This window comes from Bubalus kerabau, chromosome 7, assembly GCF_029407905.1.
Source record: "Bubalus kerabau isolate K-KA32 ecotype Philippines breed swamp buffalo chromosome 7, PCC_UOA_SB_1v2, whole genome shotgun sequence".
NCBI lineage: Eukaryota > Metazoa > Chordata > Mammalia > Artiodactyla > Bovidae > Bubalus > Bubalus kerabau.
In genome coordinates, this window is record NC_073630.1 from 86354253 (window position 1) to 86415200 (window position 60948).

The following is a 60948-nucleotide window of genomic DNA, read 5'->3' on the forward strand; positions in this document are numbered from 1 at the left end:
CCCCTAACCCAATCCCACTGTAGCAGCCCCATTCAGTGCTGCTGTGAATACCTCAGGCCCCAGGATTCATGGGGGCTACCCCACCTGAAGCCAGCCTCAGGCCCTGTGGCAGTATCTATGAATTACACCAGCCCATTTCTCCACAGCTGGCCTTATTGCCATCTATATGTCCCCAATTAGTCCCTACAGCATGTGAGTGCGCACAAAAAGCTGAGGCTCTAACAGTTGCTTGGGCACCAAGACATGGCCTCAGCTCCTGCATTGCTTTACACAACCACAGCCACACACCTGCACTTTGCCAGTTCTGCTGTAACAAGCAACAATCACTATGTGGGAACGTGCAGCCAGTCTCTACAGCCGGATAAGTACATAATTACAGCCTGAGCCCTCATAACTGCCTTATGTACCACAACAGGCCCTGGTCCTGGCCCTTAAAACTATGTGCATACCTGTATAAAATTCATGCCACTAGCAAGGGCAAACCACTAGCTGTAGTCACCACTACCACCTGTCCTCACCACTGCAACCAGCGGCACTGCTGAGGATTCCAATAACCCTGGCAGCCATGATGGACACTACTTGGCTCTCACCATCAAGAATCGCAATGTTGTCAATGTGATGGAGCCAGCTGTCTGAGCTAAGGCACCATGCTCCAACAAATCGGGAGCCATCAGACAATCCCTGCAACTAGTGTTCTACACCACTAGACCCAAGGCCACAGAAGCTCCAGTGTATTCCACCACAAGTGAATGTCTCTACTGAAGCTGTTCCATAAATCTGGAAGAGGCAACTACTTTCTCAAATGTGTAAATACTCACAGAAGGTTACAGGGATCACAAGAACACAGGAAACATGACACCACTAAAGGAGTATAATAAGCTTCTAGCAGCTGACTCCAAAGAAATGAAGATTCACAAATTTCCTGACAAAAACCTAAAATAATTGTTCTAAGTTAGATCAGAGAGCTATAAGGGAGCACAGATAAACAGTTTGACAGAATCAGGAAAATCATTCAATCTTTCTCACCTTTCCAAAAACTTGAATAAGATGGAATGGTTGCAAGGTCCATATTACCCTGATACCAAAGGCAGATAAGAGCACTGCAAGAAAATTATAGACCACTCCCTGTGGATATTGATGCTAAACTCCTCAACAGAATATTAGCAAATTGAATCTAACAACACATTACAATGATTATACACCATGATCAATTGAGATTTATGTCTGGAATGCAAAGATGATTCAACATGTAAAAATCAATCAATATGGTCTACTACAATAACAGAATAAAAAACAAAACCCACAAGATTATTTGATTCAGAAAGTGCTTTGACAAAATTCAATATACTTTCATGATAAAAAAAGACACTACAAACTAGAGTAAAAGGAAATTTCTCAACATAGTCAAAACATATATGAAAACTCCACAGCTTTTCATGTATGTCCACATGACATTCATCATTGAGAAGCTTTCTTTCTTAAGATTAGGAAAAAGGGAAGACTGACCTCTCTCACATTTCTATTCAACATAGTAGTGAAAGTTCTACCCAGAGAAATTGGGCAAGAAAAAAGATACAAAGACATGGCTTGGAAGGGAAGAAGTAAAATTTTCTCTGCTCACAGTTGATATAATCTAACGTAGAAAACTCTAAATATTCCACACACAAAAAAAGTTAGGAGGACTAGTCCACAAAGTCAACATAGTAACAGGCTACACATATACACACAAAAGAAGTTGTAATTCTATACATTAACAATGGGCTATCTGAAAAGCAAGTTAAGACCACAATCCCATTTACAACAGCATCAAAAAAAAAAAAAAAAAAAAAAGGAAACACTTAGGGACAAACTTAATGAAGAGGCATGTTAAGAATTTAAACTATCCCATAAGAGCTTCCCTTTAGCTCAGTTGGTAAAGAATCCACCTGCAATGCAGGAGACCCCAGTTCAATTCCTGAGTGGGGAAGATATGCTGGAGAAAGGATAGGCTACCCACTCCAGTATTCTGGCCTGGAGAATTCCATGGACTGTATAGTCCATGGGGTTGCAAAGAGTCAGACAAGACTGAGCGAACTTCACTTTCACTATAATATTGTGTTCATTTTGTGAAGCTAAGTAGCCTGTAGGGGGCTTGACATGTCATTCTGCCCCTGTCAAGGACATGCCTTAGATAACATCTCACTGAGTCACAGGTAAATGTAAGTTCCTGATATGATTCCCTCAATGCCCCTTGTAATAAACAGTCTCTTCTGTCTTCCATCTCTTTCCCTTGTGTATCCCTTAAATAATAGCCCCTGGAAGCTTACCAGAACGTTTCTATTCTGTTCTGAATTGACAAATCCAAGCTTAGCCCAGGAACCACAAAGCATTCTATCTGCAAACCCTAATAAAGGAATGTTTCCCAGGTCCTGTGGCTCACTGTCTGCCTATACTTTGCCTGGACCTCCTTATAATGCCCCTCAAGGCATGCTGTATAACTTCTTCAGGACCTGTGAATATTAAACCCCTATTTCACTTTCCTTTGTGGTCTTTTTTGAACCATCACTCTCCACTCAAGATTCCAAGACTCTTTTTAACATATGCTAATTTAACCAAAAACAAACAAACAAACAAACAAACAAAAACCACAAGGCAAACGACTTGTAGGCTGAAAATTACAAAATATTGCTAACAGAAATTAAAGAAGACACCAATAAATGGAAAGACATCCAATGTTCATGGATTAGAAAAAATATTGTTAAAATATTCATACTACCCAAAGTGATCTACATATTCAAGGGAATCCCTATCAAAGTCTCAATGGAATTTCTTTTTTTTTTTTTTTTGCAGAAATAGAAATACAATTCTAAAGTTGATATAGAATCTCAAAGGATATCAAAAAAAAGAAAAAGAAAACAATCTTGAGAAAGAAAACACAGGTTCATTACACTTTCTGATTTCAAAACCTAGTACAAACCTACATTAATTTAAATATTGTGGTACTGGTATAAAAAAAAACAGATATACAGACAGATTAAAACAAACAGAAAGCACAGAAAAATGTCATCACTTTCATCACTTCATAAATGACCTTTGACAAAGTTGCCAAAATGGGCAAAGGATATTGTTTGGAACAAATGGTGTTGGGAAAACTGGATATTCACATGCAATAGAATGAAGGTGAACCCTAGGTTACATCATATATGAGAAGTTATAAATACATTAAAGACCTAAAACTAAGACTTGAAGCTAAAAGTTTCCTAGAAAAAAACATAGGGGAAAAGCTCTATGACACTGGATTTGGCGAACCTTTCTAGGATATCACAACAAAAGCACAAGCAACAAAATCAATAATACACCAGTGGGACTACATCAATCTTAAAAATTTCTGTGAAGCAAAGAAAAGAATCAACAAAGGCAATCGATGGAATGGCAGAAATTATTTGCAAACCATATATCTGATAAGAATTTAATATCCAGAATATACAAATTTCTATAACTCAAAAACAACATAAATGCATAATAAATACATAAACAACAACATAAACTTCACTGTAGAATGGCCAAAGGAGTTGAATAGACATGAAGAAAAGAATGAATATCCAAAGCACATGAAAGATCTTTAACATAACTAAGTATCTGGGGAATGCAAATTAAAACCACAATGGGGTGTCACCTCATAACCTGTTTGATGGCCACTATCACAAAAATTTCTTTTCCATGGGGATGGTCTTGATCCCTGTCTCCTGTACAATATCACAAATCTCCATCCATAGTTCATCAGGCACTCTGTCTATCAGATCTAATCCATTAAATCTATTTCTCACTTCCCCTGTATAATCATAAGGGATTTGATTTAGGTCATACATGAATGGTCTAGTGGTTTTCCCCACTTTCTTCAATTTAAGTCTGAATTTGGCAGTAAGGAGTTCATGATCTGAGTCACAGTCAGCTCCCAGTCTTGTTTTTGCTGACTGTATAGAGCTTCTCCATCTTTGGCTCCAAAGAATACAATCAATCTGATATCGGTGTTGACCATCTGGTGGTGTCCATGTGTAGAGTCTTCTCTTGTGTTGTTGGAAGAGGGGGTTTGCTATGACCAGTGTGTTCTCTAGGCAAAACTGTATTAGCCTTTGCCCTGCTTCATTCCATACTCCAAGGCCAAATTTGCCTGTTACTCCTGGTGTTTCTTGACTTCCTACTTTTGCCTTTCAGTCCCCTATAATGAAAAAGACAGAACCGTTCAACTTCAGCTTCTTCAGTGTTACTGGTTGGGGCATAGGCTTGGATTACTGTGATACTGAATGGTTTGCCTTGGAAACAGAGATCATTCTGTCGTTTTTGAGATTGCATCCAAGTACTGCATTTTGGACTCTTTTGTTGACCATGATGGCTACTCCATTTCTTCTAAAGGATTCCTGACCACGGTAGTACATATAATGGTCATCTGAGTTCAATTCACCCATTCCAGTCCATTTCAGTTAGCTGATTCCTAGAATGTCCATGTTCACTCTTGCCATCTCCCATTTGACTACTTCCAATTTGCCTTCATGGGAAATAGATGGGAAAACAGTGGAAACAGTGTCAGACTTTATTTTTTTGGTCTCCAAATCACTGCAGATGGTGACTGCAGCCATGAAATTAAAAGACACTTATTCCTTGGAAGGAAAGTTATGACCAACCTAGATAGCATATTCAAAAGCAGACACATTACTTTGCCAACAAAGGTCTGTCTAGTCAAGGCTATGGTGTTTCCAGTGGTCATGTATGGATGTCAGAGTTGAACTGTGAAGAAAGCTGAGCGCCGAAGAATTGATGCTTTTGAAGTGTGGTGTTGGAGAAGACTCTTGAGAGTCCCTTGGACTGCAAGGAGATCCAACCAGTCCATTCTGAAGGAGATCAGCCCTGGGAATTCTTTGGAAGGAATGATGCTAAAGCTGAAACTCCAGTACTTTGGCCACCTCATGCAAAGAGTTGACTCATTGGAAAAGACTCTGATTCTGGGAGGGATTGGGGGCAGGAGGAGAAGGGGACGGCAGAGGATGAGATGGCTGGATGGCATCACCAACTCGATGGACCTGAGTCTGAGTGAACTCGGGAGTTGGTGATGGACAGGGAGGCCTGCGATTCATGGGCTTGCAAAGAGTCAGACACGACTGAGCGACTGAACTGAACTGAATTTGCCTTGAGTCATGGACTTGACATTCCAGGTTCCTATGCAATATTGTTCTGTACAACATCAGACCTTGCTTCTATCACCAGTCACATCCACAACTGGGTATTGTTTTTGCTTTGGCTCCATCCCTTCATTCTTTCTGCAGTTATTTCTCCACTGATCTCCAGTAGCATATTGGGCTCCTACCAACCCGGGGAGTTCCCCTTTCAGTATCCTATCATTTTGCCTTTTCAAACTTTAATGGGGTTCTCAAGACAAGAATACTGAAGTGGTTTGCCATTCCCTTCTCCAGTGGACCACACCTCTCCACCATGACCCTTCCATCTTGGTTGGCCCCACATGGCATGGCTTAGTTTCTTGATTTAGACAAGGCTGTGGTCCATGTGATCAGATTGGCTAGTTTTCTGTGATTATGGTTTCAATGTGTCTGCCAGCTGATGCCCTCTCGCAACACCTACCATCTTACTTGGGTTTCTCTTATCTGGGATGTGGGATATCTCTTCACGGCTGCTCCAGCAAAGCACAGCCACTGCTCCTTACCTTGGACGAGGGATATCTCCTCATGGCCGCCCCTCCTGACCTTGAACGTGGAGTAGCTCCTCTTGGACCTTCTGTGCCCATGCAGCAGCTGCTCCTTGGATGTGGGGTTGCTCCTCTTGCAGGTGTGTGGTAGCTCCTCTCGGCTGCCACTACTGACCTCGGGCATGGGGTAGCTCCTCTCGGCCACTCCTGTGCTGATGCAGCCTGGCACTCTCTTGATGAAAATGAAAGAGGAGAGTGAAAAAGTTGGCTTAAAGCTCAACATTCAGAAAACGAACAAGATCATGGCATCTGGTCCCATCACTTCATGGGAAATAGATGTGGAAACAGTGGAAACGGTGTCAGACTTTATTTTTTTGGGCCCCAATATCACTGAAGATGGTGATTGCAGCCATGAAATTAAAAGACACTTACTCCTTGGAAGGAAAGTTATGACCAACCTAGATAGCATATTCAAAAGCAGAGACATTACTTTGCCAACAAAGGTCTGTCTAGTCAAGGCTATGGTGTTTCCAGTGGTCATGTATGGATGTGAGAGTTGGACTGTGAAGAAAGCTGAGCGCCGAAGAATTGATGCTTTTGAACTGTGGTGTTGGAGAAGACTCTTAAGAGTCCCTTGGACTGCAAGGAGATCCAACCAGTCCATCCTAAAGGAGATCAGCCCTGGGTGTTATTTGGAAGGAGTGATGTTGAAGCTGAAACTCCAATACTTTGGCCACCTCATGTGAAGAGTTGACTCATTGGAAAAGACCCTGATGCTGGAAGGGATTGGGGGCAGGAGGAGAAGGGGATGACAGAAGATGAGATGGCTGGATGGCATCACCAACTCGATGGACATGAGTTTGGGTGAATTCCGGGAGTTGGTGATGGACAGGGAGGCCTGGTGTGCTGTGATTCATGGGGTCATGAAGACTTGGACACTACTGAGCAACTAAACTGAACTGAATCACAAAAATAGGAAATACAAGTGTTGGCAGCAATGTGAAAAAACTGGAACCATTGGCTTCAGTTGGTGGGCATATAAGATGGTGCAGCCACCATGGAAAATGGTGTGGAAGTTTCTCAAAAAATTAAAACTACAGTGTTATCTACCAATCTCACTTCTGGTATATATTCAAAGAAACTGAATTCAGGATCTTAAAGACAAATGTGTGCTCCCACGTTTATTTCAGCATTACTCAGAATAGCCAAGATATGGAAGCAAACTAAATGTTCATTGACTGGGGAATGGATAAAGAAAATGTGGTGTTAATACATACATACAGTACAATATTATTTAGCCTTAAAAAGAAAGGAATCTTGTCATATGATACAACATGGATGAAACTGGACTATATACGGTTAAATGAAATAAGCCAATCACAAAAAGACAAATACTGGATGATTTCACATATTAGAGGTATCTATAGTTATCTATTCTTAGAAAGTAGAATTGTGGTTGCCATGGGCTGGGCAAAGGGGAGTTGCTTTTCAATGAATACAGAGTTTCTGTCTTGAAAAAAAAAATTCTAGAGATCTGTTGCATACTTAAAAATAGTTAAGATGAAAAATTTTATGTTATGTGTTTTCTACCACAGAAAAGCAAAGGGGAGAGCACTCCATGTAGCCATATGGAAAATTTTTCAACATTTATATTTTATGTAAATGTAACAAGGAATAGAACGTGTTACCATTTGAATTAAAGAGGGGAGAAAGATTATACATTTCCTTTGTATGTATATGTATTAAACAAATCTCGGTAAGGATAAAAAACAATTTCTCTAGGTATTAAACAAAATTGCTACCTATTATACTGGAGCTAAAAAATTTCAGTGATGTGAGACTATGACTCTCAAACACTGCATCTGAGCATGTACAAAGAAACAGAAGAAAAGCTTTAACTATGGTTTACATTGGGTAAAGAGAAACAAATATTTACACACAAGCTATAAAGCTATTTATGCATGAAAAATAGCATTTCTTTCTTTTCTAAAGAAATGGAGAAAAGCAAAAGCTGGATCTAGAGATCACAGATATTGAGACACTATCAATTATATGACCTAAAATAACAAAGAAGCATCAAAAACACTTGAGATGAGTTATTTTTGTCCCTTTTAAACTGAATTTTTTATCCCCTTCACCTTTTAGTCACATTTCCTGAAGCCATTGATAATGCAGTTGGCAGTCATGACATTGTGGGAAAAAAATGTGTATGAAGGGCACATCAAACATACTTGGTATTCTTTCCTATTTTACTTTTTTTTTCTTCTGTGATTGCATCCTTCAAATATTGCTTTAGATGGAGCACTGAAAGCAACACAAGAATCTAGTTCAGTTAAATATCTGCTTTTAGTTCTAGACAAAAATGGAAAGATCCGGTGGTCATAAATCTGTGAACACAATTTATTGAATACATTTTTCAAGTCATTGCGGTGAGACAGGCCAAATTGAAATGAGTCTGTGTGCATGTCTGTTTTATTCCATTTTATGTGAAAAGGGCCCACCCTGGCCTGGGTCCAAATCGACAGGAGAGTTTTAGAAGAGTGATAAATTTTAATACATGTTAGCTGATAATGATTAATGGCCATATCACAAACTCTTTAAGAAGTTGGAGATTTAAAGTGGTTCACCACTTCTAGGTAGATTTATCAGAGAGAGTTAACTGATGTTTCTACAAGGAAAATTACCTACACTAAAAGGACTCCCTGTTGGAAGTTGATTAGAAACATAACTAGTATAATAAGTATCTTTCATATTATCCAGGCTTTTTGCTTATGGAAAATGCTAGTTTACATGAAATATAATTTTATTAGTTTCACCTAATAACCAAGGTAATGGATATTAATTAAATTTGATTGGCATGATCATTAAAATTATATAATTCAGATTTCTCTTATACAGTGAGGTTATTACAAAACTATTTTCTTTTTGAAAGTCATCATGGTATTTATAAGGAAAGTTTACATTAGCTTAATCTCCAAAGCAATGGTACATTTGTAGAATAAAATCTCCAGCAGGAAATAAAGGTCTACATATTAATGTCACTTTCACAGAATAATTTAAGCCATTATGTTACATGTTATTCCTTGGTCTGTCTTGTCTTTGTACAGTCAGCACCTGCTAAGTTTTTGTTAAAATAGTCTATAAGTACACAAAAGATTCACTTGTATTCTTTGTTTTTAATTGGAGAAAAACTGCTTTACAATGTTGTATTAGCTTCTTCTGTACAACATGAATCAGCTATAAGCATACATATATCCCTTCCCTCTTAAGCCTTCCTCCCATCCCTCACCCCCATTCCATCTCTCTGTATCTTCACAGAGCACCTCGCTGAGCTTCCTGTGCTATACAGAAACTTCTCACTAGCTATTTTATACATGGTAGTGTATATATGTCAATGCTACTCTCTCAATCCACCCCCTCCTTGCCTTCTGCCACTCTGTCCACAAGTCCATTCTCTACCTCTGCCACTCTATTCCTGCAATTCATTTGTATTCTACTTCAAACAAAGCATAAAACAACTTGAAAAATGCAAGCTTACTTAACCTACACTTTTATATGTCCATAGATAATAAATGTAGGCTCACTTGAGTGTAAGAACTTTCCTACATACTAGTTATGATCTTGATCAATCAATATTTTCACCTTGCAAGATTTACTAAGTACTATACAATTCACTGATCACCATTATGTTGATTTTTTTCAATTTCAAATATAACTAGAATGATAAGATAATTATTTTTGCTGAAAATGTTCTAATAGCACAATAGTAAATAAGTCTTTGCTTGTAAAATAAAGCCTTAATTCCAATAAAATCTATTTTGGGGGCCGGTCATTGAGAAGACATGACCCATTGGTTGACCTTGAGTTGGACCCTGGCAGTTGGAGGCTTCCCACCTGTTCATCTGTTTTTGGAATATGTGCTTTGTTTGCCTTCCCAGTTCCCAGAAGTTGCTCCAAGGGTACAGCACTGAGATAGAAATGTGGTGCTGAGATCATCTGGATAGTATACATGACTGAACCCAATTATAACTCTATATAAACTTTCAAGGTTTCCAGGCAGGTGCAGAAATCTATACCTCTTGGGGTCTCTCATAAGACAGTCCTCATAGGTAAGTTCTGCTGCTTATTAAACCTGACCTCAACCAATCTGTAGGGGTTTGCCTCTTTCCCTGGCTTCTTGCTGCCCTTTGCATATGGGTGCCAGTTTTAGATAAGACCTAGAAAGTTCCTGAGGTTTGCAAATTACCATCTGTTATTCTCAACTTAATTTGATGTTATCAAATATTGCTGCAAGCCATCTAATACTAATATTTCTAGTATTGGGGGGACATATTATTTACTTTCATGTAAAACTATTAAAAGTCCTAGCAAAATCCTTATGAGTATACTCTTATCAACACAATAGATTGAAAATATTTCTCCCAGTGTCTCTTTTCTTCCTCTCTCATTTTTTCTAGTTTCCTTTTTCTTCTCTTCCTTCCCTAAGCCTTGTTGACTTATTCCTTCAAATGTCTCTCTTTCATAACTTTCATTATCTCCTCTCTCCTGATGAATTTGAAGGTAACATTCCATACCAAGATTGATAATTTTTACCAGTTCAGGCAAAATCTCAAAGGAAGTTATTTTAGAACATTAAATACAAGTAAAAGTTTAAATGGCCACCTAATATATACATGTATGTACTGGATCAAAATTTGATTTAACAACACTATGTAAATAGGTGCCAAATTGTATTAGGTCTGCCCTATAGGATTATCTATAATTATATACAATGTTGTGAAGATATCTACATTGTTATTAACATGCTCAATACAGCAATAATATTGTGAAATAATAATATTGTGAAAAAGATTTCAAGTAATTTTAGGAAACAAATGGAATTTGGTTATTATTGAAATCTTAGTATGGCTGTCTTAAGATGCAGTCCAACTCTGAGAAATGCTATTATCGTAATAATAGTTCTAACAATATAAAACTGAATTTTAAATTTTCTCTGCATGTTTGTAATTATAAGGCTCTTTTATAAGGGAACAAGAAAGAGTGAAGTAAATTGAGGTTGGAAATAATTTGAAGCAATAGTCCTCAAAGCATAGTCAAAATTTCTTACTTTTTAAAAATGTTTGCCTAGCTCTATTTGTAACTGAAAATAACATATTAGTCACAACATGAGCATGCTTAATTTACCCCATACGTAGAAAGTAAAGTCAAGTCCTTGATCATTCTTGCAGTGGGAGAATCATAAATTTAAAGCTCTTAATCTCTAAAGTAGAAATGAAGTGATTATTGCATTTATATGAAGCCTAAGGACGTGAGTTTGAGTGAACTACGGGAGTTGGTGATGGACAGGGAGGCCTGGCGTGCTGCAATTCATGGGGTCGCAAAGAGTCGGACATGACTGAGTGACTGAACTGAACTGAACTGAAGAGTGTAATATGGATTTTTATAAACTAGAACAGTGATATTAGAGGTTTTACATGCTACAGAATATTGGGTTTATAAAAATAAATATGAAGCTGGAAGTTTTTTTAAAAATTGCATGTTTGGTGTTAAAATGAAAATCTTTCACTTTATTTCATTAATAAATGCCAAAAATTAATTGTAAGAATTTAAAGAAATACATTATATTTTGATATTTAGGAGTAAAATATGACACATTACAAGTTAGCATATTGAAAGAAAAACAGTGTTTATTATTTGGTGTTTGTGGGTATATGTTTGTGAGATTGATAGATAGCCAGATAACTGATAAGTGTTAGAAAAGTCTAAGCCCAATAATTCAGTTATTCCCTATGGTTATCAGAGAAAGAAATAGAATAGAAAGTTGAGCTGCACCTATAACCCAAAAATTCAAATAAAACATTAGTTGAAAAAAGAGGTCTTAGGTTAGCAATTAGTTTTCATGTTCATTCATACTAAATCTTCTACAAACACAAAATTCATCTGTTGCATAGCACTCTAGTTCCCTTTCTACATTTTAAGTTAAAGTACTAATGAGCTGTGAACTGAATAGTTAGTACCAGAGAGAAATAAAGCTTGTGTAACACACCAAATTTGCATAATCAGTTATTAAAATCATTGAGATTTTACATAATAAAGAGTCAGGATAACTATATGATAAGAATATAAGCTTTAGGAACAATGAAAGGGGTTCAAATTTTATCTATATCAAATCATCTATTATAGACATATATAATCATCCTTTGGTAACATTTCCTTCTGCATTTCAGAGAAGGAAAATGTTAAGAAAGAAATCCTAATGTGGATTTCTTTTTAATTAAATGTAACAATCTATGCAATGTTTCTGGCATAGGTCTGGATATACTAGAAAGTATTCAAGAAATGTAGGGATTCCCTGGTGGCTCAGACAGTAAAGCATCTGCCTGCAATGTGGGAGACCCGATTTGATCCCTGGGTCTGGAAGATCCCCTGGAGAAGGAAATGGCAACCCACTCCAGTACTCTTGCCTCGAAAATTCTATGGATGGAGGAGCCTGGTGGGCTACAGTCCATGGGGTTGCAAAGAGTTGGACAGGACTGAGTGACTTCATTTTCCTTCATAAATGTAACAATCTATGCAATGTTTCTGGCATAGGACTGGATATACTAGTAAGTATTCAAGAAAAGGAAATGCTTTTAAATTAGATGTGTACATTATTGTTGCTTTCATAGTTCAAAATCACTAAACTATTTGTAATATAGTATCTTTTTACTGCTACATAAAACCTGAAAACTTATTTTGCCTTTCTAGCATTTTCCTTATCTTTTTTGTCTTTCATTGAAAGGTATCTTACTGAGGAAGAGGAATCAACAGTGAAAAGAGGATGAGTCATACTAACAAAATGATTTACTTTGCACTGGATATTTTGATCTAGTGGATATTTCAGTGTTATTTGGGGCTTCCATAGTAGCTCAGTTGGTAAAGAATCTGCCTGCAATGCAGGAGACCCAGGTTCGATGCTTGTGTTGGGAAGATCCCCTTGAGAAGGGGATAGCAACCCACTCTAGTACTCTTGCCTGGAGAATTCCATGAACAGAAGATGTGACTGGTTACAGGCCATGAGATCACAAAGAGTCAGACACGACTGTGCTACCTTTCCTTTCCTTTCATCAGTGTTGTCTATCACAAGACTTCATAATACTGGATAGACTGATAGCCTTAGCTTACATCACATAAAGTTCGTCATTAAATTTGGAAATTTGCCTTATTAAATCAGATCATTGAAGACTATCACCTCACAACAGTCTACTGTTTGAGAAAAACAATTTGAGAAGCACCAGAATATTTATTTTTAAGCTCCCAGCTTACTCATTCTTTTTCTCATCACACTCAAGTAAAAATGCTTTTGTATTTACATACCAAATGTTTTCAAATGTAAAATAAGAATAATCAGTGTAGTGAACAAAAATAATGGGAAAAAAAAGATAGGGAAAAAATAGTCTCAATATTTAGTAAAAATAACATTAAAAATTTAGTAAAATATATTTTTAAAGAAAATTTATGAAGGGCATTATTTACCATCATTATTTTAAGCATGAACATTGTATGATATTTAGTCTTCAATTGGCATCACTTATCTCAGCAGTATAACTGTGAATCACAAATAAAATCATAAAGGCAATTTGATCATAAAACAATATATAATTTCCCCAAATTTGAATAAAAACTCCTTTTTACTATGAATTTCCTAGGGAAATAAAGTCCCAAAGGACATAAAGTCTAAACAACATCATTTAAATCTTCTCCATTAAAGTTAAAAAAAAAAAATAACCTGGAATTTATCCTCCTCATATGTTACTCTGTTTGTTCAGTCTTAGTTATAGGAGTCTCTTGATGACTCTGAAATTCAGGTCTAGCCAGTAAAATAAATAAATCATTTTTAAGGCCACTCTGTGGTTTTTCAGTCCCGCTAGCTTTCCAGTTTTAGCCAAACATGTGTAAGAGAAAGCCACAACCCATTGATGAAGCATTTCTCCCACTTGATTAAAGGCCATCATGTGCTATTTGTGATACTTTTCTTTCCCTTCTAGTATACTGGAAATCTCACCTTATATTTGAAAGTAAGTGTATTTCTTTTTTTATTTTTCTGACTTGCTCTCTCTTTTTTTTTTTTTCTTTTGCTGAATTTCATAATGTGGACAGTTTACTCACTAGATTAGTTTCCTAGGGCTACCATAACGAAGTCCCACAAACTGAGTGGTTTAAAACAGAAGTTTATTGTTCCACAGTTCAAGAGGCCAGAAGTCTTGAGAGTAATGTGTTGGCAGAACTGCAGGCTCTCTGAACACTCTCGGGAATGATCAGTCCCCTGCCTCTGTCCTAGCTCTTACAGCACCAGGGGTTCTTGCCTTGCAGATGTAGCCCTCCAACCTTCCATCTTCACTTGGTATTTACCCTGGGTCTGTACTTTGCCTTTCCTATATGTGTGTCTGTCTCAGTACCCACATGTCTCCTTTTATTAATGACACCAGTCACATGGTAGTGGAGCCCACCATAATGACCACATTTTAACTTGATTTTCTCTACAAAAATCCCATTTCCAAATAATGTTACATTCTGAGGTACTGAGGTAAGGACTTTAACATATCCTTTTGAAGGGGAAGAAAATTACAGGCAAAACATTCACCAATCACAAGTGAATATTGAAATATCTCATGTAAAATTGAGCCTACCTAGAAGACAACATAAGGCACATACTTCAGGAAGTAGGTTAATTCTTAAAGTAGAAAAGAATAAGAGACTGTGATACTTTCTACCTTCACATGGAATAGTGACAATTAAGGCAAGGTGCCAAAAACATTCATGAAAATAAAACTTTTTCTGTGAAATTGAATACAATGGGGCAGAAACAGTAGCCTAATATGCTTATTATCATTTGAAATGTTATTGACTTTTTAAACCTTTCTAGACTGAGCAACTTCACTTTCACTTTTCACTTTCATGCATTGGAGAAGGAAATGGCAACCCACTCCAGTGTTCTTGCCTGGAGAATCCCAGGGATGGGGGAGCCTGGTGGGCTGCCATCTATGGGGTTGCACAGAATCAGACACGACAGAAGCAACTTAGCAGCAGCAGCAGCAACCCACAAAATAATTGCATGTTATCTGTCTTGTTTATTGCTATGCATATAACATATACTCAATAAACACTTGTTACTTGGATGAATCTCTATGCCTGGATGATGGGATATTGATTAATTTTAAAAAATATATAGATTTTACCTTTTCAATGAAGAAATAATGCACAAATTATGGATTTTTGCAGGTAGAAAAATAGTTTCAAAATATTAAGCCATTAACCCCTTCACCCAAGATATACCATTCTATATTAAATGTTTATTATTCAAATGGCAACAATACCCATTCACGTAACTGTAGCTTTCTGTCAAGTGTAATCTCATATAAGGATATCTCAGGATAATTTGTAGGTTCCCAAAGTATTGATTGGAAAAGACTCTGATGCTGGGAGGGATTGGGGGCAGGAGGAGAAGGGGACGACAGAGGATGAGATGGCTGGATGGCATCACTGACTTGATGGACATGAGTTTGAGTGAACTCCAGGAGATGGTGATGGACAGGGAGGCCTGTCGTGCTGCGATTCATGGGGTTGCAAAGAGTCGGACACAACTGAGCAACTAAACTGAACTGAACTGAAAGTATTCACAAGTATCAAATACAGGGAGAAATTTGCCTCCGCATTTTTAGGAGAATAATGTTAAAATGTGCTGATAAAAGCATCAGTTTTGAAGTTAGAAGGATTGTGTAAATTTCAAACTATTTTTATAAACTTTAATAAAGCACTTAATCTTACTAATCTTTTCCTATGCTATGGAAAAAGTGATGGCAAGAGTGATAGACAAAGCATAGGTTTCCTAAAGGATCAAACAAAATGACTTATACAAAAATATCTTATAAGCACTATACAAACAGCAGTTAATATTTCATCAGAGAGCTCTATGTGAAGATTGTTGAAGTTCATGCATTTTTTTAAAATGCAGTGTTGACAGTGGATATTCCTGTAGCTGGAAAGTGACTGTAAATGATACTTCATAAATAGAAAAATATCATCTTTCATTACAAAGAGGTAAAATAAATCTTATTTGTAAAATAAAAGTTAGACTGAAAAATCCAGTCCTCAAACAAATCATACACTTAAAACATCCCAAATATAAAAAATTGCCAAAGATTTCTCCATTATTTTGGGGAGGAGCTTAAAAGACAGAGCCAATGTCATTCACTTGAATCTATCTATGAAACAATTCACTTGAATTCTAAAACACTATATATACATTGTCAGTCAATCTTAAAGGATATCAATCTTGAATATTTATTGGAAGGACTGATGTTGAAGCTGAAGGTCTAATTCTTTGGCAACCTGATGCAAAGAGCCTACTTACAAGGAAAGACCCTGATGCTGGGAAAGATTGAAGGCAGGAAAAGAAGTGGATGACAGAAGATAAGATGGTTGGGTGGCATCACCGACTGAATGGACATGAGTTTGAGCAAGCCCTGGGAGATGGTGAAGGACAGGGAAGCCTGGTGTGCTTGCTGTCCATGGAGTCACAAAGAGTCAGACACGACTGAGTGACTGAACAACAACATACATTTTCAAATTAGAAGTTTTAGCCTTCAAATAACAAGAGTTCTATTAGAGTATTTTCAAATTATTCAGGTGTATTTGTCTCATTTAAAAAAAAAAAATGACTGAGTGTAGTATCGGTATGATGGTTCATCAGGATACCAGAGATAGCAAGGTGACTTTGAGTTAGCTGAAGAGAAAAAGTAGGCTATTGTCAAAAGACCAACCATTATTCAATTCCTGACTTTCCAATAATTTTTCAACAGCAACAAAGGAAGCCTGAGGACAGTGGGAAATATCTTCACAGTATTGAGAACAGAATAATATGTCCCATCAAGTACACATCCTGAGAAAATATTTCAAGAATAAGAGTACTATTAAAAAAAAAAAACAACTTCCAAATATACAAAGCAGTTTATAAGTAATAATAAATTGTCTGTAGGAAAATTCCTAAGATAAGTAGAAGAATAACTATCCTAGATGGAAGTTCAGTGGTGCAAGAGGAAATAACAAAACTAGTAAATATATTAAAAATTAGTTGAAGGGAAAAATGAAATAAAAGTAATATCTATTAAAAAGTAGAAAAACAAAGGGAAAAGGGTAAGATAAGCAAAACCAAAAAAGGTTTTAAAAATTAATCCAAGTATATAATGAAAGAATGTAATCCAGTCAAAGAAAATGTTACATTGAATGAAATATTAAATCCAGCTAGATATTGCTTACAAACAACTGAATTAAAATGCAAGTAAACTGAAAGAGTGAAAGAGTGGGAAAAATACCAAGCAATTATAATAGAAAGCATGCTGGAATGGTCACATTTATTTCAGACAAAATGTTATACAACATTACCAGAGATAAAGAGGGCAGTTGTCTAATGATAGTGGCTTATTTCATCAGAAGACATAATAATTTCTACAACATAATCCTCAGTAACAAATTTTCCACATACACAGGTCTCTTACAACCACAAGTATAGATAGTAAAATCCACATGATACTGAGAGATTCAAAAATAAATATTTCTTAAAATATGATGGATTAGGCCGGAAAAATTTTTATAAGCATAAATAATTCTTAAACAAGCCAATGAATAAACTTCATCTATTAGCCAAACTAGAACACCGTCCTCAGTATCAGTAAGGATTTCAGACAGGGGTACCTCAGAGATGGTTTATCTCTGCTCCAATGTGTCTGAGGCCTCACCTGAGAAATCTAAAACCTGGGTAATTAAATGATCTGGATGCTCATTGACCTATAAATCTTAAAGTTTATGTTATCAAGGAGTCTAGCTGTAGCTGTCAGAGAGAAAATACACATGTCATCTCCCTGTGGTTAGAGTTTCCTCAAAACACTGTGACTGGGTTAAAGGTGAATAAAGATCTGTATATCTATACTTATATCTTAGATGTGTGTACGTATATGCTCAGGTGCTCAGTCATGTCTGACTCTGCATGGACTCTAGCCCACCAGGTTCCTCTGCTCATGGAATCTTAGAGGCACAAATATTGGAGTGGATTGCCTTTTCCTACTCCAGGGGTTCTTCCCTACCCAGGGACTGAATCTGTATCTCTTGTGTCTCTTGCATTGGCAGGTGGATTCTTAACCACTAGTGCTACTAAGAGTTGCATAACATATAGTTATAGATGTACTATATAGGAGATATATATATATATATATATAAACATACATATATGTATATCAATGTGATTGATAGCGAGGAACAACATAAACCAAAAAGGTAGCAAAACCATGTATGCTTTGTTTGACATTTAAGTAAAATAATTCAAAATACATCTTTATGGATTTCAGAACTAATCATTTTGAATATAAGATATTTTGTAGCCTTGATTAATAAAATATTGTTATGCATGGCATAACCATTGCAGTAACTACAGGTATATCCTCCCTAGACATACCTCTTTTCATGGCACTCTGACTCAGTTTTCAATGGTTCCTATGCCTAGAAGATGTAAAAACTTTATTTTTTCCTATTTCTTATCAAAATAGGACTTCTATAATTTTGACTTAAACTGTTTTTCAATATGGTTTCTTTCCCACTCCTCCTTTTTGTATGCATTCGATTTGTATAAACTTTACAGAGATCCAAAAACACAGGTCAAAATTTGTCTTTATGTTTTTAATCACACATTTCTCTATACAGACTATTACTCTCTACCATATGTATCAACTAAGGTCTACCCATTTTGCAAACTCTATCTCAAATTCTGCCTCCTGAAAGAAATTCTCTGTGGTTCCTCCAGCCTTGGGTAAACTATTCTTCCTCTTTTACACATGAAAAATAATACATAGTTTGAAAACCTTGTTCAATAGCATATATCACTCCCTACCTTATTATTTTTGTTCATCTTTGATGTTTATGTTCCAAGATCAGAGGACATGTATAATTCAACTTATATTTACCATAATGTAAAGCACCTATTGGAAGTCCAGGTATGTAATACATAATCAACTAATATTTGCTTATTTAAATTAATCTTATATTCATATTCAATATGTACTCACAGTACTTATAAATAAGATATTCTTCACAAAGTACAATTCTAACTTCCCCAGCATTAGAATATATAAAGATTAATTTCGTTTGAAGTTTCTTTATTCTTTCCTCTCCCTTTCCCCTCCATCAAAAAAAGTTTTTGAAAAACAGCATATTCACTCTTTGTCGTTTCAAGCCATGAGATTTGATATAGAAAGCTTACAAGAGCAGTGAAACTGACAGGGGTCAAGTTTAACCAGTTTAATTTCTAACTGGCATCCAAGTGACCCACATTTTCACACCTTTCGAAATTCTTTACCTGTTGTAGCTAGATCCCTTCCTCCAACGGCATAAGAAAACACATAGAATTAGTGATAAAGATTGATAAACAATGCAAAAGTTTCAGCTATACTTGTTGAAGCTATTTTTTTTTTTTTAAGTCTTCTGTTATCCAAATTTCCTCTCTGAAGGAAAGATTTATTTAGTCCTACACAGCCATCACAATGTTTTGCTCTTTGCCCAGTATGTTCTTTCTTGACAGACAGAAAAGACTAGTAGGGGGGGTTAATTTCAGGAGTTTTCAGTAGACTTACCACAGTAACTGGAAGAAAGAAACCCTTTTGTTTCCCATAGGCATGGTCTAATCCAAGAGCTCTGTGAGGTGAAGCTTCAGAAGATGGTCTAGCAGGCTGAATGGATTTTAGCATTTCATATCTTTTCATACAAATGCAGAGGACTATTATTCCCTCAGATTATAAACTCTCTTTTTATTTTCATCTTCATTGGTTCAACATTAGTTGTGTGTATCCTGTTTCCATTATGCTATTAAAAAAATGTTTTTCTGTAGAGAGTTGCTTCTTTAAGGATATGCAAAAATGTAAAATTAATATCTCATATTGGTATTGAACCTATTAGTACAATTATATTATAAAGTATACTATAAAATATGCATTATTAATTCACAATGCAAACTAATACATTGCACAATTACCATAATTTTTTCAATATCAGTTATTAACTATTAAATGGAACATAGGGAAGAAAGTGGTGACTAGGTCTTTAACTCAGATGATAGAAATGTTCCATTATTCTTCTGACTAACATTTGATTGAAGCAACTATTAATTTATCTATAGGTATGTAAATGTAACCTGGAGAGGAAATGGCAACCCGCTCCAGTATTCTTGCCTGGAGAATCCCATGGATGGAGAAGCCTGGTGGGCCACAGTCCACGGGGTGGCAAAGAATTGGACACGACTGAGCGGCTGCACTATGTAAATGTAATGGCATTCCAGGAGCATATTGCAGCGCACAGAAACAACTCCAGTTTTCTTGCCTGGAAAATTCCATGGACAGAGGAGTCTGGCAGGCTATAGTTCATGGGCTCACAAGAGTCAGACATGACCAAGCAACTGAGCATACACATACATGTAAATTGTATGTATAAACTGAAGTGCAAAGAATAATCAAAAGCTTATTTTACCAAGTTTCCATTCTAAGTCATACTTACATATCAACTCATTAAAATAAATATTAAAGTGTAGAGACTACCCTCAAAGTCCCCATTATCACTTACAGATGAGGAAATTAAACTACAGAATTGTTAAATAATTTGCCTCAAATCATACATGTAATAAGTGGTAGAACCTGAGATGCAAATCCGGTCTGTCTCTAGAGCTTGGGATCCTGGCCATTGTGTTATACTGGATCCTTCTGTCTCTCCCTCTTATGCTGTCATGTAGCTAATAGCTAATGCCTTTCCTAGCATTCTCAGTCATGCCTCCATGTGAAAAATCATAAACTGATCAATTTCACTGACTTACAGATGGAAATTCTGTAACTCGACTGCACAGATAGAAGAATCATTAGAGCAGGAATCTGTTATATTTTAAAATGTACACATATTTAAGATTGACACTTTGTAGACTGAGATATTATAACCTTATTCAGAAAATCAAACTATGTTTTAACCACTAATAAAAATAAAAACTTTTGAGTTAGATAGAAATATGTAATTCAAACATACTTGAATCCAATTTTGGATCAATCTTTTTTCCTTCATCTAATTTGAATGAGATTTTTCTATTATTCACAATTATTCTAGTATATATTCATACACATTTGTATGCTCTCTCTCTCTCTCTCTCTCTCTCTCTATATATATATATATATATATATATATATATATATATATAAAATGAAGTTTTTATTGAAACAGATTTCCTTCCATACATTCTTAATTGATGATAGACTATCAGGAAGGGCAAAAGATAGAAATGATAAACTCAATAAATAGGGTTAATCTCCATTTATTGTTTTTGTTTTTTTTTTCATTTGTGTTAAGTAGAACTGAGGAAATTACTGTGCAGCAGGCGGCTCTTCTCCTTGTTGCTGGGAAACGTCATTTGTGATTACTTCAAGGCATTGCCACCTGGAGTAGAAAAAGCCTTTCTAAGCCAAGGTGCCAAATTCGACAGATCACATTAGTTTAAGTCCAAACATCTGCAGAGACAAAGTTGAGTATGCTGTGAAGTCCTATTGGCTGCATTTCTAAGAACATGCTTTTCAAAATTTCATGTGCCAATTAGTCCATAAAGTATTTATTGAGTCTCTGATATATTCAACACACTGCAATAGTCACCACGGGCAAACAAAAGTAGTAGATAGTTTACAATCTATTTACCTTTCTAAAGAGTTATTTATAAGCTAAGGCTCAAAATACTTTTAAGCATAAACAGATGTGACCTTATCCCTAAGGAACTTAGAATAGGCAGTTCTGAGTCAGAAGCTCAATGAAACACAGAATCAAAACCTGTCTAGTTAGATTTCACCCAATGCACTGTTCCTTCTGCAGTACATTACTATCTAAATTATGCTTCAGTGTTTCCCTGGTGGCTCAGTGGTAAAGAATCCACCTGCAAATGCAGGAGACATGGGTTCTATCACTGGCCTGGGAAGATCCCACATCCCACAACTAAGCCCATGCACCACAACTACTGAGACTGTGCTCTAGAGCCCAGGAGTTGCAACTTCTGAGCCCACAGTGGCAACTACTGAAGTCAGAACTCTCTAGAGCTTGTGCTCATCAACAAGTAAAGCCCACACACCACAACTAGAGTGGACCCTGCTCATGACAACTAGAGAAAAGCCTGCTCAGCACTGAAGACCCAGCACAGCTAAAAAAATAAAATTATTTTCAAAAATCCTGTTTAAAAAATTATGTTTGATTAATTCAAGAATATCTATATCTTCCTTAGAGCAAACCAACTCACTCTTGTGAGGAGGTCTAATTATTAATAATTTTTTACCCCCTTAATTTTATTTGTCCATCAGTAACAAAAAAAGGAGAGGGAACATCTCTTCAAATATCTGAAAACCCCACCTCTCCAAAAATATCCCCTTTATTTATTCTCTAAGCTCCATTCTCTCCTACCTTCACACAGTCTTCTGGAATGACTTTTCAGTACAGCTTTGTTTTCTTTTCATGTAACTCTCTTTTGGTCCTTAGGCTGATTAAAGCTCAACCCATCCAAAACATATCATGTTTATTTTCAAACAATTACCTCTTTGTCTTTCTAATTTTTCATGAAGCAAGATTCAAGATTCATGAGTCAACTAGGATTCACTTTGCTTTGTTTTTTTTTTTTTCCTGAGATTTATTTTCTTAATGAGGATAATTTATACAGAAAATCTAGAGACACACACAAAGATTTTGTTCAATTCTCACAAAAAAGAATGAGAACCAATAAATAATTTGAGGTCAAATAATTTGCCATGGCAACAAAACTATGGGGTGGAGTAGAGTAGGACTTGAGACAAAAATAGAATTAACAGCACATGATCAATCTCTTGATGGTTTTAGTGAATAACTGTGGCTTTCGACGATGTTTTAAAGAAGGGTCAAAGACTAGGGTGTGCTGAGAAAGATGTGGTGAAGTGGAAGTGGAAGTCACTCAGTCGTGTCTGACTCTTTGTAACCCCATGTCCATGGAATTCCCTGGCCAGAAAACTGGACTGGGTAGCCTTTCCTATCTCCAGGGATCTTCCCATCCCAGGGATCAAACCCAGGTCTCCCACATTACAGGCAGATTCTTTACCTGCTGAGCCATAAGGGAAGCTCAAAAATACTGGAGTGGGGAGCCTATCCCTTCTCAAGGGGATCTTCCTGACTCAGGAATTGAACCAGTATCTCCTGCATTGCAGGCAGATTCTTTAGCAACTGAACTATGAGGGAAGCCCGGTGAAGTCAATGAAAATAAAGTAATTCAGTTAATATCAGTTCAGTTCAGTTCAGTTCAGTCGCTCAGTCGTGTCCGACTCTTTGCGACCCCATGAATCGCAACATTCGGGCTATCTGCTACACCTTGCTTTACATATTAAACCTGAGCTCAGCAGGACTGAATGACCACCTCAAATACTGAGAAGGAATAATCTCAAAGAATTAGCCAGTTTGCCTAGAAAGGGTAGGAGGCTATTACTTTCTAAAATGCAATGAACAAGTACAAACAACTCCAGGTGCTCTGATAAGTCACTATCTTAGTGATGAATTGCTTTCTGATGCAGTTTATCACTGCCCTGTAGAGACAAGGTATGGAAAGAAAAGAAAAATGAGAACCAGATTTGTAACTTTCATTTTTTTCTGATGAAATATGTAACATCTATTAGTGTTATTTTCATAAACCTATATATAGGCTTAATATATTTTCAAGTTATTTCTGTTTTATTTAATTCTATTAGCTTCCTACCTTCACATTTAAATATCATATTTTAATTCCTAAGATTATAAAATATATTTTCTAAAAATTACTATTTCATCATCAAGTCCTAACTTCCAGTATATGTTTTCTACTTTTTGTGTGTTTACTTTTGGCAAGTCTTTTTCCCTACTTTTGAAAAAAATAAAATATTTTATCTTTATAGATAGAAATTCATTGAGTTTCTTATAGTCTCATTGTGCTTAAGAATGATAGAAAAACACTGTATGATATAGAAAATGAAGAATATAATATTTTGATTTGAATTTACATCTGAGTGTCTGATTCTCTTTTTTTTTTTATTCTCTCTGAATACCATGGTTTCTTTTCTAGAAAAGAGACTGACAAGCCTACTTAATCTTTTATATTGGCCACAGTGATAACTTCCTATTAAATATTTAATATTGTTGTACTGATAAAGAACATAAAACATTATGCAAAACTTGGCACAAACATGATTCAGGAGAGCATCTGCTGGAAAATAAAACACTTGAGAGCCTGGAACTTAGCACGTGACACTGCTCTAGAGAAGATAAGCCAGACAACTCATGGAATTCAATGACGTTACTATGGGCTTTTGTAATGATTTTCCACTCATGTTTAGAGTGAATCTCGGTGTCTCAGCTGCTGGATGAGCTTAGAGTGATGGGGCAAATCTTCCACAAATTTGTCCTAAGGACTTTGTTCCATTTGTAGCTACTTCATAAATAAATAGTTTCTCTAACTCAGTCTCAGAACATTAAAGCAAAATCAACTTCTAAATGTTTATCAAGTACTTTCACAACAGGTATGCTGCTGCTGCTGCTGCTAAGTCGCTTTGGTGGTGTCCAACTCTGTGCAACCCCATAGATGGCAACCCACCAGGCTCCTCTGTCCCTGGGATTCTCCAGGCAAGAATACTGGAGTAGGTTGCCATTTCCTTCTCCAATGTATGAAAGTGAAAAGTGAAAGTGAAGTCGCTCTGTCCTGTCAGACTCTTAGCGACCCCATGGACAGTAGCCTACCAGGCTCCTCCGTCCATGGGATTTTCTGGGCAAGAGTACTGGAGTGGGGTGCCATTGCCTTCCCCATAACAACAGGTCTAATACATCATATGTATGTTACAGTGGGCAGTACCTGATTGGGGAAAAAATAATCTTGCTGTACAAATGTGATTTTTCACCAAAATAAAAATTGCCATCTTTAAATGATTTATATATCTGTAAGAGAATCCCTACTACCTGGAGATGGAATTACTGCTTGGTAATGATTCTACATCATTTACAGATGACAAAAGTTAAACATTTAAGTCCTTGTTTTAAAAGTTTAAACATATATTGTAAATCTCCTTTAGTGTACTGTGATGACAAAAAGGAATTCTTAGAAGAGACAATTTTTACTGGTTCTCTTTTCTGGGGAAATCATTCACTATAATTAAGGCAAAATGAGATCACTATTTTGGTACAGCATCCTCCTATCTGTAAAACATAATAAGAAATTTCACTTTCCCTTTAAAGATATTGAGATAAGAAGAGTCTAAATATTTAATGTGGTGAGTTTTTCTCATGAAATTAGGAAATCTTACAATAAACAGTCCAAAAAACATTGAACACAAGAATATGATAGAAGAATGAGTGTTCTATTAAAAAAAAAAAGAAAAGCATGGGAAAAAGTCATTATCAGAATCAGAATTAAAAAAGGATGCTGTGTTGAAATTTAAAATTTAAATAATGGATTGAATGAAGTTGGCACATTAAATTTAAGATAGATTTCTAGAGGGAGTATCTATATAAGGGAATTATATTCATTCAAGTATATGCTCAAAATGGTGGGTAAGAAAAAGAGCCATTCCTTTCAAGACACATTTAGTGATCACTTATATACGTGTGCACACACAAAGAGGTTAAGATGAAATTTAGGCTAATTACCTAATGAAAAATAATGATCAGTTAACAAATAGTGTTTCTTTCATATTCAATAATCTTAAACTTTAGGACACTGAATATACTGTTAGCATCTCCAATGAATTCAAAATTACACCGCAGACCATGTTCTGTGCAATCAAACAGAGCTAAGATCAAATTCAAGCCCCGCCTCTTACTAGGGAGAAGGAAATGGCAACCTACTCCAGTATTGTTGCCTGGAGAATCCTATGTACAGAGGAGCCTGGAGGGCTGCTGTCCATGGGGTTGCGCAGTCAGACATGACTGAAGCGATTTAGCATGCATGCATGCGTGCATTGGGGAAGGAAATGGCAACCCACTCCAGTATTCTTGCCTGGAGAATCCCAGGGACAGAGAAGACTGGTGGGCTGCCATCTATGGGGTTGCACAAAATTGGACATGACTGAAGCGACTGAGCAGCAACAGCCTTTTACTAACAGTGCAACTTCTCCTATTTGGAGGCCAATTACCTTATACAAAAAAAAAAAAAAGAAAAAAAGAAAAGATATTATACAAAAATAACTTACTTGACAGACTTTTTTTTCCCCAAAGCACACTATATGGTGCAGAAGTAGGTGGCTATAAATGATAACCACTAAAATTTGTGAGCTTTATAGTGTTGTACATACTTCAACATGTTCTTCTGGTTATCAACTTAGGCTCATATATAAAAATAATGAAATTATATATGATATATAAACTCAGTATTCTTTCTGTGTATTACTACATAAGTATGTACAGATGTAATATAATTTTCCACAGGCAAAGTTAAAACAGTCATTCATAGTAATTTAGCAGAATGTTAAAATGTATTAACTCCTCACACACCTTCATGAAATGCATTCCACAGCCTAATATCTTATAAATAGATAAAATTTACTTTAATAAGAAAAGATATATACTATAAAAGCATTTTTTATAGGGTCAGGTGAATTAAATTGGAAACCTCAAGATTTACCAAACCAAGTCAACTAAACCCAGTGTTAGCCCTTAATAAATATTGGGCTAAGTAAATCTTGACTTTAGTAATCTTATAATTTAAAGTATGCATGTAGATACACATCTACACATAAATTTTAATATATCTTGAGCTCACTATAAATTTTAATAAAGCATATCTATTTTAATCACTCAAATTGTATCAGTAATTTAGCCTCAAAAGTGTGGCTGGTCTTATCTATAGAGACATAAAGAGGACTAGGATCTTATTATGTGAAAGACAAATTGTGTTGTTAGTTTAGATTCAGTAAAGGCTCAGTGAAATTATTATGAACCCAGAGGCTAAGAAAGAAATTGATGAAGATTATGCCTATAACAGTTTGTTCTAGGAATTAGATTTGTATAAATAATGTTTATTGAAAAAAAGTTTTAATATCATCAGAAAACAAAAGAGATATGCATTCTGCTGATGATGTAAAGCAAAAATTTCCCTGATTGATAAGTTGAGGCTCTCCCAGTGATGGATGTGAAGGGAGTATGAAGACATAAACTGACCAACTACACTTCTATGTGGGATCAGATGATGAGAAGATATTTCAGTTATTTCTGTGTTAGAGAGGAGGACTAGAGCTAAATTAAATCTAACAGAAGAAGAAAACAAAGGTCTCAGAAACAAAAGGAATTTCCATGAAAAAAACCCACATATAAGAAACAAGTCAGAGCCCTTCTCTTAAAATTGTAGGTAGACAGTCAGTAAGACATTTTGGAAAGTGTTAGTTGCTCAGTCATACCCAGCCCTTTGCAACCCCATGGTGTGTAGCTTACCAGGCTCCTCTGCCCATAGAATTCTCCAGGCAAGAATACTGGAGTGGGTTGCCATTCCCTTCTCCTGGGGATCATATCAAACCCAGCTCTCCTGCATTGCAGGTGAATTCTTTACTGCCTGAGCCACCAGGGAAGTCCCAGACATTTTGGAACTACTACCTATAGACAAGGACAGTTGTATTTCATTAATGTATAGTTAGGTTTGAGGATAATGGAGTGAAGAGACTAAAAGGAGAGAAACAGTTCATTTGAGGCCTTAGCAGAAGAGTTTTAATATGACAGTGAAGTTGGAGGTGTTTCAGGTTATTGTCTGTGAAGTAAATGTTCATAATATGTAATACTGTAAATCACTATCACTGAGGGAGTGTTCAAAGAAAGAGAGATACACTCAATGTTGCTAAACAGGGGAACAATATGGTTGGTTGAGCCTTGGACAAAGTGGGGGTTGGGGCACCGACTCTTCATGTGGTAGAAAATCCACTTACAGCTTGTAGTCAGTCCTCCTTTTACACTGTTTCTCTGTAACCACGGTTCTGCTTCTGCAGATTCAGCCAGCTACCAACTGTATAGTAATTTAGTACTTGCTGTTGAAAGCTATCCACCTACAAGTGGACCCAACTGGTTCCCACTTATGTTGTTCAAGGGTCAACTGTATATAGATGAAGTTCAAAGATGGGTAGGTATTGGATCTATCAAAGGTTACATACCAGCTGGCAGTACCCAAAACTGGGTGCACTGGGATGGCAAATGCTTGCCTGCCAAAAAAGAAGAAATTTGCTCTGTATTGCTTCCTGCAAGGACCTCTGCAAGACAGTATCCAAATCAGATGTTAGAAGATAAAATGTTTAGTTCAAAAACCAAAGAAAAAGGAAATTAAATACTGTTTCTCTGGAACTGCAAATAATGGCATCCCATGTCATACTGAAACAGGAAAGGAGCTAACATACAAAGCAGCTTAACTTTTTTAAACTTGCCTAAACTTGTCTAACAGTGTATCAAAAACTGGAGACACTTTGCTGACAAAGGTCTGCATAGTCAAAGCTATTGCTTTTCCAGTAGTCATGTACAGATGTGAGAGCTGGAACACAGAGCTGAGTACCGAAGAATCGATGCTTTTGAACTGTGGTGCTGGAGAAGACTCTTCAGAGTCCCCTGGACAACAAGGAGATCAAACCAGTCAATCCTAAAGGAAATCAACCCTGAATATTCATTGGAAGGGTGGATACTGAAACTGAAACTCCAATAATTTGGCCATCTGAAGTGAAGAACTGACTCATTGGAGACCCTGATGCTGAGGGGTTGGCAGAGGATGAGATGGTTCAGTGGCATCACTGACTCAATGAACATCAATTTGAGCAAACTCTGGGAGATAGTGGATGACAGAGGAGCCTGGTGTGTTGCAGTGCATGGGGTGGCAAAGAGTCAGACATGATTTAGTGAGTGAAGAACAACTACAAAACTTGCCTAAAGGCAAAAGGAAACAACAAAGAACAATGAAGCACCCTTATTAAGAAAATCATATAACAAGAATAAATATTTCTGCTGTCATTAAATTAACTTAAGTCCTCAAAGTCTGGGACATTGAAATTTCTGGAAAGGTATGAGTGAAGTTGGGAGACCCCCACGCTGTAACACCATTGCTTAGATACCAGGCATTGTAAACATCAAAGCTCAAAGCAGCTTCAAGTCAAGTAGAAACCTGCTAGTAAAGAATCTCCATCGGAGACAAGTTTGGGACTTAAAAAAAAAACAAAAAGCCCTTCCACTGGATGTAGAGCTTTTAGAGCAAAAGAATGCAGTCAGTCCCAGTCTTCATGGTGTAGTGCTAAGACATTAGAAGATTTCACTGAAAACTGAAAAAGTCATATAGACTAGGATAAAAAGCAAGGATGGCGCTGTGAATGAACACATTTAATTTGAGGGATACCTGCTTTAATTGTAGGATAACTGTTAACAAAAGATCATGGTTGTATCATCATTTAGGAAGAAAATTCTCAGAAGCGAAATAAAAGTGAAAGGGATATTAAAATACCAAGATAAGAAAACCTCCAGAATTAGTTATGCCTGGAACACCAGACTGATTTTCTGGTTATGTATTTATTCAAGTTATACTCTCAGAAATATTTATCTTCACCCTGTCTGAGAAGGCAGTGTGATAAGTGTGTTTGGCTCTTACCGCCTCTACATGTGCTTTCACCATAAACTTATTCAGAGATTCCTCCTAACTACATTTAAGTGTGTAGGTTGAGGACGCTGGAAAACTGGGTTACACTGGCATCCTGTTGACACCGACAGCATTGACTTATTCAATAAATAGTTGCTGATGTCTTTTAAACCACTTATTCATTCAGTAAATTAGTATTGAATGGCTCCTATTTGCTGACTTTGTTCAGGCATTAATGATTCAACTGTGAGCAAGATGGTATTCAACTTCATAAATCACACACTGGAGTGTGAGACAAACAAATTATCCTTTATGTGAGCAGCTGAGGAAGGACAAAGGGCAAGATCTTTGTAGGAGAGGATCTGATCATGAAATTGAGAGGATGTGATATTAGACATATCATCATTCAGATACTGAAATCGATAAAATTGGGTCACGAGCAGTGTTAAAGTGACAGTGATGCCAATACTATATACATGGAAGGCAAGAATGCTTTAAAGGGCTGGGAAATGTCTGTATCAAGAAATGGTGTAGGTGGTAGACTCTGATATCAGACATGCTGTTCAGAATGAGTGCAGTTATAGTGGAGAAAGGGAGACTAATCTGAGATTGAAAGAAGTCATACCCAGACTCACTCCAGGCCAAGTGGTTCTGAAGGATGGGAAACAAAACAACCATCTCCTGAAAGAAATGTAAGAGGAGTAGAAAATAATCAGATTTCAATTAAAGGAAGAAGGTGAAAGGAACCTTAAAGACTTTGAGAAGAGAGAGGAAATGACTGATGACTAACTATGTATTCCAGAGGACAAAGTGGGAGAGTTATAGAAAGTGGGATGGAGTTTGTTAGTTACTATTCTTGACATAGATTGTGTCTGAAGATTAGGGTATGTGCAATAAGAAGTGACTTGGGAGACTGCTGTATCTTGGGGTGACCAATGCCAGTGCTCAAGTGATCAGTTGTGTCCAACTCTTTGTGACTCCATGAAGCCTGCCAGGCTCCTCTGCCCATGGAATTTTCCAAGCAAGAATACTGGGGTGTCATTTCCTACTTCAGGGCATCTTCTCAACCCAGGGATCAAACCTGCCTCTCTTGCATCTCCTACATTGACAGGCAGATTCTTTACCACTAGCACCACCTGTGAAGCCCTAAGAGAAGAAAAGATCCTGTGCATTCATGGCCTTTGATCAGTTTTGGACTTAATGGCCTGCATATTGAATGCTTTCTTCTCACTTCCTTGTGATGGCAAGTACTGTATATCACATTTGTGCCCTATGTGGGTATCCATCTCTCAGTTGCTTCAAACTTTGAGAAGAGGGATAATCAGTTGGCTTTCTGTCAATTGCACATCCCAATTCAAGGATCTTACTCAGGTTTTAGAAAAACAGAGATGGTAGATTATAGAACTTAAAGTTTGAATTATTATTATTTTTTTCATTTCAAATCCAGTGTTCTTTCCACTGCACTTCTGTACTTTTAGCAGTGAAAAAGAACTGATTACACAGTATAGGACAGGGAATCCTGGCGTGCTGCAGTCCATGAAGTTGCAATGAGTCAGACATGACTGAGCAACTGAACAATAACAACACACAGTATATACTGCATTAAGTAACTGTTTATATCCTTCAAAGTGATCCCTGTGAATCATCCCAGAAGTAAAGCAGATACAGAAGCAGTCTGTCATCCATTTCCATCAAAACCAACACAATTTTCTTAAAAATATTTAAGTAACTGTTTAGGTGATCACTTTTCTGCAGATCCAGTTATTCCCATGAGATAAGATCTAATATAAATTATCAGACAGGTTTTTACTTGTACCCCTGCCAGGATTCACTTCTCTCCACATGAAGTCTCAAGGAACTTTATGTCTTATGAGTAAACTCTGAAACCAAACTGGATTAAAATCCCAGACTGACCAAGATTTAGCTGTATAACCTTTAGCAAGTTTCTTAATCTCTCTATCCCTCAATTTTTTCATGTGAAACAATACAAATAATGATATTATCTACTTCAAAGGGTTGTTGTGAAGACTCAATGAATGAGTATATGTACAATGTTTAGAGGATTCCCTGGGCACAGAGAAAGTACTATGGAAGTACTGTTATTATCACTTTCTTTCTTTTGACTTTACCTGAAGTTTCTTTGGATATCCACATATTGGATTTCTCTTACAAGTTTACACAGAGGACCTTTGTCGTTTGTGATTTTAGCTTTCCTGGTTTAGACTGACTTTATCATCTTGTTAAGATCCCATTAATGCTAATGAATTTGTTAATTCAATAAGTATTTGTTGAGTGCCTCCTATGTATCACAATTTGTGACATTACTGGTGAACAAGACAGTGTCTACCTTCAAGGAGTTTATGTTCAAGTAAAATAAGATGGTTAGTAACCTGCAAGTTTGGGGAAATAGAAATTTAAATACCATATATTATGAGATAGGTGAAGAAAGGCTTAATTAGAAGTCAAATGTCTGGCATCATTATTTAAATTTCATCTTTTAAAATGTGGCCTGTGGTGGATTCATGTTGATGTATGGCAAAACCAATACAATATTGTAAAGTAATTAACCTCCAATTTAAAATAAATAAATTTAAAAAATAAAAAAAATAAAATGTGGCATTCAGCATTGCCTATATTTCATTAAAAATTATTAGATATGGTGATCATTCCTAATTTAGATTTTCTTTAATTTTTTTTTTTTTAATTTAACAAGGATGTACTCTACTGAATTCTCTCCTTGTTCTCTGATCCTTTCTTTAGTTCCAAAATCATCACTGGTCAGTAAACACATGTTGAATGAGTGAATGATTATTTTGCCTGTCTTATTAGCATTGTAGAGCCTACATTGAAAACAGCAATTAGCTTGATTCACAGTGTTACAATGAATCTTACTAAACCAATTTTGTCCATTGCAATTATAGGTCCCAGAGCACACGACACTCCTAAGGCAGTTACCATATTCTGAAGAGCAAGTAGTATTCACTTTTTCTTTGCTGCTTTGATGGTCATAAGCAATTTACAAGTGGTAGAGAAAAACAAAGCTACAGAAACAATTTTCTGAAATGGTCCTTGTGTGATGAGCACAGAGAAATTGTATTTAGTTATAAAAGTATTAACTACATTTACAGTATTACAATAAAGTATTAAAGCTACACAGTTAAGTAGCAACATACTGCTTAGTTTAATATAATTAGGACTATGTAAATCTATAATGCATATGTCATATCTTTTTCTAGAATGTCCCACTGATATTTTTTGAAAATTGGCTGAGGAAGCATCAAGTAAAAAAAGAGCTCTGAATGTGCAAAATTAATAATGCTAAGTTCAGTGAGGGCTCCTGGTTTGGGAACTGAAGTTGGAGAGCTTTTGAAGTCTACATAATAAATGAAACAACTAAGAGCTTATTCAGCCATCTGGAAGCTGAACTGGATGTATCTTGGATCTCATGACTTCTGTGAAGAAGGTGATCTTTTTCAGGCATGACTCAAAGGAACTGCTGCTGCTGCTGCTGCTGCTACTAAGTCGCTTCAGTCGTGCCTGACTCTGTGTGACCCCATAGACGGCAGCCCAGCAGGCTCTTCTGTCCCTGGGATTCTCCCGGCAACAATATTTGGAGTGGGTTGCCGTTCCCTTCTCTAGGGGATCTTCCCAAACCAGGTACTAAACCTGGGTCTCAGGCATTGCAATCAGATTCTTTATTGACTGAGCCATCTGTTGGTAAGCAATCAATTGTAAACTGAATGAATATTTCCAAAACTTGATGACAAAGCTGAGACAAAGATAAGTTTCTTTTGATAGAGCAAGTATGAGTGAGCCAGGCAGGAGACACACTGAAGTGATGTAGAAATCTCTAGAACTACAATAATAAAGGATTTAATTTGCAAGTGTTTGTATATTTCAATCACTTATTCTATGGGCACCATCATAATAAAAAACTGAGTTATAAATACATGCATTTTCACAAGTATAAGACAAATATTCCTTACAATACAAAGTCTTTATGTTTTATCAGATCAGTTCAGTCACTCAGTCATGTCCAACTCTTTGCAACCCCATAAACTGCAGCATGCCAGCCTCCCTGTCCATCACAAACTCCCAGAGTCCACTCAAACTCATGTCCATTGAGTCGGTGATGCCATCCACCCATCTCATCCTCTGTCATCTCCTTCTCCTTCTTCCCTCAATCTTTCCCAGCATCAGGGTCTTTTCAAATGAGTCAGCTCTTTGCATCAGGTGACCAAAGTATTGGAGTTTCAGCTTCAAGATCAGTCCTTCCAATGAACATCCAGGACTGATCTCCTTTAGGATGGACTGGTTGGCTCTCCTTGCAGTCCAAGGGACTCTCAAGAGTTTTCTCCAATACCACAGTTCAAAAACATCAATTCTTCGTGCTCAGCTTTCTTTATAGACCAACTCTCACATCCATACATGACTACTGGAAAAACCATAGCCTTGACTAGACGGACCTTTTATAATGAGCTACAAATACTTTAAATACATCAACAATGAAGCATCTGACATTTTATCATTTCCAAATGAGTATCTATTGGTTTTTAAAATTTTCTGTTTGTTAAAGAAACCACACAAACTTTACATTTTATTTTCAGTTTATTTCATTGTTAATTAAAACATACATAGAAGTTGGCCATAAAAAAAAAAAATTGGAAGAAGGCCTTTGTCAAAAGATCTTTATGGTTTCTATTACTAGGAATAAATCAGCATTGCTCTATATACTTTAACTACAAAATAGCTTCCTGAATCTACTTTTATACCTTTATGTACTATGCCAAGGTTTACTGCAGGGTTTGTGTCTGAGCAAAAGAGATCCACAGAAAAAAGAATAATTTACTGTATGTAGCTAATATATGATTTTATAAATCCTGTATATAGTATATAAAAGCTACTCTTGCAAATGAATGATTAGAAATTGTTCAAAGATGCCAGTTACACATGACTGTATTTTCTTAAATTAAGAAATCCTTTTATAACCAGAATTTCCTTTTTGTCTTCAAGTTACTTATTCCTTAAGCATAATATATATTACTGATTTTATTATTTACTGGAGTAGATTGAAATATTCATCTCAATTCTAACTCCTCACATCCATGCCATGACGCTATCATGAGAAAGTATACTTCCATACCTACTTCTTGACTTTAGCCTAACCATGTGACCTGTTTGACTAATGGGATGTTAGTAGACATGATATGAACAGAGAGTTGAATTGAGATTGTGTGACTGAGTTTAACTTCTTGAAGTCCGGGAATCCTATGTATGTACTGCAGAAACACAGAGAGTTTTACAAAGGATGAAGTACTTAGTCAACAGAAAACAAATAAAAAGTTTGTTGGCCTGTTTCCAAATAGTTACTGAAGTTATATTCATCCGTTAGCATAGTAGACTAAGTTATTTGGATTCATGCTGAGTAAATTGATAACTGGTCAGATAACTCAACTTCACTTCAGAAGCAGTTTGAGCCTCCAAGCCCCCTAGCATTACTTATCCCTGCTTCTAACCAAGAGATATTTTTAAGTAACAGTTTCACAGTAATTATAAAAATTTAGACACAACTTGAGTTACTAATCCCATTGCATGTGACCACTTAGAGTTTGTATTTATGTGCAAAGTTGTTAAGGTTAAAGAAAACTTTTAAGGGTAAGTATTTTGCTTTACAAAGGTAAGTTTGAGTTTTAATATAAAATATTTCACTGAATTTCAATATTATACAATTTAATGTGTAGGAAAAATACTGATAATTACTAATGAATACATGATTATTTCATATTATTGCTAAAAAATATTGTAATTTAAGTTAAGAAGTATATTAATAAAGGATCCCTTGGGGATGTCAAACATGGTAGTTCAAATTCCTAAGGACGAGAATTACCTACACAGAGTTCCCTGAGCCTATGCCCCAGAATGAGGCATCTATAGAATTGACCACGTGTGTGTGCTTAGTCACTCAGTCATGTCTGACTCTTTAAAACATCATGGACTGTAGTCCACCAGGCTCCTCTGTCCACGGGGATCCTCCAGGCAAGAATACTGGAGTGGCTTTCCATGCCTTCTTTCAGGGGATATTCCCAACCCAGAGATCAATCTCAGGTCTCCCTCATTGCAGGCAGAGTCTTTACCATCTGAACCACCAGTGAAGCCCTGACCACAGCTGGAACAAATCTGGACCAGAAAACAGCCTCAGTACAGTCAATCAACACACAGTGAAGGTGAGAATAGACACTTAACTTTCATGAGCCCTGAGTGCTGTGATGGCATGCTATTAAGGCTTATTGTGCCATTAGTATACCAAGACACCTACTATCTTTTAAGACTTTGGCTTATTTACTGTTCAAATTGTTTTATAAACCATTTCACCTCACACAATATCTCAATCACAGTAAATCTGTTGACTGATGGATGTTCAGCTTTAAACTGAAGGAATTTACAATCTTACTGAAGATTTAAAAGTCTATATGAAAAATTATAATAATGCAGGACACGATATGATTGGACAAATGTTTTTTGTGTGACGGATGTTACAGGAGTTCAGTTTGGTTCAGTCACTCAGTTGTGTCTGACTCTTAGTGACCCCATGAATCGCAGCACGCCAGGCCTCCCTGTCCATCACCAACTCCCGGAGTTTACTCAAACTCACATCCATCGAGTCGGTAATGCCATCCAGCCATCCCATCCTCTGTTGTCCCCTTCTCCTCCTGCCCCCAATCCCTCCCAGCATCAGAGTCTTTTCCAATGAGTCAACTCTTCACATGACGTGGCCAAAGTATTGGAGTTTTAGCTTCAACATCAGTCCTTCCAATGAACACCCAGGACTGATCTCCTTTACAATGGACTGATTGGATCTCCTTGCAGTCCAAGGGACTCTCACGAGTCTTCTCCAACACCAACAACAGTAGAAAAGTATCAATTCTTTGTTGCTCAGCTTTCTTCACAGTCCAACTATCACATCCATACATGACCACTGCAAAAACCATAACCTTGACTAGACGGAACTTTGTTGGCAAAGTAATGTCTCTGCTTTTGAATATGCTATCTAGGTTGGTCATGGCTTTCCTTCCAAGGAATAAGTGTCTTTTAATTTCATGGCTGCAATCACCATCTGCAGTGATTTTGGAGCCCCCAAAAATAAAATCTGAGACTGTTTCCACTGTTTCCCCATCTATTTCCCATGAAGTGAAGGGACCAGATGCCATGATCTTCATTTTCTGAATGTTGAGCTTTAAGCCAACTTTTCACTCTCCTCTTTCACTTTCATCAAGAGGCTCTTTAGTTCTTCACTTTCTGCCATAAGGGTGATGTCATCTGCATATCTGAGGTTATTGATATTTCTCCCGGCAATCTTGATTCCAGCTTGTTCTTCATCCAGCCCAGCATTTCTCATGATGTACTCTGCATATAAGTTAAATAAGCAGAGAGTTAGAAAGAGGAAATAAAATGTAGAGGATTGGTGACTCTTTGAAAGCTAATGTAAAGGAATCAATGAAGTCTCTTGAAGGATTTTGGGCTGTATTTGAAGGACTGATTGAATATAGGATACTTCGAGGATAGGGAAATGCATTTGAGAAAATAAAATATAGAACAAGGGCATGATTGAACTCAGGGACAGGTATGTAATTGAGGGGGTATCTTTGGAAACAGACTGTATTGGGTTCAAGTTTTGCCTCCTGTCCACTTAAGCAACTGAGGGAATATTACTTAACAGTTCGAGGCCTTTGTTCTCTTCTCCAGACATGAGCTACTTAGTGAGATTATTCTGAGATCAAGTGAAGTAGGTTACAAACTTACAGGCATATTTCATACATTAATGAAAGAAACTACTAATTTCTATTCCTCATTTGATTTTTTCTCATTCTCCATATACTTATTTTGGCTTTACAGTCTTATTTCCATTTCTTTCATCAATACCTATCTACTTTTTTAATACTCATTTTAAGTCTGGGAGTTTGAAGCTAAAAGAAAAAGTGCCATAATACTGGGAGATGAATAAACAGAATGAGATTCTAGTATTCTTTTTTCAGTTAACCAATGTAGCCAATAACTGTCTTCTAGACTGTGATACCAAAAGAGTTATGCATTTCTATGTATTCTGGGGTATGAACAATTAGGAAGGGGAATCACGAACAAGAAATGAAAAATAATTTTTTTTTTCTTTTCCAGGAGTTAATAAACTAACAGGAGCAAACAGAGGGTAGCAATAGAGAGAGATTAAGCAACAGAGGCATGTGTGCACACACACTGTTACACTCACACACAGCATCTTATCACAAGGTTTTCTGAGGTTTAAAGTGCTAGCACCGAGACATGCTCAATGTTTCACTGAAAAAAATTCTGTTGCATAAAACGTGTCTTTAGACACAAACACACTTCTGCATTATTTCTAGGTCAAGAACACATGTTTTGAATGAAGATGCTTTCTGCTTTCGTATTTATATTTGCTATGATGTTGTCCCTGTTGTTTTGCATCTCTACAAAACATTACATTTATAACATTGTTTATAAATAAATAAAAATGATTTTCAAAAGAGCAAACTAACTTATATTTGACAGAAGCACCAATTTTTTTTGGAGGACCCTCAATTCAGAAATAATTTTGTTAATCAACACAGTTCAAAATGTAAAAGCATGCACTTATTTACAATGTGTTAAATAGAAATAAAATACCTAATAAAGATTACTTTGTTGAGATTATGCTTCACACTTTTTAAGGCAGACTTGTGGTGGAATTGGGGAAACTCAGTTCTGAGGGGCAATGGAGATAGAAAAGTCCAAAAAAACAAATAGAGAGGCCAGAGAGAACAGAAGTTGTAGGGTGTCCTCCCTCTGAGTTATAATTGTTCCGTGAGCTCTAAGGTTTCAAAGGGAAAGAGCAACTTGGACTTAAACTTGGTCATCATAACAAGAAAACTCAGAGATGTTTTCGGATGTGACAGAGCAGCACACATCCAGATATCAAGCAACAGTGAAAGCTCAATGCAGAATTATTATATTTTCAGAATAGAAAACAGTATTCAATTTCTACTGGGTGAATAAGTAGGAAAAGTGTCAGCATGTGGTTGGAAAGGGGTATTAGAGTAATTTTTAAACAATATGTTTTTGTATTGGAAGAACTGTTGTGATTTAGTGAGAGCCAAGGTGGATCAAGGAATAAAGTTGGTGAGGAATAAAGTTGCTCTCCCCACCTACAGCTGAGCATCACCTCAGTGATACCAGTCAAGTAACCTGAGACTGAAGTCACTGTAGCAGGGAATTATACCTTGAATGAGAGAAAAAGCACAGTGAATGTAGTGGAGACTAGAGGATGCCTAAAGCATGATGCTCACACACAATAGGGCTTGCCTCAGGGACACTGGATCGTTCAGTAGCAGAAACATTCCAGGCTTCATCTAAATGGCAGAGATTTTTAATATAGAGTAGGCTTGGTTCTTTTATTGGTCCAAAATGAGCACATGGATAAAAGGATGAACAGTGCTGGACAAACAACATGTTAGATGGAAAATTAATTCAAGATAAAAGAAAAATTTTAAGTAGAAATCAACATATTTATCATATTTTATTCCTGTTAACTCTGATGGTACAAAATATTCTCAATGCTGAATATTTTTAGGCTTTGATTATTTTATTTAAGAAATTTATGAATTTAATTAAATTTATTTAAATCTTATCTCATAGATTCTCACCTATTATATTGACGAGATACATAATATACTCATCTGAGCCTATTTGGTACCCTTCAAAGATCTTTTCACACCTATTGGTGAGGCTTTAAGCATAAGACAAGACTCCAGTGTTATGTTCTAGCTCCTTAAAAGTTTTTGGCCTAGACTGTCTTCTACCCTATACCAAATTTGTTCTGTTCTGGTTTCTTTTTTCTTTCCTGTTGCTTTGTTCTCTGCTGGGAGCCGGCACATTGCATATTGAGTGAGGATCTGGAATAGCTCAACTGGAATTCTATCACTTCCGGGAGCCAGCGTGAGGCACTCCGCCCATGACAAAGGTCATGAGGAAGGAGGCTCGGCATACGCAAAGGCGGGATCGAGCCTCAGGAGTCCCCCTGGAAATTCTCGAGCATCTACCCCCAAAACCAGAGTCTGCCTACTTTCTGCTTTGTGCTTTCACCTACACCTCTGACTTTACGGGGGGCTGTCCCCCACTACCTCTCTCTGAAAAAAGAGTTAGCTCACAGCTCCAGTTAATAATTCCTGGGTGTGACAGTGTTTAACCTACAAACTCCTTTGGAAATCCTCTAGCCTGCCTGAATGGGTTTTTCCGGCCACATGTGATTGTTCAGAGCCTCCCAACTGTGAGAGGCAGGAGATGTTCTAAACTGCCTAAACACAGATTCCTTTGAGTAGTTAAAAGATTGATTAGAAAATGTATTGGTGAAGGGTTTTTCACTTGTTGGGCCAATGTTTGCTGCTAAGTCTCCATACTCCTACTGTGTCCTTGGCAGTGTATTGATTGATATAATGGGTGTATAGAAATGTAAAATGCAGCTTTGTTCAATGCTTTTTGGAAGGCTGGCGCCTGACTTTGGAATAATCACCTTTAGAGAAAGATAAGTTTCTTAAAATGTTAACAGGCCTCCGGGCCAGAAGATGATGTCTATCACCTGAACTTTTGCATATGATAAGTTTACAGGAAAAAAGCCTGGCTTGCTGCATGACTCTACCCCTTCCCCCATTATCCTCTATGCATAACTTAAGGTATAAAAACTACTTTGGAAAATAAAGTGCGGGCCTTGTTCACTGAAACTTGGTCTCCCCATGTCATTCTTCCCTTTAACTTCTGGCTGAGCGTCCATCTGGAGCGTGGATGTCCTCTGCGACCATTTATTTGCCTGGGCTTCTAAGACCCACTCGAGAAGGTGTCTAAGGTGGGGCACCTTCCGCTATTCGAGAGGGCGCCTGCGGCCTCCGTGGTCAGAGCTAACCTGGTGTCACGGGTTATATTGATTTTCCGCGTAAACCAAGCCACTCAGCTTCTTTTCTCCACTGAATTTTCTTACTGAGCTATCCTTATTTCAGCCGCTTTTCTCCACTGAATTTCCTCACTGAGCTATCCTTATTCTATTACTCTTTGTATCCTTAATTAAAGTGTAATTAAGCAGTTATTCCCTGACCCTCGCCTAGCCGTCTCTCCTTCGAATACCCTGGATCAGCCGGGGCTGGTCCCCGGCAGGTGGCGCCCGAGACAGGATTTTCGAAGGTAAGCTCCCTGCAATTAGGGTCATCAGCTCTATTTGCTCCCCGTTCTCGGAACAACTGGGTCATCAGCTCTCTTGTTCCCCCACGGAGCAGTTTGGGTCATCAGCTCTACTGCTCCCCCCTCGGAACAGTTTGGGTCATCAGCCTTCTGTTTCCCCCCCGGGACAATCTGGGTCACCAGCCCTATTGTCCTTCCAATGTTCGGGACGGCTAGGACCCCACTCAAGGGTGCCGCGGACCCCCCTGTAGGATAGACAGGGCTGAGGAGTGGGAAGTGTTGAAAGTGTTGAAGACTTAGAGAAAACGGTTTCTGAAGTTAAAAGGCCAAAGAAAGGCCTGATCTTTTGATAGCTAAAAGCAAAATCCTCTATTATACTTAATTTTCTGACATGGGTAACACTGAATCAAATGAAAGACAGCTCTTTATAGGAGTAGTTTTACAGTTATTAAATAAAAGAGGAATCAAAGTTAAAAAATCTACCATTCAATCATTTTTTTCCTTTGTACAAGAACACTGTCCCTGGTTTCCAGACGAAGGCTCTGTTAACTTAGATGTCTGGGAGAAAGTAGGAAAACAGCTAAAAACTTACCATGCCGAACATGGCTCAGAAAAGGTGCCTAATGACGCCTTTTCCTTATGGAATATCATTAGAGATGTCTTAGACCCTGCCCCGGATTCAGAAAAAGTACATCTTAAAAGGGATAGTGAAGAAAATGCTGTAGCTAAACCTGCCCCTGATTCTAAAAGAGTAACCCTTAAAGAGGAAAGTGAGGTCGAAACTGTAGTTAAACCTGAGGAAAATGAGAAAAACGAAGACCCACCTGACTATCGGCAACTAAGAAAAATGTTAGCAGCCATGACTACTCAGGAACAACTTAAAGATAGGGATGAGAAACAAGATCAGCCTTCCCCAAAAGGAAAAGAGAATTTAGACGAGATAACAACTAAATATCACTCCGATGAAGATTGGCATCTCTTAAACAAAGATGCCCCAAAAAGCCTAAGAGAAACTTCCCCTATCAGGCCATCTGCTCCAAGGAACCTAAGGGAAATGTCTCCCATTAGGCCATATGCCCCTAGGGATTTCCAAGAGACCTTCCCAGTTACTCCATATGTAACCTCTGGATACCAAACAGTTCAAAGAGCTCCAGAGTACAGAGCAGAGAATATGGAACCCATGCCTTTGCCACCACCTCCCATACCAAGCCGTACAGGTCCTATTAAACCCGCATTATTGCCGCCACCTCCCTATCGAAGTGGGAGAGCTCCAATATCGATCCCACGGAGACGGGCCTTCTCTGTCCCTGGCGAGAAATTCGATCCCCAACTTCAGGCTTGTTTCCCTTTAATTTTTGACAATGATGAAAGAGAACAAAAGGCTATCGACTGGGAGCCTGTTTCCTTTCAATTGGTCAAAGAACTTAAAAATGCATGTATTTCATATGGGCCTAAAGCCCCATATACGATGCAGCTAGTAGAAAATTTAGCAGGCCAATGGTTAACACCTCGAGAGTGGAAAACAATTGCTAAGGCCTGCCTGTCCGGAGGACATTTCATACTTTGGAAATCTGAATATGATGATCTCGCTCGTATATATGCTTTTTCTAACCAAAATACTGACCTTAAACATATCACTGAACCTATATTACTTGGACAGACCGACTACCCCTCGTATGACGAACAGATGAAATTAGATAGGACTGCTATACAACAGGTGGCTGATTGTGCCTTTACTGCCTGGCGCTCATTGCCCGATGGTAAGGCATCTGGTACTGCTCTATCTGATATTAAACAAAAGTCAGAAGAGCCATTTGAAGACTTTGTCTCACGACTCTCAGAAGCTGTCCAGAGAATAATTTCCGATTCCGAGGGAGCTAAATTATTAACAAAACACTTGGCCTTTGAAAATGCTAATTCCACCTGCCAGGCTATATTGCGCCCTATTAGAAGAACTGGATCCTTAATTGATTATATGAAACAGTGTGCAGATGTAGGACCGTCAATGCTACAGGGTGTTGCTATAGCTGCAGCAATAAAAGGGAATTCTTATCAGCAGGCAGTCCAAACTTTTTTTACTAACAAGAATAAGCCATCACAAGGCGATCCCAATAACCAAGGCAGGAATGCATTCCCTAGAACTTGTTTTTCCTGTGGCCAGGAGGGACACACTTTTCGTGAGTGCCCTCAAAGAACACCCGGTTCTTATCTGCCTAATCCGGCCCAACCGGCTGCGTCTGCTCCGCAAAACCCTGGCCCCCTGCCCATTAATCCTAGGTCTCTTTGCCCTCGCTGCCAGAGAGGATATCATTGGGCAAGGGACTGTAGGTCACGATTCCATAGAAATAGAGTCTTTTTAGGCCCCGACCAGCAGTCGGGAAACGGGTTGAGGGGCCAGCCCCAGGCCCCGACAACGATTGGGGCAGCCTCACTGAACCCATTCATTCCCTTCGTTCCGTCGCAGAGCTCATCAGAGCAACCCCAGGCAGTGCAGGACTGGACCTCAGTTCCACCACCTCAACAATATTAACACCAGATAGCCCCACTATAAAAATCCCTACAGGAGTTAAAGGCCCGTTACCAATAGGCCTGGTAGGAATTATACTAGGCAGAGGTTCCCTAGCTATGCAAGGTCTTACAATTATTCCTGGAGTAATTGACTCAGATTATACAGGAGAAATTCAGATAATGATTTCACCCCCGACTAAAACTTTCCAAATATATCAGGGACAGAGAATAGCCCAACTTTTACTTTTGCCTTATCATACTGCAATTGGGCAAACAGCCACCCAAAATGAAAGGCAGGACAAAGGATTTGGATCTAGTGACATGGCTTTTTGGGTAACAGAAATTACTAAGAAGCGTCCTATGAAATCTATTCTCGTTAGTGGCAAGTCTATTGAAGGACTATTAGATACAGGGGCAGACGTTTCTTGTATTTCTGGGAAAGACTGGCCCAGTTCCTGGCCCACACATACGACTGAAAATGATTTGGTGGGCATAGGAAGAGCTCCTGCAGTAGCTAAAAGTGCAAAAATTTTAGATTGGCAATTTGAGAATACCCGTGGAACATTCCAACCGTATGTAATTCCTTCACTCCCCTTTTCCCTGTGGGGGAGAGATGTGCTGTCTCAAATGGGCATGTTACTTTTTAGCCCTGATGATAAAGTAACTTTTCAAATGCTACAAATGGGCTATGACCCCTCAAAAGGGTTAGGTAAACAGCAGACAGGAATAATTGAGCCAATTTGCCCGGCTCCTCGAAAGTTCCGTACTGGATTAGGGTATCCAAATTTTTGATGGAGGCCATTGTTTTTGCTGCCGACCCCATTACGTGGAAATCTCAAGACCCGGTGTGGGTAGAACAATGGCCTCTGACTAAAGAAAAACTACTGGCAGCCAAAGCGTTAATTTCTGAACAACTAGGATTGGGACATATTGAGCCCTCCAATAGCCCCTGGAATACTCCTATTTTTGTTATTAAGAAAAAATCTGGCAAGTGGCGACTTTTACAAGATTTAAGAGCTATTAATGCCACTATGGAAGATATGGGGGCCTTACAACCTGGGCTTCCTTCCCCAGTAGCCATCCCAGAAGGATATAATATTATTGTAATTGATTTGCAAGACTGTTTTTTCACCATCCCCTTAAATGCTGAGGATAAAAAGCGATTTGCCTTTAGTTTACCAGCAGAAAATTTTAAACAGCCTCATTTAAGGTTTCAATGGAAAGTGTTGCCCCAGGGAATGAAAAATAGCCCTACTCTATGTCAAAAATTTGTTAATGCTGCTTTAGAAGATGTTAGAGCTAAATATGAACAGGTCTATATGATTCACTATATGGATGATATTTTAATAGCTCATCCTGATAGAGCTCATTTACAAACTGTCCTCCAGGATTTGACCCAGGCATTAACAGACAGAGGCTTAAAAATTGCCCCAGAGAAAATTCAAGTCAATCCGCCCATAACTTACTTAGGACGGGTTATCAATTCAGAAACTGTGACTCATGCCCCATTAAAATTGAGAAAAGATCATCTTATTACTTTAAATGATTATCAAAAACTTTTAGGCGACATTAATTGGATCAGACCTTATTTAAAATTAACCACTGCTGAATTAAAACCTCTTTTTAACATTTTACGCGGGGATCCTGATCCAACTTCTAAGAGACAATTAACTACTGAGGCTCAGGAGGCCTTAAAAAAGGTGGAAGCAGCTTTATCCGATAGCTATGTAAAAAGAGTTAATTTACAAACAAATTGGCAATTCCTCTGCCTAGCTACTCCAACAGCACCTACAGGAGTTTTATGGCAAAATGGCCCCCTAGAATGGGTCCATCTCCCCGCCCAGGCTAAAAAAGTAGTGGCCTCTTATCCAGGACTGATAGCTACGTTGATATTGAAAGGGAGAAAACGTAGCATTGAATTATTTGGTAAAGAACCAGCAGAAATTGTGATTCCATATAATAAAGAACAACTCGATGCTCTTCTAATGTTTGATGAGAATTGGCAGATTGCTATAGGAAATTATTTTGGCCAAATTCTGCATCATTTACCTTCACATGTTTTGCTAAATTTTATGTCTAAACACCCGGTTATTTTTCCTGTTAGATGTAAATACTCTCCCATCTCAGATGCTCAAATGGTTTTTACTGACGGATCTGCTAATGGCAGAGCTTCTATAGTTACAAAAGATCAGCGTAAAGTTTTACACACGCAGGAGACTTCGGCCCAGAGAGCTGAACTCACAGCTGTTATAGAGGCCTTTGTTACGTTTGCAGAGGAGGAATTTAATCTTTACTCTGATTCTCAGTATGTGGTCAGGCTGTTTCCACATATTGAGACTGCGGTCCTGCCCGAGAACAAAACTGCAATATTTCACTTGTTAACTAAATTGCAGCAGCAAATTTGGAAACGAAGCCGAGCATATTTTATTGGACACATTCGGGCTCATTCCGGATTGCCCGGCCCTTTAAATGCCTTTAATGATTTGGCTGACTTGTTAACTAGAAGTACAGTGGCTACTGTGATTGAGGAGGCCAGAGCCTCTCATTCACTCCACCATCAAAATGCTACTGCACTAAGATATCAATTTCAGATTCCTCGAGAATCTGCTCGGGAGATTGTTCGTTCCTGTTCTCATTGTCCCACTACTGTAAATAGTTTACCTATGGGAGTTAATCCTCGCGGTCTTAAACCTAATGCACTCTGGCAGATGGATGTAACTCATGTCTCTTCATTTGGAAAATTGTCTTTTGTTCATGTAACTGTAGATACTTTTTCTCATGTTATTATTGCAACTGCTCGCACAGGGGAAGCAGTTAAAGATGTAATACAACATCTCTTTACTTGTTTCTCATATATGGGTCTGCCAAAAGCCTTGAAAACTGATAATGCTCCTGCTTACACATCTAAGTCTTTTCAGGAATTTTGTCTAAAGTTTCAAATTAAACATAATACAGGCATTCCTTATAATCCCCAGGGACAAGCCATTGTGGAAAGAGCACACCAAACATTAAAAATCCAAATTCAAAAATTAAAAGAAGGGGAGTTTAAGTATAGCTCTCCCCATCAAATCTTGCAACATGCTCTTTTCGTAATAAATATTTTAAATGCCGATTCGGCCGGAATTACTGCAATGCTTCGCCATTGGTGCCCTGAGCAGCTGAATGCAAAACCATTAGTTAAATGGAAGGACCTCCTTTCCGGACAATGGAAAGGTCCCGACCCATTGTTAACCAGTGGTCGAGGATATGCTTGCATTTTTCCACAGGACGCAGATTCTCCAATTTGGGTTCCAGACAGATTGATTCGCCATGTCTCAGCCCCTCGGATACCGGATTCCCCAGCTGCCGCGACCCCGAAAAAGGAAGGGACCTCCTCTGCCTTCACTCCCCCCGCCAGCACGGGAAACGCCGCCGGCGTCGGGACAACTGACATCGGAGATCCCGGATGAGCAAGGAACGGATCCACCCACCAAGCAGATGTCTCAACTTCATATACAGGATATTGCTCCTCCCGATCCTTTGCCTCACAAAAGGGTGTCAGGCCGCCTGACTCAGGCGACCCGGAATGCCTCCATACCTACTTGGGGACAAATAAAAACACTCTGCCACCAGGCACGGGGAATAGCTTCCTTACAGGGATCTCCAGCTTCTCCTGAGAAACTGTTTATTGCCATGCTTGCTTTGCTTTCCTGTCAGGTAAGCGCCTCCCCTATTCCAACCAAATATTGGGCGTATCTCCCAGATCCTCCAACTTTCCAAGTTGTTACTTGGGATAATGAGCCTATACGGGTCAACACAGACCAACCCCAGCTCTTGGGAGGATCCTATACTTCTTACACTAGAGATAAATATCCTATTAACTTCAACTATACCTTCAGGGGATTAACAGGTGATTTCCCTGTTTGCTTTAACTTCCCCAATGACCTTAGAAGCTTTATTACCCCCACCAAAGAAGGATGTGTTGGGGCCTCTAAAAAAATAATTATAACAGATTCCTGGTCTTTACGTCATCGATCAGCTTGGGTATTATTGGCTCGTATGCCCGGGATTCTTGACCCCTATGTAACCCTGCATTCCAAATCTCCACCAAAATATCCGAATTGTTATAAGGTTGCTCCTTCAGAGAAAGTATGGAACACCATAGACAGTCGTACAGGGTATCCGACTTGGACATCTTGTACTTATGATTCAAGGATTGATTATAGGATACCAGGAGGTGGAGATTATACTATTCAGGACTGGAGCAACCCGAATCCAGGTGAGGATCCATTGGCCAATGATACATTTGAGGGCAGATTCGAGAATTGGGATAGGATTCCTCTTCCTTGGCCAACACATGCCACTAGAAGGCATCGTAATCAATTTGTTCCTCCCATGCTGTCTTATACAACGAAGAAACAGACCTATTGGCAACCTGATATTTGGAGAGCCCTTGCTGCTACTGCTCCTGTCTCCTTGTACCGCCCAGATAGCAATTCTACTTATTCTGTTTTAGCTTGTCTACCCTCCCCTTATGTTTTTCTTTTTACTAATGACTCCAAGAAGCTTAATGTACGCATGAATTATTCAGGTGGACCTAATATAGTAACTTGTGAACAATGTATGCTTTCATCTTGTTTGACCCCTCAATATAATGTTTGCTCTTTTGTGGTGTTACAACGCCCACCCTATCTCATGATACCTGTGACAGTGACTAGCCACTGGTATGACAATTACGGCCTTGCCGTGTTACAACAACTACGAGATTTAATGCGACAACGGCGATTTGTGGGCTTACTTATTTTAGGAATATCGGCTTTGATAGCAGCAATTACTTCTGTTACTGCGGCAGCAATATCATTGAGTCAACAAGTGCATACTGCCCAATATGTTGATACCATGTCTAAAAATGTCTCTTTAACTCTAGCAACACAGGAAGTTATAGATAGAAAATTGGAGATGAGAGTAGATGCCTTAGAAGAGGCAATAATGCATATTGGGACTGAGTTACAGGCATTAAAAGTGAAAATGGCTCTGTCTTGCCACGCTGATTACCGGTGGATATGCGTGACATCTTTGAAGGTAAATGAGACAGATTATGAATGGGAAAAAATCAAAAATCATATCTCAGGTGTTTGGAACAGCTCTGACATTGGCCTGGACTTAGGGAAACTTCATAATCAAATACAGACCCTGGAACACTCTCGACTGGATTTTACTGCCGCTGGGGCAGCTAATGACTTTTTTCACACTTTCTCTAACTTCATTTCAGGAAAAAACATTCTGTCTAATATCCTTGGATACATCGCTGCTGGTGCTTTAGTTTTGCTTCTCATATTCATTCTTCCTTGTATTGTCAGGATTCTTCGGCAGAACATTCAGAAGCTCGCGACTGAGCTGCATCTGGCTGTTTTAAGAAATAAAAAAGGGGGAGATGCTGGGAGCCGGCACATTGCATATTGAGTGAGGATCTGGAATAGCTCAACTGGAATTCTATCACTTCCGGGAGCCAGCGTGAGGCACTCCGCCCATGACAAAGGTCATGAGGAAGGAGGCTCGGCATACGCAAAGGCGGGATCGAGCCTCAGGAGTCCCCCTGGAAATTCTCGAGCATCTACCCCCAAAACCAGAGTCTGCCTACTTTCTGCTTTGTGCTTTCACCTACACCTCTGACTTTACGGGGGGCTGTCCCCCACTACCTCTCTCTGAAAAAAGAGTTAGCTCACAGCTCCAGTTAATAATTCCTGGGTGTGACAGTGTTTAACCTACAAACTCCTTTGGAAATCCTCTAGCCTGCCTGAATGGGTTTTTCCGGCCACATGTGATTGTTCAGAGCCTCCCAACTGTGAGAGGCAGGAGATGTTCTAAACTGCCTAAACACAGATTCCTTTGAGTAGTTAAAAGATTGATTAGAAAATGTATTGGTGAAGGGTTTTTCACTTGTTGGGCCAATGTTTGCTGCTAAGTCTCCATACTCCTACTGTGTCCTTGGCAGTGTATTGATTGATATAATGGGTGTATAGAAATGTAAAATGCAGCTTTGTTCAATGCTTTTTGGAAGGCTGGCGCCTGACTTTGGAATAATCACCTTTAGAGAAAGATAAGTTTCTTAAAATGTTAACAGGCCTCCGGGCCAGAAGATGATGTCTATCACCTGAACTTTTGCATATGATAAGTTTACAGGAAAAAAGCCTGGCTTGCTGCATGACTCTACCCCTTCCCCCATTATCCTCTATGCATAACTTAAGGTATAAAAACTACTTTGGAAAATAAAGTGCGGGCCTTGTTCACTGAAACTTGGTCTCCCCATGTCATTCTTCCCTTTAACTTCTGGCTGAGCGTCCATCTGGAGCGTGGATGTCCTCTGCGACCATTTATTTGCCTGGGCTTCTAAGACCCACTCGAGAAGGTGTCTAAGGTGGGGCACCTTCCGCTATTCGAGAGGGCGCCTGCGGCCTCCGTGGTCAGAGCTAACCTGGTGTCACGGGTTATATTGATTTTCCGCGTAAACCAAGCCACTCAGCTTCTTTTCTCCACTGAATTTTCTTACTGAGCTATCCTTATTTCAGCCGCTTTTCTCCACTGAATTTCCTCACTGAGCTATCCTTATTCTATTACTCTTTGTATCCTTAATTAAAGTGTAATTAAGCAGTTATTCCCTGACCCTCGCCTAGCCGTCTCTCCTTCGAATACCCTGGATCAGCCGGGGCTGGTCCCCGGCAGTTCTCATTGTTTTTTTTTTTTTTTTCATATGGGATTTCCCTTAGATTTTTTGTTCATCTTTGATTTGTATGACCTTGTCTTTGAGTTTTTCTTGAGGATATTCAAACTGAGGATTTCTAAATCCTGCCCAAGTAACAGATCCAATGTTTTCAGTTCCCCCACTCCCATTAAGATCATTGGCTTCCAGGTACTCATTTGTCTAGGAGGGCATTTCAAATACAAAAATCACCATATGCTGCTGTTAAGTCGCTCAGTCTTGTCCAACTCTGTGCAATCCCATAGACGGCAACCCACCAGGCTCCTCCGTCCCTGGGATCCTCCAGGCAAGAATACTGGAGTGGGTTGCCATTTCCTTCTCCAATGCATGAAAGTGAAAAGTGAAAGTGAAGTCGCTCAATCGTGTTTGACTCTTAGCGACCCCATAGGCTGCAGCCTACCAGGCTCCTCTATCCATGGGATTTTCTAGGCAAGAGTACTGGAGTGGGTTGCCATTGCCTTCTCTTAGTCACATTAGTTGAATTTTGGTAAAACACTGTAAAGTTCATTGCTTAAATATGAAATAAAAACTTTTTTCACCCCATTTGTTGGAAAGCTTTCTTAAGGCAAGGACTTTTTTTCGCCAGCACCTAACACAAAGCCCAGGCCTCAGCTACACACATGCAGCATTTAGCAAGTAGTAGACTCATCAACTACTATGACCCACATAAATGAATGTTCAGTTCAGTTCAGTCGGTCAGTCATGTCCGAATTTTTGTGACCCCATGAATCGCAACACACCAGGCCTCCCTGTCCATCACCAACTCCCAGAGTCCACCAAAACTCATGTCAATCGAGTTGGTGATACCATCCAACCATCTTATCCTCTGTCGTCCCCTTCTCCTCCTGCCCTCAATCTTTTCCAGCATCAAGGTCTTTTCAAATGAGTCAGCTCTTCACATCAGGTGGCCAAGGTATTGGAGTTTCAGCTTCAACGTCAGTCCTTCCAATGAATATTCAGGATTGATTTCATTCAGGATGGACTGGATGTATCTCCTTGCACTCCAAGGGACTCTCAAGTCTTTTCCAACACCACAGTTCAAAAGCATCAATTCTTTAGCACTCAGCTTTCTTTACAGTCCAACTCTCACATCCATACATGACCACTGGAAAAACAATAACCTTGACTAGATGGATCTTTGTTGGCAAAGTAATATCTCTGCTTTTTAATATGCTGTCTAGGTTGGCCATAACTTTCCTTCCAAGGAGTAAGCGTCTTTTAATTTCATGGCTGCAGTCACCATCTGCCGTGATTTTGGAGGCCAAAAAAATAAAGTCTGACACTGTTTCCACTGTTTCCCTATCTCATTGCCATGAAGTGATGGGTCTAGATACCATGATCTTAGTTTTCTGAATGTTGAGCTTTAAGCCAACTTTTTCACTCTCCTCTTTCACTTTCATCAAGAGGCTCTTTAGTTCCTCTTCACTTTCTGCCATAAGGGTTGTATCATCAGCATATCTGAGGTTATTGGTATTTCTCCTGGCAATCTTGATTCCAGTTTGTGCTTCCTCCAGCCCAGCGTTTCTCATGATGTACTCTGCATATAAATGAATAAATGGATCCAAATACCCTCTGGGGGATCATAAACCTAGTTTAGGAGGAGATTGGGCCATATAAGTTTGGTAACTGTAATACATGTGCCATTAAATTTCTCTAGAGGAAGTTCAAAATGTATTTTTGATATTTTGAGCTATAAATATGACATATTAGTTCAGGTGTAAAACACAGTGATTCTATACATGTGTACACATGCATTATATGAAAGTCCAGTTACCAGTTGCCACCACACAGTTTTTACAATATTATTGACTATAATTCCTATGTGTACATTATTACCCTATGACCTGTTTATTTTATAGCTGGAATTATGTTCCTCTTAATCCCCTTCACATATGTCATCCATTTCCCATGCTCATCCTAATTCTCTTCAATATTTATCTTTACTTTTGTAATCAACCTCCACAGGTATATGAAGAATAAATGAAAACAGATATTGATCTATATCCTTTGGTATCACCTAAATCTTAACTTTGCATTTCAGACAGAAAGTTACATTTTAAAACTCAGCAGTCTGACAGCTAGTTTCTAGTAGCTGATAGTGCTAAGTTTTCCAATCTGTTTTCCTCCCCAAAATTCTAACCATGACATAAGCAACCTTAATTTATCACTGACATCATCATTTATTACAAGCCTTCATCCTAACAATCCATTGCCTTTTAGTGTCCTTTCTTTTTACTTATTTATTTTGATGGCCTGCCCAGCTTTGAGTTTTCCTCGCATTCCCAATTTGCCTTTCAGCCAAGTGGCTAGTGCTGACTGAGGAGCCATCACCATCCATCACCATCAGCAGGCTGCACATTATTCATTGCATTTCAAATGGATGGTGCACTTCAGTTTTCACATCTTCAGTGCCTTTAGCCTCTGCCAATAATTCTTCCACTTTAATATTTACAAGGCACCCAAAAGTTTGGATGTTTGAATGTCTGGCTTTACAAACAAGCAGGGTGCAGCAGAACAAAGTCTGTCTAACTTTGTGTCTCTTCTTTTGGTTTATGAGTGCAAAGATAGGCTGGAAATTCTTTGTACTTTAGTGTTGAATCACCAACCCTGTAATCATATTAATCTCTTTGGTGTGGAAAATTGTATTTTTTATAAAGACACAGTTTTAAATCTTTCAGGTGAATAGAGTTTTAAAAATCCAATGAATTACTTTGTTTATATAAAACACTTACTTCCAATAATTGAAGTGCAAGTTATTCTTACAATGTGATCATAATTTATATCTAGAATAGAGCTCAGATTGTGAAATAAATATTGGTTATTTTAAACATATGATGCTTTCTGTTTTATTTTTATTTTTGCTACAAAGACCTGAATCTTGGTTCACTGTTGCAGACTTTGTTGATATAGACAAATTCAAAGAGAATATAGTAGTAGCTTTTGTATTTGGTGGCCTAGAAAGCTTATAAATAAAACTGTATTAAGCTGAAGAGGATGTGCATTGAATATTGGGAGGTTTAATTTTAATTAGACCAAAATTACCATGAAATCTTTTTTTTCTAATAGTTTTATATCTTAAATATTAGATCCCAACAGAACGATTTTAAATACATTTTAGATACCACTTTTAAAACTTCTTTTTATATGTATTCAATAAATAGGGTAATAGCATAATTTATTGTACAAACGCTTCAGATAGTGGTGTTAAAATCAAACACAAATGGAAACTAGACTTGAAAATTTCCTAAGACAAAACTAGTTTAGTCATACAAGCAAAGCTTAATTTAGTTTATTTTGAAAGACAAGTAAGGCTAAGTTGACCTAGGTGACTTCTTGCTTATGACTCTGAAAATAACAAGTGAAACTTAAATTATCCCTCAAGGTTGATATGAGATAACCACTAACCAATGTCCTTTCATTTAAGGAAATTCTAGCATGATATGCAATCACTGTGAAGAATAGTCACTGCTTCCATACTACATACACTGCTGTATAACAAAATATCTCTGGGCTTCATTCCATGTTTGGTTTGAGTGCTTTGGTTTGCAAAACTATTTTTGATTTGTTCACAATAAACTTGTAGTTGCTATTTCAGTGGTTCATTGGTTTGACTTATTTTTTTCCCTGAACTTTTTACAGAAGGAAGAGCAATAAAAAGACCAAAAATTGCATCCATTTTCTAAATATCTATTTATTTGATTAATTGATTGTATTGATAATCTCTGGAATAGCACTATTCAAAATCTAATTTCAAAATTTAAATTCCTTCTAAAGATAAGTCCATGCACATTAAAAAAATGTCTAAAATCTTTTTTTACAAATTTTCTACATTTAAAAATAATATATGGTTACATAGTCACATATTGCAGTCAGTTTCTTAGTCACAGTTGTCACTAATATCATGTCAGTTTCAGAAAAAAAAAATGTTTCTGAAAAATATACGAGGTTTTTATACAAGACCATAAATATGTTTTTATGGTCTTTTTCATAACATGCATGCCTACAATCTACTTCAAAGTTGCAATTTAATGGGTACCCCAAAGTTCATATCTTCAATTAACACTTCTCTGTAGATCACAACATTTTTAATTGAAAAATATTGCTTTTCTAATAGCTAACATACCAGATAAGCTCAAAGCAAACTAAGTTAAATGAAGGATTTTTCTAAGTCTAATTAAATTTAAGCAAATATATTTAAATATTTAATCTCATATATTAATGCATGTACTGTATTCTGTCTCCACTCAAAGTACATTCCTTTGATATATAATTTTATGAATGAAAATCTCCAAAAACTTATCTTCGTTTATGGTACAATTAGTATTAAATCATCATTAGGTGCTGCAAAATCATAGGTCATCTTAATTTATAAGATTTTGGTTTAGTAAAAGCTATTTAATAATACCCCTGTAAAAAGTATGTTTTTATATCATTGGATAAATTATTTTTATTTAGATTGTAAATGTCTCAATTAATTTCACATATTTTTATTTCAAATGATATAGTAAGTGTTAATTTAGTGACTCCATTAGCAGATAAAAAACATCACAGATTTTTACATGATACCAGTTCTACATCAGTTGATCAGAGCCTTGAAATACAAATTTAGTTAATAACTGTTCAATTTTTTTTCCCCATCTAATACACAAATTCCAAGTGGAGCTCTGGGAAGTTAGTTCCCATCCCCTTGTGTCTTCTTATTCCACCAATGAGATGGAGGGAAACACTACTGATGGTCACAGCCAAGGTATATAAGCCCAAGAAAACACTGAGATTTAATCAGATGAATATAGAACACTATCTTCTTTATACTTGACCAATAAGACTAGTAACAGTTAAGGTTACAGCTCAAAGAGTAGCAAGACAAAAATGCTCCCTGAAAAGGAGTATTTAAGCATGCCTATATCTATTTTAAAAATGGAAACAATAGTTAATAACTTAAAAAAAAATGACCCTGAATGGTTTTGCTGGTGATTTCTACCAAACTTAAAAAAATTAAAAAAAAAATAAAAATAAAAAAAATCCAATTCTGCAGTTTTTTCCTAGAAACAGAAGCAAAAGAAAAACTTCCTAACTTATGAAGCATTACCCCAGTATCAAAATCAGATAAATATAGGACTTCCCTGGTGGTCCAGTGGTTAAGACTCTCTGTTCCCAATGCAGGGGGCCTGAATTCCATCCCTGGTCAGGAACTAGATCCCACATGCCACAGCTAAGAGTTCACATAACACAACTAAAACCTGGTGTAGCCAAAAAGATAAATTAATAAAATAACCATTTTAAAAGTCAGATAAATATGTTACAGGAAAGAAAAACTACAGACTGATAATTCTCATGAACACAGAAGTAAAAATCCTCAACAAATATTAGCAAGGCAAATCAAGCAATGTGTAAAAGGAATTATATACACTATGATCAAGTACCAAGTGAGATTTTCCCAAGTAAACAAGTCTGATTCAATATTCAAAAACAAATTAATGCAACAGAACCATGCCAACAGGGTAAAGAATAAAAACAAACAAAAAATACATGATCACATCAACTGATAGAGTAAAAAGCATTTAACAGCACTCTCCTTTTTATGATAAAAAATTCATCAAACCAGAAATTAAAGAGTGCTTTCTCAACTTGCTAAAGAACACCATCACAAGATCTTCAGATAAAGTCATACTTAATAATGATAGACTCAGGGACTTCCCTGGTGGTCCAGTATTTAAGAATCCAGCTGCAATGCAGGGGGCACCAGTTTAATCCCCAGTCTTTGATAGGGCAACTAAACCCAATTCACAACTACCAAACCCAAGCATCACAACTGGAGAGAAGCCTGTGTGCCACAACTAAGACCTGACACAGCAAATAAATTAATAAATATAAAACCAAAATGACTATTTTAAAAAATAATGAGACTCACTTTTTCTCTTGGATTGAGAACAAGCCAAGGATGTCCTCTCCCACTACTTTCTTTCAACATCATATCAGAAGTCCTTTCATACTGCAACAAGGAAAGAAAGTGAATGCTATATAAATTGGAAAGAAAAAAATAATACTGTCTTATTTGTAAATTACATGATGATCTATGTAAAAAACCTTAAAAATTCTAGAAAACTTTGCAGTGGAAAAGCCTGGTATCAGGTCTTTCATGATCATGATTAACTTTAAAGAGAAGAATCATGTTGATAGTACACACTTTTGGTATGCTATGAAAATGGCACTTTATAGTCTTCCTCTCACAAACCCATGTGCCCAACCTAATCACGAGAAAAAGTCATACAATTCCTACTTAAGAAACATAATACAAAGTATCATTAATCCAGGGGTAAAGAATCTGCCTGCCAATACAGGAGATACAGGAAATGAGGGTTTGATCCCTGGGTTGGGAAGATCCCCTGGAGTAGGTAATGGCAACCCACTCCAGTATTCTTGCCTGGAAAATTCCATGGATAGAGGAGCCTGGTGGGCTATGGTTCATAGGGTCCCAAAGAGTCAGACATGACTGAGCACACACATGCACTCCTGTAAAGCTTACTAGACCATCAACAGAGAAAGTATCTTAGAAAATGTCCCAGCTAAGGAGAGTCTAAGAAGATAAGATGATTAAATGTATTATGGTATCCTTGATAGAATCTTGGAACAGAAAAAAGCAACATCATTTTAAATCTAAGAAAACCTGAAAGTATGGATATTAGTCAAAAATAACATGTCAATATCGGCTCATCAATTGTGACAAATGTCTCCTATGAAGGTAAGATGAAGATGTTAATAATAGTGCTAATAGAGGGAATCAGGTTTGTGCATCTGCAAACTATCTAAACTACATTTGTAAGTTTTCTGTAGACCTAAATCTAAACTAAAATAAAGTCAAAAATTAAAATAAAATCAACAATATAGTACCATCAAACAAGAAATTGGACAGAATTGAGATTTTCACCACATAAAAACTGGTAAAAGCGCTGTAACAAAAGCATTCAGAATCTACATTCTGAGGCAAGACTGCTTAACCTCTATTTCACTGGCATATTTTATGCGCCTAATACAGTTGTCTGTGTTTCCACTGACCCTGCCAAGAAGTAGCCCAGTGGCTTGTGTATCTTGCAGGCCTTAGATAACACATCGAGTTTTTACTTTAAGAGGCTGACAGGGGATGTGATGTCCTACTGCTAGCCAATACCGGCCACATTAACCAGGAAGTGCTTATTTTAAAGGTGAGCCCCTGCACTGTTTATCTTGATAGAGACAATCACCTCAACTGGTACCTTCAATTACCTTGCCTCTGGGACTCTTGGGTGAAAAGATTATTGTTGGTCCTCTTTCATGTTTATCCATGTGATAAAAGTAAAATCTTTGTACAGAGCGCAGGCATCACACATGCTACCAGATGAGACCATGGCAGATGCTATAATGGAGATCTACCACAGCCATTCTGAATTCTCTCTTACTCATATATCTTATTAAAACAAACCCAGGTAAAATGCTAAACCATATGGAACACCAGGAGAGAAGTACTAGTGAGGATTTATTAAAAAAGAGAGAGAATGGAATATGTGGTCATTTAATTTTACATATTTCCACAGAATTTTCAGTTGCTAGGGTTTTTGACTTGCAGCTTTTTTCATGTGTTACAATTTAGGTTTTTATGAGTATAGTCCCCTATTCTATATAAGAGGTCTTCCTTGTTCATCTATTTCATATATAGCAGTGTGTATATTTAATGTCTTGTAATAACAAAATGCAAAGAATCTAAAAATCATACCTGCATATATGTATGTATAACATGTAAAGAGAATCACTTTGCTGTATACATGAAAATACGAAAATATTGTAAATCAAATATGCTTCAATAAAAATATAAAATTCCAATGTTTTTGGTACTTTTTACTCATAATGTTTTTGGTCCTTTATTCAATAAAGGACAGAAATGGTATGGACCTAAGAAGCAGAATATATTAAGAAGAAGTGGCAAGAATACACAGAAACTGTACAAAACAGATCTTCAAGATCCAGATAATCACAATGGTCTGATCACTCACCTAAGCCAGAAATCCTGGAATGTGAAGCCAAGTGGGCCTTAGGAACCATCACTATGAACAAAGCTAGTGGAGATCATGGAACTCCAGTTGAGCTATTTCAAATCCTAAAAGATGATGCTGTGAAAATGTTGCACTCAATATGCCAGCAAATTTGGAAAACTCAGTAGTGGCCACAGGACTGGGAAAGGGCAGTTTTCATTCCAATCCCTGAGAAAAGCAATGCTAAAGAATGCTCAAACTTCCACAAAATTGCACTCATCTCGCACACTAGCAAAGTAATACTCAAAATTCTCCAAGCCAGGCTTCAGCAATATGTGACCCATGAACTTCCAGATGTTCAAGCTGGGTTTAGAAAAGGCAGAGGAACCGGAAATCAAATTGCCAACATCCGCTGGATCACCGAAAAAGCAAGAGAGTTCCAGAAAAACATCAATTTCTGCTTTATTGACTGTGTGGATCACCATAAACTGTGGAAAATTCTGAAAGAGATGAGAATACCAGACCACCTGACCTGCCACTTGAGAAAGCTGTTGCAGGTCAGGAAGCAACAGTTAGAACTGGACATGGAACAACAGACTGGTTCCAAAGAGGAAAAGGAGTACGTCAAGGCTGTATATTGTCACCCTGCTTATTTAACTTATATGCAGAGTATATCATGAGAAATGCTGGGCTGGATAAAGCAAGCACAAGCTGGAGTCAAAATTTCTGGGGGAAATATCAATAACCTCAGATATGCAGAAAGATATGAAGAACTAAAGAGCCTCTTGATGAAGTGAAAGAGGAGAGTCAAAAAGTTGTCTTAAAACTCAATATTCAGAAAACTAAGATCATGGCATTTGGTCCCATCACTTTATGTCAAATAGAGAAACAGTGCAAACAGTGGCAGAATTTATTTTGGGGGGCTCCAAAATCACTGCAGATGGTAACTGCAGCCATGAAATAAAAAGACACTTACTCTTTAGAAGAAAAGCTATGACCAACCTAGATAGTATATTAAAAAGCAGAGATATTACTTTGTCAACAAAAGTCCATCGAATCAAGGCTATGGTGTTTCCAGTAGTCATGTATGGATGTGAGAGTTGGACTATAAAGAAAGCTGAGTGCATAAGAATTGATGCTTTTGAATTGTGGTGTTGGAGAAGACTCTTGAGAGTCCCTTGGACTGCAAGGAGATCCAACCAGTCCATCATAAAGGAAATCAGTCCTGAATGTTCATTGGAAGGACTGATGTTGAAGCTGAAACTCCAATACTTTGGCCACCTGATGCGAAGAGCTGCCTCATATGAAGAGACCCTGATGCTGGGAAAGATTGAAAGTGAGAGGCAAAGGGGACGACAGAGGATGAGATGGTTGGATGGCATCACCGACTCAATGGACATGAGTTTGGGTGAACTCTGGGGGTTGGTGATGGACAGGGAGGCCTGGTGTGCTGCAGTCCAGAGGGTTGCAAAGAGTCAGACAGGACTGAGTAACTGAACTGAACTCATAATTAAAATTGCCAACTTAAAACATGAAAAGACTTTAGGCAGGTGGCCTCATGCACTGTCATAATTTTACTAAATAAGAAACGCAAACCAAGAGAGGGTTAGTGACCTGGTGAAGTTCACAAAGATCACTTATGTCAGAGCCATAATCATAATCTCAGTGTTTAGACCCCATGCTTGCTCTTTGATTTCATTACCCTGAGAGATTATGCAGAAATTGTATTTTTCTTTATATTAGTAATGAGGTCCATTGGTGCCTTGTTTCAGAGGAGCCTGAATGGTATTTATGGAAATAAAGATGTATATGGAATTATTTTAAATATTTTTGTAATGTTTAATCTGCACTTTTACAAGACTAACAAATTTAATAAGAAATCAAAGATACTATCCAATTTGGCCAACCTCCTTCTTATGAGATGTTTCCTATAACACACTTGACACAATCACATTTCTTTAGAAAACATCTATTTATAGATGTTTTCTATAAATCTGTCAGGTACCAGAATAAAGGGATGGGGGTGAGACAGAGGACAAAATGTACAATCAGCTCATATAGTATAGAAGATTCACAGGTGGATGTAATTCAGGGCAAGAGATATCATAATATACTATAATAAGAGATATCCTATTGGGGTAATACTAATTCTGATTGGGAGACTGGGTAAATAATCATGAAAATTGAGCATTCAAGTTAAAGTTATGAATAATAGGAAAAAGGAAAGTTTAAGGAGTACGTCAAGGCTGTATATTGTCACCCTTTTTATTTAACTTATATGCAGAGTACATCATGAGAAACGCTGGACTGGAAGAAACACAAGCTGGAATCAAGATTACTGGGAGAAATATCAATAACCTCAGATATGCAGATGACACCACCCTTATGGCAGAAAGTGAAGAGGAACTCAAAAGCCTCCTGATGAAAGTGAAAGTGGAGAGTGAAAAGTTGGCTTAAAGCTCAACATTCAGAAAATGAAGATCATGGCATCCGGTCCCATCACTTCATGGGAAATAGATGGGAAACAGTGGAAACAGTGTCAGACTGCTGGCCTGACATTTTTCTGGGCTCCAAAATCACTGCAGATGGTGACTGCAGCCATGAAATTAAAAGATGCTTACTCCTTGGAAGGAAAGTTATGGCCAACCTAGATAGCATATTCAAAAGCAGAGACATTACTTTGCCAACAAAGGTTCGTCTAGTCATGGCTTTTCCTGTGGTCATGTATGGATGTGAGAGTTGGACTGTGAAGAAGGACTGAGCACCGAAGAATTGATGCCTTTGAACTGTGGTGTTGGAGAAGACTCTTGTGAGTCCCTTGGACTGCAAGGAGATCCAACCAGTCCATTCTGAAGGAGATCAGCCCTGGGATTTCTTTGGAAGGAATGATGCTAAAGCTGAAACTCCAGTACTTTGGCCACCTCATGCGAAGAGTTGACTCATTGGAAAAGACTCTGATGCTTGGAGAGATTGGGGGCAAGAGGAGAAGGGGACAACAGAGGATGAGATGGCTGGATGGCATCACTGACTCGATGGACGTGAGTCTTAGTGAACTCCGGGAGTTGGTGATGGACAGGGAGGCCTGGCGTGCTGCGATTCATGGGTTTGCAAAGAGTTGGACATGACTGAG

The 60948-nt window shown here is 37.8% G+C and overlaps 1 protein-coding gene across 2 annotated transcripts; it reads left to right on the plus strand.

Moving 5' to 3' along the window:
- Nucleotides 1–39257: 39257 nt before the first annotated feature.
- Nucleotides 39258–49348, plus strand: LOC129657921 (periphilin-1-like). Of its 2 annotated transcripts, none has more exons than XM_055588691.1 (3): nt 39258–40568; nt 46340–46769; nt 48413–49348. In XM_055588691.1, exons 2-3 carry the CDS (start codon nt 46383–46385, stop codon nt 48446–48448), a joined length of 423 nt encoding a protein of 140 aa, XP_055444666.1. In that variant the 5' UTR covers nt 39258–40568; nt 46340–46382; the 3' UTR covers nt 48449–49348. The 2 variants fall into 2 exon arrangements, with proteins under 2 accessions (XP_055444666.1, XP_055444667.1); XM_055588692.1 differs by lacking the exon at nt 39258–40568 and adding an exon at nt 45633–45721.
- Nucleotides 49349–60948: the final 11600 nt, after the last annotated feature.

Excerpts from the sequence above, each read along its gene's own strand:
- LOC129657921 (XM_055588691.1), top strand. The coding sequence starts at position 46,383 with ATGTCTCAGCCCCTCGGATACCGGATTCCCCAGCTGCCGCGACCCCGA. Across the intron at positions 46,770-48,412 it reads TTGCTTTGCTTTCCTGTCAG|GATTCTTCGGCAGAACATTC; the intron begins GTAAGCGCCTCC and ends TTGTATTGTCAG.